Source organism: Triticum urartu, chromosome 1A (assembly GCF_056163025.1).
Source record: "Triticum urartu cultivar PI428250 chromosome 1A, HENAU_Tu73, whole genome shotgun sequence".
Classification (NCBI taxonomy): domain Eukaryota; kingdom Viridiplantae; phylum Streptophyta; class Magnoliopsida; order Poales; family Poaceae; genus Triticum; species Triticum urartu.
The window spans coordinates 45670733-45742821 of record NC_141873.1 but is presented as its reverse complement, the minus strand read 5'-3'; the positions used below and the strand labels follow the sequence as shown (position 1 = coordinate 45742821).

Sequence of the window (72089 nt, the reverse complement as noted above, 5' to 3'; positions counted from 1 at the left end):
AACTAATATGTTAGTTGTGAGATGATGTATTACGGAACGAGTAAAGAGACTTGCCGGTAACGAGATTGAACTAGGTATTGGATACCGACGATCGAATCTCGGGCAAGTAACATACCGATGACAAAGGGAACAACGTATGTTGTTATGCGGTCTGACCGATAAAGATCTTCGTAGAATATGTAGGAGCCAATATGGGCATCCAGGTCCCGCTATAGGTTATTGACCGGAAACATGTCTCGGTCATGTCTACATTGTTCTCGAACCCGTAGGGTCCGCACGCTTAAGGTTACGATGACAGTTACATTATGAGTTTATGCATTTTGATGTACCGAAGGTTGTTCGGAGTCTCGGATGTGATCACGGACATGACGAGGAGTCTCGAAATGGTCGAGACGTAAAGATTGATATATTGGAAGCCTATGTTTGGACATCGGAAGTGTTCCGGGTGAAATCGGGATTTTACCGGGTTACCGGGAGGTTACCGGAACCCCCCGGGAGCCATATGGGCCTTCATGGGCCTTAGTGGAAAGGAGAAAGGGGCAGCCCAAGGTGGCTGCGCACCTTCCCCCTCCCCTAGTCCTATTAGGACTAGGAGAAGGTGGCCGGCCCCCCTCTCCCTCTTTCCCCCCTTGGGAATCCTAGTTGGAATAGGATTGGGGGGGGGGAGTCCTACTCCCGGAAGGAGTAGGACTCCTCCTGCGCCCTCTCCCTGGCCGGCGCCCCTCTCCCCCCTTGGCTCCTTTATATACTGAGGTAGAGGCACCATAGAACACACAAGTTGATCCACGTGATCTATTCCTTAGCCGTGTGCGGTGCCCCCTGCCACCATATTCCTCGATAATATTGTAGCGGAGTTTAGGCGAAGCCCTGCTGCTGTAGTACATCAAGATCGTCACCACGCCGTCGTGCTGATGGAACTCTTCCCCGACACTTTGCTGGATCGGAGTCCGGGGATCGTCATCGAGCTGAACGTGTGCTCGAACTCGGAGGTACCGTAGTTTCGGTGCTTGATCGGTTGGATCGTGAAGACGTACGACAACTTCCTCTACGTCGTATCATCGCTTCCGCAGTCGGTCTGCGTTGGGTAGGTAGACAACACTCTCCCCCTCGTTGCTATGCATCACATGATCTTGCATGTGTGTAGGAAATTTTTTGAAATTACTACGAAACCCATCAAAACTCAATCCATTACAAGAGAGTAGAGGGGGGAAGTGTTGGGGAACGTTGCAGAAAACAAAAAATTTCCTACTCGTTTCACCAAGATCATCTAGGAGTTCATCTAGCAACGAGTCATTGGATGCATCTACATACCTTTGTAGATCGTGCACGAAAGCGTTCAAAGAACGGTGATGATGTAGTCGAACACGACGTGATCCAAATCACCGATGACCAAGCGCCGAACGGACGGCACCTCCGCGTTCAACACACGTACGGGACGGGAGACGTCTCCTCCTTCTTGATCCAGCAAGGGGGAAGGAGAGGTTGACGAAGATCCAGCAGCACGACGGCGTGGTGGTGGATGCAGGGCGTCACAGTAGCAGGGCTTCGCCTATACTACGAGGGAGAGACGTAAAGGGGGAAAGAGGGAGGAGCCAGGGGCTGGGGTATGAAGTCCCTCCTCTCCCCCACTATATATAGGGGTGCTAGGGGGGGCGCTGGCCCTAGTAGATGAGATCTACTAGGGGGGGGGCGGCGGCCTAGGGTGGGGGGCTTGCCCCCCCCCAAGCAAGGGGGCGCCCCCTCTAGGGTTTCCCCTCAACCCTAGCCGCATGGGCCCTAGGGGGGTGGCGCCCCAGCCCACTATGGGCTGGGTCCCCTCCTACTTCAGCCTATGGGGCCCTCCGGGATAGGTGGCCCCACCCGGTGGACCCCCGGGACCCTTCCGGTGGTCCCGGTACAATACCGGTGACCCCGAAACTTGTCCCGATGGCCGAAACAGCACTTCCTATATATAATTATTTACCTCCGGACCATTCCGGAACTCCTCGTGACGTCCGGGATCTCATCCGGGACTCCGAACAATATTCGGGTTACTGCATATACATATCTTCACAACCCTTGCGTCACCGAGCCTTAAGTGTGTAGACCCTACGGGTTCGGGAGACAAGCAAACATGACCGAGACGACTCTCCGGTCAATAACCAACAGCGGGATCTGGATACCCATGTTGGCTCCCACATGCTCCACGATGATCTCATCGGATGAACCACGATGTCGAGGATTCAATCAACCCCGTATGCAATTCCCTTTGTCAATCGATATGTTACTTGCCCGAGATTCGATCGTCGACATCCCAATACCTCGTTCAATCTCGTTACCGGCAAGTCACTTTACTCGTACCGTAATGCATGATCCCGTGACCAGACACTTGGTCACTTTGAGCTCATTATGATGATGCATTACCGAGTGGGCCCAGTGATACCTCTCCGTCATACGGAGTGACAAATCCCAGTCTTGATCCATGTCAACCCAACAGACACTTTCGGAGATACCCGTAGTCTACCTTTATAGTCACCCAGTTACGTTGTGACGTTTGGTATACCCAAAGCACTCCTACGGTATCCGGTAGTTACACGATCTCATGGTCTAAGGAAAAGATACTTGACATTGGAAAACTATAGCAAACGAACTATACGATCTTGTGCTATGTTTAGGATTGGGTCTTGTCCATCACATCATTCTCCTAATGATGTGATCTCGTTATCAATGACATCCAATGTCCATAGTCAGGAAACCATGACTATCTGTTGATCAACGAGCTAGTCAACTAGAGGCTTACTAGGGACATGTTGGTGTCTGTTATTCACACATTTATTACGATTTCCGGATAACACAATTATAGCATGAATAAAGACAATTATCATGAACAAGGAAATATAATAATAATGCTTTTATTATTGCCTCTAGGGCATATTTCCAACAGTCTCCCACTTGCACTAGAGTCAATAATCTAGTTACATTGTGATGAATCGAACACCCATGGAATTCTGTTGTTGATCATGTTTTGCTCTAGGGAGAGGTTTAGTCAACGGATCCGCTATATTCAGGTCCGTGTGTACTTTACAAATCTCTATGTCTCCATCTTGAACATTTTCACAAATGGAGTTGAAGCGACGCTTGATGTGCCTTGTCTTCTTGTGAAACCTGGGCTCCTTGGCAAGAGCAATGGCTCCAGCGTTGTCACAGAAGAGCTTGATCGGCCCCGACGCATTGGGTATGACTCCTAGGTCGGTGATGAACTCCTTCACCCATATTGCTTCATGTGCTGCCTCCGAGGCTGCCATGTACTCTGCTTCACATGTAGATCCCGCCACGACGCTTTGCTTGCAACTGCACCAGCTTACTGCCCCACCATTCAAAATATACACGTATCCGGTCTGTGACTTAGAGTCATCCAGATCTGTGTCGAAGCTAGCGTCGACGTAACCCTTTACGACGAGCTCTTTGTCACCTCCATAAACGAGAAACATTTCCTTAGTCCTTTTCAGGTACTTCAGGATATTCTTGACCGCTGTCCAGTGTTCCTTGCCGGGATTACTTTGGTACCTTCCTACCAAACTTACGGCAAGGTTTACATCAGGTCTGGTACACAGCATGGCATACATAATAGAACCTATGGCTGATGCATAGGGGATGACGCTCATCTCTTCTATATCTTCTGCCGTGGTCGGACATTGAGCTGAGCTCAATTTCATACCTTGTAACATAGGCAAGAACCCCTTCTTAGATTGATCCATATTGAACTTCTTCAATATCTTATCAAGGTATGTGCTTTGTGAAAGACCTATGAGGCGTCTCGATCTATCTCTATAGATTTTGATGCCTAATATATAAGCAGCTTCTCCAAGGTCCTTCATTGAAAAACTCTTATTCAAGTAGGCCTTGATGCTGTCCAAGAGTTCTATATCATTTCCCATCAGAAGTATGTCATCCACATATAGTATGAGAAATGCTACGGAGCTCCCACTCACTTTCTTGTAAACGCAGGCTTCTCCATAATTCTGCGTAAACCCAAACGCTTTGATCATCTCATCAAAGCGAATGTTCCAACTCCGAGATGCTTGCACCAGCCCATAAATCGAGCGTTGGAGCTTGCACACCTTGTCAGCATTCTTAGGATCGACAAAACCTTCCGGCTGCATCATATACAATTCTTCCTTAAGGAAACCATTAAGGAATGCCGTTTTGACGTCCATTTGACATATCTCATAATCGTAGAATGCGGCAATTGCTAACATGATTCGGACGGACTTTAGCTTCGCTACCGGTGAGAAAGTCTCATCGTAGTCAACCCCTTGAACTTGTCGATAACCCTTAGCAACAAGTCGAGCTTTATAGATGGTCACATTACCATCCGCGTATGTCTTCTTCTTAAAGATCCATTTATTTTCTATGGCTCGCCGTTCAACGGGCAAGTCAGTCAAAGTCCATACTTCATTTTCATACATGGATCCTATCTCGGATTTCATGGCTTCCAGCCATTTGTCGGAATCCGGGCCCGCCATCGCTTCTTCATAGTTCGAAGGTTCACCGTTGTCTAACAACACGATTTCCAAGACAGGGTTGCCGTACCACTCTGGTGCGGAACGTGTCCTTGTGGACCTTCGAATTTCAGTAGGAGCTTGATCAGAAGTATCTTGATCATTATCATTAACTTCCTCTCTAGTCGGTGCAGGCACCTCAGGAACATTTTCTTGAGTTGTGCCATTTTCCGGTTCAAGAGGTAATACTTCATCAAGCTCTACTTTCCTCCCACTTACTTCTTTCAAGAGAAACTCTTTCTCTAGAAAGAGTCCGTTCTTGGCAACAAAGATCTTGCCTTCGGATCTGAGGTAGAAGGTGTACCCAATAGTTTCTTTTGGGTATCCTATGAAGACGCATTTTTCCGACTTGGGTTCGAGCTTTTCAGGTTGAAGTTTCTTGACATAAGCATCGCATCCCCAAACTTTTAGAAATGACAGCTTAGGTTTCTTCCCAAACCATAATTCAAACGGTGTCGTCTCAACGGATTTCGACGGAGCCCTATTTAAAGTGAATGCAGCAGTCTCTAAAGCATAGCCCCAAAAAGATAGCGGTAAATCGGTAAGAGACATCATAGATCGCACCATATCTAATAGAGTGCGATTACGACATTCGGACACACCGTTACGCTGAGGTGTTCCAGGCGGCGTGAGTTGTGAAACTATTCCACATTTTCTTAAGTGTGTTCCAAATTCATGACTCAAGTATTCTCCTCCACGATCTGATCGTAGAAACTTGATTTTCCTGTCACGTTGATTTTCAACCTCACTCTGAAATTCCTTGAACTTTTCAAAGGTTTCAGACTTGTGTTTCATTAAGTAGATATACCCATATCTACTCAAGTCATCAGTGAGGGTGAGAACATAACGATAGCCACCGCGAGCCTCAACACTCATTGGACCGCACACATCAGTATGTATGATTTCCAATAAGTTGGTTGCTCGCTCCATTGTTCCTAAGAACGGAGTCTTGGTCATTTTACCCATGAGGCATGGTTCGCACGTGTCAAATGATTCATAATCAAGAGACTCTAAAAGTCCATCTGCATGGAGCTTCTTCATGCGTTTGACACCTATGTGACCAAGGCGGCAGTGCCACAAGTATGTGGGACTATCATTATCAACCTTACATCTTTTGGTACTCACATTATGACCATGTGTAGTATTACGTTCGAGATTCATAAAGAATAAACCATTCACCATAGGAGCATGACCATAAAACATATCTCTCATATAAATAGAACAACCATTATTCTCGGATTTAAATGAGTAGCCATCTCGTATTAAACGAGATCCTCATACAATGTTCATGCTCAAACTTGGCACTAAATAACAATTATTGAGGTTTATAACTAATCCCGTAGGTAAATGTAGAGGTAGCGTGCCGACGGCGATCACATCGACCTTGGAACCATTCCCGACGCGCATCGTCACCTCGTCCTTCGCCAGTCTCCGTTTATTCCGCAGCTCCTGCTGTGAGTTACAAATGTGAGCAACGGCACCGGTATCAAATACCCAGGAGCTACTACGAGTACTGGTAAGGTACACATCAATCACATGTATATCAAATATACCTTTGGTGTTGCCGGCCTTCTTGTCCGCTAAGTATTTGGGGCAATTCCGCTTCCAGTGACCCTTCCCTTTGTAATATAAGCACTCAGTCTCGGGCTTGGGTCCATTCTTTGTCTTCTTTCCGGCAGCTTGCTTGCCGGGCGCGGCAACCTCCTTGCCGTCCTTCTTGAAGTTCTTTTTACCCTTGCCCTTCTTGAACTTAGTGGTTTTATTGACCATCAACACTTGATGTTCCTTCTTGACTTCTACCTCTGCTGATTTCAGCATTGCAAACAACTCAGGAATGGTCTTTTGCATCCCCTGCATGTTGAAGTTCATCACAAAGCTCTTGTAGCTTGGTGGAAGCGACTGGAGGATTCTGTCAATGACCGCATCATCCGGGAGATTAACTCCCAGCTGAGACAAGCGGTTATGCAACCCAGACATAGTGAGTATGTGCTCACTGACAGAACTATTTTCCTCCATCTTACAGCTGAAGAACTTATCGGAGACTTCATATCTCTCGATCCGGGCATGAGCTTGAAAAACCATTTTCAGCTCTTCGAACATCTCATATGCTCCATGTCTCTCAAAACGCTTTTGGAGCCCCGGCTCTAAGTTGTAAAGCATGCCGCACTAAACGAGGGAGTAGTCATCAGCACGTGTCTGCCAAGCGTTCATAACGTCTTGGTTCTGTGGGACGGGTGGATCACCTAGCGGTGCTTGTAGGACATAATCTTTCTTGGCAACTATGAGGATGATCCTCAGGTTCCGGACCCAGTCCGTATAGTTGCTGCCATCGTCTTTTAGCTTGGTTTTCTCTAGGAACGCGTTGAAGTTGAGGACTACGTGGGCCATTTGATCTACAAGACATATTGTAAAATATTTTAGACTAAGTTCATGATAATTAAGTTCATCTAATCAAATAATTAATGAACTCCCACTTAGATTAGACATCCCTCTAGTCATCTAAGTATTACATGATCCGAGTTAACTAGGCCGTGTCCGATCATCACGTGAGACGGACTAGTCAACGTCGGTGAACATCCTCATGTTGATCGTATCTTCTATACGACTCATGCTCGACCTTTCGGTCTTCTGTGTTCCGAGGCCATGTCTGTACATGCTAGGCTCGTCAAGTTAACCCTAAGTGTTTTGCATGTGTAAAACTGTCTTACACCCGTTGTATGTGAACGTAAGGATCTATCACACCCGATCATCACGGCGTGCTTCGAAACGACGAACTTTAGCAACGGTGCACAGTTAGGGGAGAACACTTCTTGAAGTTGTTATGAGGGATCATCTTATTTACTACCGTCGTTCTAAGTAAACAAGATGCAAAACATGATAAACATCACATGCAATCAAATAATAAACATGACATGATATGGCCAATATCACATAGCTCCTTTGATCTCCATCTTGGGGCTCCATGATCATCTTGTCACCGGCTTGACACCATGATCTCCATCATCATGATCTCCATCATCGTGTCTCCATGAAGTTGCTCGCCAACTATTACTTCTACTACTATGGCTAACGCGTTTAGCAATAAAGTAAAGTAATTTACATGGCGTTTCTTAATGACACGCAGGTCATATAAAAGAATAAAGACAACTCCTATGGCTCCTGCCGGTTGTCATACTCATCGACATGCAAGTCGTGATTCCTATTACAATAGCATGAACATCTCATACATCACATATAGATCATTCATCATTCATCACAACTTTGGCCATATCATATCACAAACCACTTGCTGCAAAAACAAGTTAGACGTCCTCTAATTGTTGTTGCAAGTTTTACGTGGCTGAATTAGGGTTCTAGCAAGAACGTCTTCTTACCTACGTTAAAGCCACAACGTGATTTGTCAACTTCTATTTACCCTTCATAAGGACCGTGTTCATCGAATCCGCTCCAACTAAAGTGGGAGAGACAGACAAATGCCGCTGAAGCAAGAAAAGACTAGTAGCGGCAAGAAAGTTGACAAATCTATGCCCACAACAAATTGTGTTCTACTCGCGCAAGAAGAACTACGCATAAACCTAGCTCATGATGCCACTGTTGGGGAACGTTGCAGAAAACAAAAATTTTCCTACTTGTTTCACCAAGATCATCTAGGAGTTCATCTAGCAACGAGTCATTGGATGCATCTACATACCTTTGTAGATCGCGCACGGAAGCGTTCAAAGAACGGTGATGATGTAGTCGAACACGACGTGATCCAAATCACCGATGACCAAGCGCCGAACGGACGGCACCTCCGCGTTCAACACACGTACGGGACGGGAGACGTCTCCTCCTTCTTGATCCAGCAAGGGGGAAGGAGAGGTTGACGAAGATCCAGCAGCACGACGGCGTGGTGGTGGATGCAGGGCGTCACAGTAGCAGGGCTTCGCCTATACTACGAGGGAGAGACGTAAAGGGGGAAAGAGGGAGGAGCCAGGGGCTGGGGTATGAAGTCCCTCCTCTCCCCCACTATATATAGGGGTGCTAGGGGGGGCGCCGGCCCTAGTAGATGAGATCTACTAGGGGGGGCGGCGGCCTAGGGTGGGGGGCTTGCCCCCCCAAGCAAGGGGGCGCCCCCTCTAGGGTTTCCCCTCAACCCTAGCCGCATGGGCCCTAGGGGGGTGGCGCCCCAGCCCACTATGGGCTGGGTTCCCTCCTACTTCAGCCTATGGGGCCCTCCGGGATAGGTGGCCCCACCCGGTGGACCCCCGGGACCCTTCCGGTGGTCCCGGTACAATATCGGTGACCCCGAAACTTGTCCCGATGGCCGAAACAGCACTTCCTATATATAATTCTTTACCCGGACCATTCCGGAACTCCTCGTGACGTCCGGGATCTCATCCGGGACTCTGAACAATATTCGGGTTACTGCATATACATATCTTCACAACCCTAGCGTCACCGAGCCTTAAGTGTGTAGACCCTACGGGTTCGGGAGACAAGCAGACATGACCGAGACGACTCTCCGGTCAATAACCAACAGCGGGATCTGGATACCCATGTTGGCTCCCACATTCTCCACGATGATCTCATCGGATGAACCACGATGTCGAGGATTCAATCAACCCCGTATGCAATTCCCTTTGTCAATCGATATGTTACTTGCCCGAGATTCAATCGTCGACATCCCAATACCTCATTCAATCTCGTTACCGGCAAGTCACTTTACTCGTACCGTAATGCATGATCCCGTGACCAGACACTTGGTCACTTTGAGCTCATCATGATGATGCATTACCGAGTGGGCCCAGTGATACCTCTCTGTCATACGGAGTGAAAAATCCCAGTCTTGATCCATGTCAACCCAACAGACACTTTCGGAGATACCCATAGTCTACCTTTATAGTCACCCAGTTACGTTGTGACGTTTGGTATACCCAAAGCACTCCTACGGTATCCGGGAGTTACACGATCTCATGGTCTAAGGAAAAGATACTTGACATTGGAAAACTATAGCAAACGAACTATACGATCTTGTGCTATGTTTAGGATTGGGTCTTGTCCATCACATCATTATCCTAATGATGTGATCTCGTTATCAATGACATCCAATGTCCATAGTCAGGAAACCATGACTATCTGTTGATCAACGAGCTAGTCAACTAGAGGCTTACTAGGGACATGTTGGTGTCTGTTATTCACACATGTATTACAATTTCCGGATAACACAATTATAGCATGAATAAAGACAATTATCATGAACAAGGAAATATAATAATAATGCTTTTATTATTGCCTCTAGGGCATATTTCCAACAGGAAGAAACATCATAGGATCCAAATATAATAGCAAAGCTTGCGATACATCAAGATCGTATCACCTCAAGAACACGAGAGAGAGAGAGAGAGAGAGATCAAACACATAGCTACTGGTACATACCCTCAGCCCCGAGGGAGAACTACTCCCTCCTCGTCATGGAGAGCACTGGGATGATGAAGATGGCCACCGGAGAAGGATTCCCCCTCCGGCAGGGTGCCGAAACAGGTCTAGATTGGTTTTCGGTAGCTACGGAGGCTTCTGGCGGCGGAACTCCTGATCTATTGTGCTCCCCGATGTTTTTAGGGTATATGGAGATATATAGACGGAAGAAGTACGTCAGGGGAGCCACGAGGGGCCCACGAGGGTGGAGGGCGCGCCCAGGGGGGTGGGTGCGCCCCCTGCCTCTTGGCCTCCTCGTTGCTTCCCTTACGTGGACTCCAAGTCTCCCGGGTTGCTTTCCTTCCAAAAATAAGTTCCGTGAAGTTTCAGGTCAATTGGACTCCGTTTGATTTTCCTTTTCTGCGATACTCTAAAACAAGGAAAAAACAGAAACTGGCACTGGCACTGGGCTCTAGGTTAATAGGTTAGTCCCAAAAATAATATAAAAGTGTATAATAAAGCCCATAAACATCCAAAGTTGATAATATAATAGCATGGAACAATAAAAAATTATAGATACGTTGGAGGCGTATCAGCATCCCCAAGCTTAATTCCTGCTCGTCCTCGAGTAGGTAAATGATAAAAACAGAATTTTTGATGTGGAATGCTACCTAACATATTTCTCTAAGTAATTCTCTTCATTTTGGCATTAATGTTCAGATCCATAAGATTCAAGACAAAAGTTTAATATTGACATAAAAATAATAATACTTCAAGCATACTAACAAAGTAATCATGTCTTCTCAAAATAACATGGCCAAAGAAATTTATCCCTACAAAATCATATAGTCTGGCTATGCTCCATCTTCATGACACAACGTATTTAAATCATGCACAACCCCGATGACAAGCCAAGCAATTGTTTCATACTTTTCATGCTTTCAAACTTTTTCAATCTTCACACAATACATGAGCGTGAGCCATGGATATAGCACTATAGGTGGAATAGAAGGGTGGTTGTGGAGAAGACAAAAAGGGAGAAGATAGTCTCACATCGACTAGGCATATCAACGGGCTATGGAGATGCCCATCAATAGATATCAATGTGAGTGAGTAGGGATTGCCATGCAACGGATGCACTAGAGCTATAAGTGTATGAAATCCCAAAAAGAAACTAAGTGGGTGTGCATCCAACTTGCTTGCTCACGAAGACCTGGGGCATTTTGAGGAAGCCCATCATTGGAATATACAAGCCAAGTTCTATAATGAAAGATTCCCACTAGTATATGGAAGTGACAACATAGGAGACTCTCTATCATGAAGATCGTGGTGCTACTTTGAAGCACAAGTGTGGTAAAAGGATAGTAGCATTGCCCCTTCTATCTTTTTCTCTCATTTTTTTATTTTTTTTATTTAGGCCTTCTCTTTTTATGGCCTCTTTTCTCTTTCTTTTTTTTATTTGGGCTTCTTTGGCCTCTTTTATTTATTTATTTTCATCTGGAGTCTCATCCCGACTTGTGGGGGAATCATAGTCTCCATCATCCTTTCCTCACCGGGACAATGCTCTAATGATGATGATCATCACACTTTTATTTACTTACAACTCAAGAATTACAACTCGATACTTAGAACAAGATATGACTCTATATGAATGCCTCCGGCGGTGTACCGGGATGTGCAATGATGCATGAGTGACATGTATGAAAGAATTATGAACGGTGGCTTTGCCACAAATACAATGTCAACTACATGATCATGCAAAGCAATATGACAATGATGGAGCGTGTCATAATAACGGAACAGTGGAAAGTTGCATGGCAATATATCTCGGAATGGCTATGGAAATGCCATAATAGGTAGGTATGGTGGCTGTTTTGAGGAAGGTAAATGGTGGGTTTAAGGTACCGGCGAAAGTTGCGCGATACTAGAGAGGCTAGCAATGGTGGAAGGCTGAGAGTGCGTATAATCCATGGACTCAACATTAGTCATAAAGAACTCACATACTTATTGCAAAAATCTATTAGTTATCGAAACAAAGTATTACGCGTATGCTCCTAGGGGGATAGATTGGTAGGAAAAGACCATCGCTCGTCCCCGACCGCCACTCATAAGGAAGACAATCAATAAATAAATTATGCTCCGACTTCATCACACGGTTCACCATACGTGCATGCTACGGGAATCACAAACTTTAACACAAGTATCTCTCAAATTCACAACTACTCACTAGCATGACTCTAATATTACCATCCTCATATCTCAAAACAATCATCAAGTATCAAACTTCTCATAGTATTCAATGCACTTTATATGAAAGTTTTTATTATATCCCTCTTGGATGCCCATCATATTAGGACTAGTTTCATAACCAAAGCAAATTACCATGCTGTTTAGGACTCTCAAAATAATATAAGTGAAGCACGAGAGTTCATCTATTTCTATAAAATAAAACCACCACCATGCTCTAAAAAGATATAAGTGAAGCACTAGAGCAAATGACAAACTACTCCAAAAGATATAAGTGAAGATCAATGAGTAGTCGAATAATTATGCAACTATGTGAAGACTCTCTAACATTTAATAATTTCAGATCTTAGTATTTTATTCAAATAGCAAGCAAAACAAAATAAAATAAAATGACGCTCCAAGCAAAACACATATCATGTGGCGAATAAAAATATAGCTCCAAGTAAAGTTACCGATGAACGAAGACAAAAGAGGGGATGCCTTCCGGGGCATCCCCAAGCTTAGGCTCTTGGTTGTCCTTTAATATTACCTTGGGGTGCCTTGGGCATCCCCAAGCTTTGGCTCTTGCCGCTCCTTATTCCATAACCCATCGAATCTTTACCCAAAACTTGAAAACTTCACAACACAAAACTTAACAGAAAACTCGTAAGCTCCGTTAGTATAAGAAAATAAATCACCACTTAGGTACTGTTGTGAACTCATTCTCAATTCATATTGGTGTAATATCTACTGTATTCCAACTTCTCTATGGTTTATAAACTCTTTACTAGCCATAGATTCATCAAAATAAGTAAACAACACATGAAAAACAGAATCTGTCAAAAACAGAACAGTCTGTAGTAATCTGGATCAAACGTATACTTCTGGAACTCATAAAATTCTCAAATAAATTGCTGGACGTGAGTAATTTATCTAGTAATCATCTTCAAAAATAATTAACTAAATAGCACTCTCCAAATAAAAATGGCAGCAATTCTCGTGAGCGCTAAAGTTTCTGTTTTTTACAGCAAGATCAACAAGACTTCCCCCCAAGTCTTCCCAAAGGTTCTACTTGGCACAAACACTAACTAAAAGCATAAAACCACATCTAAACAGAGGCTATATGAATTATTTATTAGTAAACAGGAGCTAAAAGTAAGGAACAAAAATAAAATTGGGTTGTCTCCCAACAAGCGCTATCGTTTAATGCCCCTAGCTAGGCATGATGATTTCAATGATGCTCACATAAAAGATAAGAATTGAAACATAAAGAGAGCATCATGAAGCATATTGCTAACACATTTAAGTCTAACCCATTTCCTATGCATAGGGATTTTGTGAGCAAACAACTTATGGGAACAATAATCAACTAGCATAGGAAGGCAAAACAAGCATAACTTCAAGATTTTCAACACATAGAGAGGAAACTTGATATTATTGCAATTCCTACAAGCATATATTCCGCCCTCATAATAATTTTCAGTAGCATCACGAATGAATTCAACAATATAACCAGCACATAAAGCATCCTTTTCATGATCTACAAGCATAGAAAATTTATTACTCTCCACATAAGCAAAATTCTTCTCATGAATAATAGTGGGAGCAAACTCAACAAAATAACTATCATGTGATTGAAAATTAAGATCAAGATGATAAGTTTCATGGTTATCATTATTATTTAAAGAATATGTGTCATCACAATAATCATCATAGATAGGAGGCATGCTTTCATCATAATAAATTTGCTCATCAAAGCTTGGGGGACAAAAAATATCATCTTCATCAAACATAGCTTCCCCAAGCTTGTGGCTTTGCATATCATTAGCATCATGGATATTCAAATAATTCATACTAACAACATTGCAATCATGCTCATCATTCACATATTTTATGCCAAGCATTCTATGTAATTCTTCTTCTAGTACTTGAGCACAATTTTCCTTCCCATCATACTCACGAAAGGTATTAAAAAGATGAAGCGTATGTGGCAAACTCAATTCCATTTTTTATAGTTTTCTTTTATAGACTAACTAGTGATAAAACAAGAAACTAAAAGACTCGATTGCAAGATCTAAAGATATACCTTCAAGCGCTAACCTCCCGGCAACGGCGCCAGAAAAGAGCTTGATGTCTACTACACAACCTTCTTCTTGTAGACGTTGTTGGGCCTCCAAGTGCAGAGGTTTGTAGGACAGTAGCAAATTTCCCTCAAGTGGATGGCCTAAGGTTTATCAATCCGTAGGAGGCGTAGGATGAAGATGGTCTCTCTCAAGCAACCCTGCAACCAAATAACAAAGAGTCTCTTGTGTCCCCAACACACCCAATACAATGGTAAATTGTATAGGTGCACTAGTTCGGCGAAGAGATGGTGATACAAGTGGTATATGGATAGTAGATAATGATTTTTGTAATCTGAAAATATAAAAACAGCAAGGTAACTAATGATAAAAGTGAGCATAAACGGTATTGCAATGATAGGAAACAAGGCCTAGGGTTCATACTTTCGCTAGTGTAAGTTCCCTCAACAATGATAACATAATTGGATCACATAACTATCCCTCAACATGCAACAAAGAGTCACTCCAAAGTCACTAATAGCGGAGAACAAACGAAGAGATTATGGTAGGGTACGAAACCACCTCAAAGTTATTCTTTCCAATCAATCCGTTGGGCTATTCCTATAAGTGTCACAAACAGCCCCAGAGTTCGTACTAGAATAACACCTTAAGACACAAATCAACCAAAACCCTAATGTCACCTAGATACTCCAATGTCACCTCAAGTATCCGTGGGTGTGATTATATGATATGCATCACACAATCTCAGATTCATCTATTCAACCAACACATAGAACCTCAAAGAGTGCCCCAAAGTTTCTACCGGAGAATCACGACGAAAACGTGTGCCAACCCCTATGCATAGGTTCATGGGCGGAACCCGCAAGTTGATCACCAAAACATACATCAAGTGAATCACGTGGTATCCCATTGTCACCACAGATACGCACGGCAAGACATAAATCAAGTGTTCTCAAATCTTTAAAGACTCAATCTGATAAGATAACTTCAAAGTGGAAACTCAATCCATTACAAGAGAGTATAGGGGGGGAAGAAACATCATAGGATCCAAATATAATAGCAAAGCTCATGATACATCAAGATCGTATCACCTCAAGAACACGACAGAGAGAGAGAGAGAGATCAAACACATAGCTACTGGTACATACCCTCAGCCCCGAGGGAGAACTACTCCCTCCTCGTCATGGAGAGCACCGAGATGATGAAGATGGCCACCGGAGAAGGATTCCCCCTCCGGCAGGGTGCCGGAATGGGTCTAGATTGGTTTTCGGTGGCTACGGAGGCTTCTAGCGGCGGAACTCCCGATCTATTGTGCTCCCCGATGTTTTTAGGGTATATGGAGATATATAGGCGGAAGAAGTACGTCAGGGGAGCCATGAGGGGCCCACGAGGGTGGAGGGCGCGCCCAGGGGGTGGGCGCGCCCCTGCCTCGTGGCCTCCTCATTGCTTCCCTTACGTGGACTCCAAGTCTCCCGGGTTGCTTTCCTTCCAAAAATAAGTTCCGTGAAGTTTCAGGTCAATTGGACTCCGTTTGATTTTCCTTTTCTGTGATACTCTAAAACAAGGAAAAAAATAGAAACTGGCACTGGGCTCTAGGTTAATAGGTTAGTCCCAAAAATAATATAAAAGTGTATAATAAAGCCCATAAACATCCAAAATTGATAATATAATAGCATAGAACAATCAAAAATTATAGATACGTTGGAGACGTATCACCCCGCTGGTTTGAGTTTGACGCCGTTTCTCGTGATGCTGTTGCTTTAAAATAAAGTGAGGATTCAAATGAGCTAAGGGGTGTGAAAAGCTTACTTTCCGGGTTACTCGTCGATTTTTTTGTCTTGGCAAAGGTGTTGAGCCGGAGGAAATAATAGTTAACTCTTCTTCAACTGCTTGGCTGGCCCCCGTGTCATCCTGATAATAATCAGTGTCAATATAACATAATTGAAAAAGGAGCCAAGGGAGTTAAGGGCTACCTCCGACTCAGAGTTGTCATTCAGTTCAAACATATCGGAAGCACTTGATTTCTTCTTATTTTTCTTGGCGGCTTTGTTGGCAGCCCTGGCCTTTTTGGCAGCTTCATGGTCATGTTTCTTTTTCCAAAAATCAGATTTAACCTGTGAAAGTCATCAAAGTTGAGTTAATAGAATATTTGAATGATGAGGTAAAAGTAAGTAATTAAAGACTCACATCTAGTGGCGGGTTAAGTTTGTAGAAAGGGTTCAGACCCACTTTGCTGCAGTCTTCCGGATCTTCATTCAGAAGGGTCTTTGTCATTTCATTGATTGCTTCCTCAGTTAAACGCACGGAGCTGTGGCGCAGTGGATCCTTTATACCAGCCGTGTAAGTACACATTAAGCCGGATCGGCGACTCAAGGGTATGATTCGCCAAGAAACCCAGCACCGAACCAAGTCAATGCCAGTTAACCCATTTCCCAGCAGAGCCTTGACCTTTGCAATGGTGGGAGCAAGCTTTGCACGTTCAGCAGTGGTAAGCTTTTCAGGAAGACGATGCTTTGGGTCAAGACGCTGGATACGATAACCCGGCAGTGGATTCTCGTCAGTCGGAGAGGTATCTTTGCAGTAAAACCATGTCTGGTTCCAATCTTTGGGGTGGCTCGGCAAGCAAACATAGGGGAAGATAGCATCTCTTCTTCGTTGAATTGAGATTCCTCCAAGTTCCAAGCTGGGTCCATTCGTAAACTCGTCTTGGCGATTCAAATAAAAATATCCCCTAAAGAGTTCAACACTGGGCTCCTCTTAAAGGTATACTTCGCAGAAAACTTAAAAATTGCAGATGTTTGACACGGAATTGGGTCCCATGTCTTGAGGATGAAGTTGAAAGAAGTGCAGAACATCTCGAAAAAATTTAGAACCGGGCGGTGAGAAGCCCCGATTTATATGATTAGTAAAAACAATGACCTCATCATCCTTTGGCTGAGGTCTTTCTTCGTCTGGATTGGGGGCGCACCAATGCATGACATTTTTTGCCGGTAAATAGCCGATTTTGACAAAGTCTTTGAGTGTGTTCTCAGTGACAATGAAGGGAACCCAATTACATGAAGTGATTGTCTTCGACGGCATTGTGAAGAAAGAAGCCTAAGAGAAAGAAAAGTTTTGCCGGCTTAAGTTGATTCATTAAGCCGGAAGTAAAACGCTACAATATATATTCAGAGTGGCGGCTTAAATGGGGCCTAATGATATATGGCTAGTGACAACCGGTGATGTAAGCCACCATGACCAGATTGATATCTATCAAAGAGGGAAATCTGCTAAGTGTTGAATAAACAGGTTTTACAGACTGAAGCAAGTGATTTGGATCTAGCATTGTGTGAAAAAAGAAAATAAATCAAAACCTAAATATTGCAGCAGCAGAGGAACTAGCACATTGGCGAGATTTCTGCATCTAAAGGGTATGTTCAGTGATTAAGACGAAGGATAGAAACAGGTTCTGCATAGTTTAAAGGCCATTTTTCGATCAAAGTAAGGATTAAACAGAAGCGTGACGAAGAATGATGATGAACTCATAAGAACTGCAGAAACCCTAATGGAGATCTATGGTGGAGAAGATAAGGTGCTTACTGGATCGATGAGCAATGAAGAGGCGCCACAGTTTCTCTGGCCCCGTTCAGGTCGATGCAGCGACCAAGGTCGAGGAAGACGATGAGCTTCGCGGCGGCGGCAATGCTCAGGCGTGCAGATGCATCACGGAGAGAGGTGGAAGACGAGAAGGAAAAGAGGGGAAAATGAAAGGAGGGCTACTTGACCCTATTTATAAGGAGAAGGGTAACACCGTAACAGGTGGGCGTGAAAAACAAGGAGGCCAAAGAATGATTATCCAGCCACTCGGACGGCTTGATTTTCAGAATGGTTATTAAGGATAAGGATCTGTTAAGATATATTGGGTATTGTGCAAAATTAATGGTAGATGATGTCATGGCGGGTTTCCGTGATTCCAGGAAATGACGTCATGGCGGTTTACAATATCTAACAAGAACAAGCGAAGAAGGATTGTTGAAGATTGACATGAACAAGTTCAAATCAACCTAGGGCCTAATGTTGGGGATATAGCTATTGGGTATGACCCAGGAGGGGCCGGGTTATACCAATGGCGATTTATCATCACAAAGCCCATGAAGGTGTCGAAGATGGGGTTCATGAGGATGACTTATTAAAGAGCCCAAAGCCCAAAGGCGGCTTAAGGCCCATAAGTGTAAACCGCCATATATGTATGACTTGTATTGTAAGGCAATGGTAATTAGTCACCGAGTCGGACACGTTGTTTATGAGCCGTCCGGGACTCCGTGAGCCGCTGAGCGTCAACCTGTGTATATAAAGGGACGACCCGGCGGCAGTTTAGGGAAAGAAGCAAGAGATCAAAAGCTAGGTCAAGCGTATTCGCTCCCTGGTAATCGAGACATAAGTAATGCCGCCTCAAACTGGATTAGGCCTTTACCTTCACCTCAAGGGGCCGAACCAATATAAACTCTCTGTGACCTTTGTCCCTTTAACCCCTTTAAGCTAACCTAGTTGCGATGGCTCCACGACTAAGTCCTCACACTGGGACATCCGCCGCGACAGTTTCATGACATTTGAGCTAGGGGTGGCTCTTATGCTTGTGCTAAAATTGTGAAATAATCTGGGTAGCTCCCAAATATCACAAAAGGGTTGCATGCCAGATGTGGGGGTGAGTGTCGGGCTAGAACACCAAAAGGGAGAATTGGTTTACTTATTCACCATTCAACAAAATGATGAAAGAAATAGGGGTTGGGTTTAATAAAATAGCCAATATAATCATGGACAAAATGCAACATGATGGTGATAAAAAAAACTTCTAATTAGGGGTGTTACTCCGGGGGTTTTATTTATGGGAAGGGGGTGTTACAGTTAACACACTTAAACAAGCTTGGTAGTACCGGTTAAATAAAACACGGCGGTACCGGGTCTGTCAAAAATCTCAAATGTGGAGTGGCTAAAGTGGATACTTTGAGGATCTTTGGCTTGGGGAGCTTCCATGGAGTTCATACCAAAGTACCTTAGCTTGTGCCCCTCTTGATAGTATGGTTTTCCTACACTCAATGGTAATCTTGGATTCACTAAAAGGCCGTAAATTACAAATATGAAGTTTGAGGTAGACACCATCTTCAAAAGTTGGAGGTAGGGGACACAGATGATATCCCAAATATTCATGGGTACTAAATTACTGAAATAAAACTTTATAAATACCAGTCCTCTCAATTGTTTTGTCATTAATCGCCAAAACCCAATAGGGTTATCTAAGAGATGCACCGTCAGAGTGACAAAGAAAGTAGATTCTGTTTATTTTTCTGAGTTTAATATACAAGGCCTGGGGATACAGTTATGTTCTCCTTTTTGGCAATTGAAATATAGTTACCTTTGTGTACCTATTACACATGAGAACTCTATGTATGATAATCTGATTAGAACATAATTCCTAGGCCATGTCATGAAATTAGTAGGCTCGATGATGTTCTTTTTATAACTAAATATTACAATTTTTTTCTTTTTTGAGAGGGACATACAACTGTTCTATTAAAGATGCACAAACCATAATCCATGGTGCCAATGTATGGAAAACAATATATCAGCTCATACAAAAAGGAATCAGGATTTCACCAAATGTATGTATGCAAAAGAGTTGTTTAGACAATGAGCATGTATGACAAGAAAGTTTGTAGGAGAAGCATTACTAGTTTGCCAAAAAAAAAGAAGCATTACTGAGTTCAACAGATACAATCAGAGGCAGGACAACCTCACGCAGATGCATCAATACTTTTGCAGCTTCAATTAATTTTCTCAGAAAGAAGGTGAGTGGGGCCTTTACCTTGTCAGAACAGATGGTAAATAAATCCTGACAGCAATACCGTTTAAATGAAGCAAGCGAGCAACAATAACAAACACACAAAACTTTGCATTCAGTCATACTATAAAAGAGAAGAATGAAACAACCGAACTACTGATCAGTGATCACGAGCTAAAGAAAACAGCCTCCCTGAACTTCCTGATGAACAACTGAATTGTCAAATCTTCTAACTGCAATAAAGGAAGTGAGGCTGCATTTTTGAGGAAAAACATGACGATGTTCACTTTATTGTGATATTTAGAAACACTGTACAGAAGAGTGCAGAATGAACACGATCCTCACGTAACTGACATATTTCTTCAACAGGTGCATAAACAGCACCGAAGAGTGCAGGCCCATCATGGCATATTTGTTTCCGGAAGTAGATAGATCCTCCTTGTAGCCGAGCTTGAAAGCAAATGACTGCTTCATACCTGATGCCAAGTCGTTGTAGCCAAGCTTGTGTCCTGCCAAAAATTCCAGTCAGTGCAAAATTGCGAATACTGCTTTTGTGGAGTACAGCCTCCCATTTCTCTGCACTCAGCCTTGGTGCTCATTACAGATCCTACTGACAGCAGCATAGAGTATTGGAGACTTCAGCGTGAGCACTGCAAAGTAAAAGTAAACCCACAGTTTCATATGGACCTATGACCAGAGCACTAAGATTAACATTTCTAAAAATGCATTCATATGAAGGAAAGTGTCTGTTTTACAAAGATTAAAAAATGTCCGGTGGCTGCTAGAAAAATATTGTATACCTTCCAGTCGCCATCAGAAGTCCTTACCCCCAAAAAGTTCTCCAACTAGTCTGTGTTAGACTACTTGGTCTACCTTTCCACTCCCATCAAAGGTTAAAAGATTCATAGACATTTCACACTCTTGTGATTTTGACACACCGCTAAATGACCCCAATGCTACAAGCAGGCAGTTTGGATTTCTTATACGGTCATACTGGCAGGAGGGTTTATGCAAGCAAAAACTCAAGCTTCCTGAGCAGAGTCTTGTGCAAAATCAACAAAATCCATCGAAAAATTGATACTTTGCAGGAAGCAATTTCATGTCCTCCCGATATTTCCCTTCTCTTGAAAAGAGAGACAACATTAATGAAGTCGTTGAAGCTTCAAGTGAGATGCTCTTCCCATCAACTTTAGACAAATAATTTCCGGCCTTGGCGATCTCACCTTTTTCCAACAACATTCTGATAATATCATTTAACAGACGAGAGCTGGGAGCTATACCACTCTTGTCCATCAACGAAAACATACTGTCAGCTTTTTCCACTGATCCTTCTTCCAGAAGATTTTTTATCATTACTCTGTAAGTAGATTCATTAGACACCAACCCACTGGCTGATATTGTAGCAAACAAATCCTTAGCTTCTTCTTTTCTTTGAACGTTGTACATTGCATTAATCATGGTATTGAGTGTGGTAATATCAAACTTCACATTCATTGCTCGTAGTTTCTGGAACAGTGCGATCGCTTCGTCTGCACAATTATTTCTACAAAGGCCTCCTAGTATTATATTGTATGTGAAAATGTCCACCATTGTTCCACTCTCGGTCATCTCATGGAACATTTTCCTTGCGGCAACAGTTCTCCCAGCACGAAACAACCCAACCATTATTACGTGATATGAAACAGTGTCAGGTTTAATTCTCTTACGCGGCATCTCTCTGAACAGAGTCAAACCATCATCGATCCTTCCATTTCTACAATAGCCATTAACAAGTGTACTGTATGTAAAAACATCAGGCTCAACACCAACTGATTCCATGACATCAAGCACTTTTAATGCTTTATCCATCTTCCCGACTAAGCAGTAACCGTCAATCAGTGAATTAAATAAAATGCCATCAGGCCTCTCACCCATGTCTATAACCAAGTCAAAGATATCATGTGCATCCATAACCCTTCCTTCTTGGCAGAGACTCTTTATTACTGAACTAAAGAACGAAATGTTAGGACGAGGAATACCTCTGTTCATCATTTCAGAAACCAACTGCTTAGCTTTAGCCAAATCACCATCTATGCAAAAACCCTGAATCAGTGCGTGATAAACAGCTTTGTTCGGTTGTACTCCCAAGGCAATCATCTGATTGAATTTTTCCATGGCCTCAGTCAGCCTACCCAATCTGGAAAGTCCAGCTATTATGCTGGAATAGGTGACTACATCAGGATTCACTCTGCGTTCCTGCATTTTACTTGATATCAGCATAGCTTCATCCATCATTCCACGTTTAGCATATGCATCAATTAATATGTTGAAAACATGGCAGTCGGCTGCAATACCATTGCTTTCCATTGAATTAAAGACATCAATCATATCAGGAAAGCATCCTTCAGTAGCATACCCATGAAGCAAAATACGGTATGAGACGATATTCGGTTCGTGGCCCTTGGCAGTCATGGCATCGAAAAACTCTGCAGCTTCTTTGCTTGTTCCATGCTTGCAAATGGAGGCCAGGAACGAGTTGCAAGTAACAATATCTGGTATAAGACCCCGGCTTTTCATTTCTCTGAACATTTTAGCAGCCTCTTTCAACTGCCCAGATGTGGAATATCCATTGATCATGCAAGTATATGTCACTGTATCAGGTTGAACACCTTTATCGACCATCTGCTGAAGGACTACTTCAGCCTTGTCCATTGCTCTGGCCTTGCACAACGCATCAATAACCGAGTTGTACGTCGCCACATCGGGCTCAACCCCTTGATGGATCATTTCATGGAATAGATTGCATGCCTTACCTGTTTCGCCCTCCTTGAAAAAGCCATGGATGACCGTGGTATATGTCACCACATCAGGGAAGCAGCCACCTCTATCTTTTGCCATCGTCCGGAGCAGGTCGTGCGCCCGCTGGCTCCTGCTACCTTTACATAAGCTCTTAAGAACTATGTTGTATGCGAAGGCATCAGGCACACAGCTGAGCTCCGACATCCTATGAAGCAGCACGTACACAGCCTCTTCTGTCTGTTTTGCATAGCAGAGGCACTTGAGGAGGGTGTTGGCGGTGATTTGGTCTATCTTCAAGCCCGTCCTGAGGATGCAGCCGAATAAGGCAAGCCCTAGGTCTGGGCGACGCGCGCGGCAGCAGCAGTCCATGAGGACGTTGTAGGTGCAAACGGTGGGCACTGCAACCTGCGGGCTGGCTTCTTCTCTGCACACACGGTTGAAGAGAGCAAGGGCGAGGGCGGGGCCATCTTTGATGCAGGCAGTGGAGGACGTAGCACGGGCGAGGGCGGCAAGGAAGCCGTTCAGGGAGCGCTCGGGGACCGGAGTGCCCTGCCGCAGCAATTCATCGAACAGGTTGTGTGCATCTTCCGGGCTGAGCGTGCCGGCGCGCACGCGCTCTGTGGCCGCGGCAAAGGCGTCGCGGGGAGACCAGGAGCGTGACGGCGGCGAGATGGAGGTGGAGGAGGAGCAGCGGCGGGGGACTCGGAGGCGGGAGATCAGTGTGATGGTATAGCGGCGTGACATCGGCGAGGTAAAGGAGGAGCGGTGGCGGAGAGCAGAATTCGGCTAGGTGCAGTGCAGGAGGAGGAGGACCGGAGGCGGAGGCGGAGGCGGGAAATCGGCGAGGTAAAGGAGGAGGGGTAGCGGAGACCGGACACCGGCGGACCGTCGACGAGGTGCGGGGGGAGCGGCGGCCGTCGAGTTCGTACACGGTGGAGAGCTTTTTGGAGTCGCAACTGAGAGCCTCCTCCCAATCAAAAGCTCAGTTTTGCTGGTTTCTATGCTCTCTCTCTTCTTCACAATCAAAAGCTTCTGTCCTTGACTGTGTTCGCTGAACGCTGAATAGGCCTGTAAAAAAGTTGTGTTGCAAAATATACTTTGTGAATCTTCCAAACACCCATTTTGGTTGATTTTCTCACGTATCCAAAAACCCACGGTGCAAAAAATAAACCCAGATTTGTACTGGTCGAATCCAAACCAGAGCGTCACGGTTTTCCTAATACGTGACAGAATCAGCAAACCCGGTTGTTAGGAGGGATAGAAGGATTGGTGGAATAGTTGTTGTATTGCTTGAGCCTCGTGGGCATATATATAGGAATACATGATTACTTGGAGTAGAAGGCAAGCCAGAATATTTCCTAGTGTAACATATGTTTCCTAATACAATCACGTTACTCAACATTCCCCCGCAGTCGCAATGGTAGCGACGCAGACAGTGAGACTGGAGAAGAATCCGAAAGCAAGCCGACGGACCCCCCCCCCCAGTCGTAAAGCAGGCGGTAGCCCTTTGTGTCGTTTGTCGATGATGTAGCCAAGAGCATGGGGTGGTGGAGCCGTGGTCGAGGTACCCGTGCGAAGAATGCCATGGTCGATGTCGAGTCGGGGTGGCCGGTGTCGAGGAAGTCGCCGTGGAGCTGCGGGCGCAAGGGGGCGCCGAGTTAGCATGGGCGCAATGGTGTCGAAGTAGTGGTGCGCCGGGAAGAAGATGTGGTTAACGACGCGTCACGGCGGGTTTGCCAAGCCCGAGGACACATCGTGGACGAAGGCACGCACCGGTGTTGTCAGTACCAGGCATGCGTAGACGGACGAAGACGAAGTTGACGAAGCGCCGACCAAGCTTGCCAGGCCCGGGGACACGTCGTGGAGGAAGGCACGCATCGGTGTGTTGGGGATCGTAGCAGAAATTTAAAATTTTCTACGCATCACCAAGATCAATCTATGGAGTAATCTAGCAACGAGGGGAAAGGGAGTGCATCTACATACCCTTGTAGATCGATAAGCGGAAGCGTTCAAGTAAACGGGGTTGATGGAGTCATACTCGTCGTGATCCAAATCACCGATGATCCTAGCGCCGAACGGACGGCACCTCCGCGTTCAACACACGTACGGAACGGAGACGTCTCCCACGCCTTGATCCAGCAAGGAGGAGGGAGAGGTTGAGGAAGAGAGTCCAACAGCAGCACGACGGCGTGGTGGTGATGGAGTGGCAGTTCTCCGGCAGGGCTTCGCCAAGCTCACGCGAAGGAGGAGAGGTATTGGAGGGGAGGGGCTGCGCCAGGTTCAAGGGGGTGGCCGCCCTCCCACCCCTCCACTATTTATAGGTGGGGAGAGAGGGGGCCGCCCCCCCTAGATCTCATCTAGGGTTGGGGGCGGCGGCCAAGGGGGGGAGGAGTGCCTCCCAAGTCAAGTGAAGGCCCTCCCCTTTAGGGTTTCCCCTTTCCCATGCGCATGGGCCTTAGGGGGCCTGGTGCCCTTGGCCCATTAAGGTTAGGGCGCCCCCTACAGCCCATGCTGCTGTATTGGACGTGGTGGAACATTTTCCGGACCTCCGGACCCCTCCGGAATCCTCCGGAAGCTTCCCGGTACAATACCGGAAAAAACCGAATTTTTCCCGGAACCCGAACAACAACTTTCCATATATAAATCTTTACCTCTAGACCATTCCGGAACTCCTCGTGACATCCGGGATCTCATCCGGGACTCCGAACAACATTCGTTAATCACATACAAGTCTTCTTAATAACCCTAGCGTCATCGAACCTTAAGTGTGTAGACCCTACGGGTTCGGGAACCATGCAGACATGACCGAGACAACTCTCCGGCCAATAACCAACAGCGGGATCTGGATACCCATGTTGGCTCCCACATGTTCCACGATGATCTCATCGGATGAACCACGATGTCGAGGATTCAATCAATCCCGTATTCAATTCCCTTTGTCCAGCGGTATTGTACTTGCCCGAGATTCGATTATCAGTATCCCGATACCTTGTTCAATCTCGTTACCGACAAGTCTCTTTACTCGTTCCGTAGCACATCATCCCGTGATCAACTCCTTGGTCACATTGTGCACATTATGATGATGTCCTACCGAGTGGGCCCAGAGATACCTCTCCGTTACACGGAGTGACAAATCCCAGTCTCGATTCGTGCCAACCCAACAGACACTTTCAGAGATACCTGTAGCGAACCTTTATAGCCACCCAGTTACGTTGTGACATTTGGCACACCCAAAGCACTCCTACGGTATCCGGGAGTTGCACAATCTCATGGTCTAAGGAAATGATACTTGACATTAGAAAAGCTTTAGCAAACGAACTACACGATCTTGTGCTAGGCTTAGGATTGGGTCTTGTCCATCACATCATTCTCCTAATGATGTGATCCCGTTATCAACAACATCCAATGTCCATGGTCAGGAAACTGTAACCATCTATTGATCAACGAGCTAGTCAACTAGAGGCTTACTAGGGACATGGTGTTGTCTATGTATCCACACATGTATCTGAGTTTCCTATCAATACAATTCTAGCATGGATAATAAACGATTATCATGAACAAGGAAATATAATAATAACCAATTTATTATTGCCTCTAGGGCATATTTCCAACAGTCTCCCACTTGCACTAGAGTCAATAATCTAGTTCACACCGCCATGTGATTAACACTCACAGGTCACATTGCCATGTGACCAACATCCAAAGAGTTTACTAGACTCAATAATCTAGTTCACATCACTATGTGATTAACACTCAATGAGTTCTGGGTTTGATCATGTTATGCTTGTGAGAGAGGTTGTAGTCAACGGGTCTTGCCATATTCAGATCCCTATGTATTTCGCAAAACTTTATATCGTAGATGCTGCTACCACGTTCCACTTGGAGCTATTCCAAATTATTGCTCCATTATACGTATCTGGTATCTCTACTTAGAGCTATCCGGATAGGTGTTAAGCTTGCATCGACGTAACTCTTTATGTCGAACTCTTTATCACCTCCATAACCGAGAAACATTTCCTTATTCCTCTAAGGATAATTTTGACCGCTATCTAGGGATCCACTCCTAGATCACCTTTGTACCCTCTTGCCAGACATGTGGCAAGGCACACATCTGGTGCGGTACTCAGCATGGCATACCGTATAGAGCCTATGACAAAAGCATAGGGGACGACCTTGGTCCTTCCTCTTTCTTCTGCCGTGGTCAATCTTCGAGTCTTACTCAACTTCACACCTTACAACTCAGGTAAGAACCCCTTCTTTGACTGATCTATTTTGAACTCCTTCAGAAACATGTCAAGGTGTGCGTTCTTTGAAAGTATCATCAGGCATTTTGATCTATCTCTATAGATCTTGATGCCCAATATGTAAGCAGCTTTATCCAGGTCTTCCTTTAAAAATCACTCTTCAAACAACCGTTTATGCTTTCTAGAAATTCTACATTATTTCGGATCAACAATATGTCATCCACATATACTTATCAGAAATGTTGCAGTGCTCCCACTCACTTTCTTGTAAATACATGTTTCTAGCAAACATTGTATAAACCTAAAAACTTTGATCACTCCATCAAAGCATATATTCCGACTCTGAGATGCTTGCTCTAGTCCATAGAAGGATTGCTGGAGCCAGCATACCTTTTAGCATCCTTAGGATCGACAAAACCTTTTATTGTATCACATACAACTTTTTCTTACGAAAACTGGTAAGAAAACTTGTTTTGGACATCCATCTGTCAGATTTCATAATCGAAAAATACAGCTAATGCTAACATGATTCCGACGGACTTAAGCATCGCTACGGGTGAGAAATTCTCATCGTAGTCAACTCCTTGAACTTGTGAAAAGACTCTTTCCCACAAGTCGAGCTTCATAGACGGTAACATTACCGCCCACGTCCGTCTTCCTCTTAAAGATCCATTTATCTCAATGGCTTGCCGATCATCGGGCAAGTCCACCAAAGTCCATACTTTGTTCTAATACATGGATCCTATCTCGGATTTCATGGCTTCTAACCATTTGTCGGAATACGGGCCCACCATCGCTTCTCCATAGCTCGTAGGTTCATTGTTGTCTAACAACATGATATCTAAGACAGGATTGCCGTACCACTCAGGAGTAGTACATATCCTTGTCGACCTACGAGGTTCGATAGCAACTTGATCTGAAGCTTCATGATCACTATCATTAACTTCCTATTCAACATACGTAGGCGCCACAGAAAACATCTTTCTGTGTTGTATCACTCTCTGGTTGAAGTAAAGGTTCGACAACCTCATCAAGTTCTACCTTCCTCCCACTCAATTCTTTCGAGAGAAACTCCTTCTCGAGAAAAGACTCGTTCTTAGCGAAAAACAATTTGCCCTCGGATCTGAGATAGAAGGTGTACCCAACTGTCACCTTTGGGTATCCTATGAAGATGTGTTTGTCCGCTTTGGGTTCGAGCTTCTTCGGCTGAAGCCTTAAGCATCGTAGCCCCAAACATTAAGAAGTGACAACTTTGGTTTCTTGCCAAACCAATGTTCACACGACGTCGTTTCAACGGACTTAAATGGTGTCCTATCTAAAGTGAATGCAGTTGTCTCTAACGCATAACCTCAAAATGAAAACGGTAGATCGGTAAGAGACATCATAGATCGCACCATATCCCATAAGGTTCGATTACGACGTCCGGACACACCATTACCCTGTGGTGTTCCAGGTGGCTTCAACTGTGAAACAATTCCACAATGTCTTAAGTGATTGCCAAACTCATAACTCAGAAATTCTCATCGATCAGATCGTAGGAATTTGATCTTCTTGTTATGATGGTTCTTAACTTCACTCTGAAATCGCTTGAACTTTTCAAACGTTTCAGACTTGTGCTTCATTAAGTAAATATACCTATATCTACTCAAATCGTCAATGAAGATGAGAAAATAGCGATATCCACCGCACGCTTCAATTCTCATTGGATCACACACATCAGTATGTATGATTTCCAACAAGTCACTTGCCCGTTTCATTGTACCTGAAAACGGGGTCTTAGTCATCCTGCCCATGAGGCATGGCTCGCATGTGTCAAGCGATTCAAAATCAAGTGACTCCAAACATCCATCGATATGGAGTTTCTTCATGCATCTTACGCCAATATGACCTAAGCGGCAGTGCCACAACAAAGTGGTACTATCATTATTAACTCTACATATTTTGGCGTGAACATGTGTATTACCACGACCGAGATTCAATGAACCATTCACATAGGGTGCATGACCATGAAATGTATTATTCATGTAAACAGAATAACCATTATTCTCTAACTTAAATGAATAACCGTATTGCAATGAACATGATCTAATCATATTCATGCTCAACGTAGACACCTGATAACATTTATCTAGGTTCAATACTAATCCCGAAGGCAGACGTAGCGTGCGATGGTGATCTCATCAACTTTGGAAACACTTCCAACACACATCGTCACCTCGCCCTTAGACAGTCTCCGTTTAGTTCGTAGCTTTTGCTTCAAGTCACAATAATAGCAACTGAACCGGTATCCAATACCCAGGTACTACCAGGAGTACTAGTGAGGTACACATTAATAACACGTATACACTTTGAAGTTGCCAGCCTTCTTATCTACCATGCATTTGGGGTAATTCCGCTACCAGTGACCGTTCCCCTTACAATAGAAGCACTTAGTCTCGGGTTTGGGTTCAACCTTGGGTTCCTTCACTGGAGCGGCAACTGGTTTGCCATCCATGAAGTTTCCCTTCTAGCCCTTGCCCTTCTTGAAACCAGTGGTCTTGTTAAACCGTCAACACTTGATGCTCCTTCTTGATTTCTACCTTTTGCGGTCTTAAGCACCGCGAACAGCTCCGGAATCAACTCCATCCCTTGCATGTCATAGTTCATCACGAAGATCTAGTAGCTTAGTGATAGTGGCTAGAGAACTCTATCAATCACTATCTTATCTGGAAGTTTAACTCCCACTTGATTTAAGTCATTGTAGCACCCAGACATTCTGAGCACATGCTCACTAGCTGAGCTATTCTCCTCCATCTTGTTGGCAAAAGAACTTGTCAGAGGTCTCACACCTCTCGACACGGGCATGAGCCTGAAATCCCAATTTCAGCTCTTGGAACATCTCATATGTTCTATGGCGTTCAAAACGTCATTGGAATCCCGATTCTAAGCCGTAAAGTATGGTGCACTAAACTATCAAGTAGTCATCAGGATGTGTCTGTCAGGTGTTCACAACATCCACAAACGACGTTGTAGGGGTTTGCACATCGAGCGGTGCATCAAAGACGTAAGCCTTATGTGTAGCAGTGAGGACACTCCTCGGACTATGGACCTAGTCCGGATCATTGCTTACAATATCTTTCAACTTAATCTTTCTCTAGGAATGTATTGAAACAGGGAGCTACAACATGAGCTATTTATCTACAACATATTTGCAAAGAATATTTAGACTATGTTCATGATAATTAAGTTCATCTAATAAAATTATTTAATGAACTCCCACTCGGATAGACATCCCTCTAGTCATCTAAGTGAAACATGATCCGAATCGATTAGGCCATGTCCAATCATCACGTGAGACAAACTAGTCATCAACGGTGAACATCTCATGTTGATCGTATCTTCTATACGACTCATGTTCGACCTTTCAGTCTTCCGTGTTCCGAGGCCATGTCTGTACATGCTAGGCTCGTCAACACCCGTTGTATTCGAACGTTAGAATCTATCACACCCGATCATCACGTGGTGCTTCGAAACAACGAACCTTCGCAACGGTGCACAGTTAGGGGGAACACTTTTCTTGAAATTTTAGTGAGGGATCATCTTATTCAAGCTACCGTCATTCTAAGCAAATAAGATGTAAAACATGATAAACATCACATGCAATCAAATAATGACATGATATGGCCAATATCATTTTGCTCCTTATGATCTCCATCTTTGGGGCTCCATGATCATCGTTGTCACTGGCATGACACCATGATCTCCATCATCGTGTCTTCTTGAAGTTGTCTCGTCATCTATTACTTCTACTACTATGGCTAACGCTTTAGCAATAAAGTAAAGTAATTACATGATGTTTATGTTGACACGCAGGTCATAAATAAATTAAGACAACTCCTATGGCTCCTGCCGGTTGTCATACTCATCGACATGCAAGTCGTGATTCCTATGACAAGAACATGATCAATCTCATACATCACATATATCATTCATCACATCCTTTTGGCCATATCACATCACACGGCACATGCTGCAAAAACAAGTTAGACGTTCTCTAATTGTTGTTGCAAGTTTTTAGTGGCTGCTATAGGTTTCTAGCAAGAACGTTTCTTACCTACGCCAAAACCACAACGTGATATGCCAATTTCTATTTATCCTTCATAAGGACCCTTTTCATCGAATCCGATCCGACTAAAGTGGGAGAGACAGACACCCGCCAGCCACCTTATGCAACTAGTGCATGTCAATCGGTGGAACCAGTCTCACGTAAGCGTACGTGTAAGGTCGGTCCGGGCCGCTTCATCCCACGATGCCGCCGAATCAAGATAAGACTAGTAACGGCAAGCAAATTGACAATATCCACGCCCACAACTGCTTTGTGTTCTACTCGTGCATAGAAACTACGCATAGACCTAGCTCATGATGCCACTGTTGGGGATTGTAGCAGAAATTTAAAATTTTCTACGCATCACCAAGATCAATCTATGGAGTAATCTAGAAACGAGGGGAAGGGGAGTGCATCTACATACCCTTGTAGATCGATAAGCGGAAGCATTCAAGTGAACGGGGTTGATGGAGTCGTACTCGTCGTGATCCAAATCACCGATGATCCTAGCGCCGAACGGACGGCACCTCCGCGTTCAACACACGTACGGAACGGGGACGTCTCCCATGCCTTGATCCAACAAGGAGGAGGGAGAGGTTGAGGAAGAGAGTCCAACAGCAGCACGACGGCGTGGTGGTGATGGAGTGGCAGTTCTCCGGCAGGGCTTCGCCAAGCTCACGCGGAGGAGGAGAGGTATTGGAGGGGAGGGGCTGCGCCAGGTTCAAGGGTGTGGCCGCCCTCCCACCCCTCCACTATTTATAGGTGGGGAGAGAGGGGGCCGGCCCCCCTAGATCTCATCTAGGATTGGGGGCGGCGGCCAAGGGGGGGAGGAGTGCCTCCCAAGTCAAGTGAAGGCCCTCCCCTTTAGGGTTTCCCCTCTCCCATGCGCATGGGCCTTGGGGGGGCTGGTGCCCTTGGCCCATTAAGGTTAGGGCGCCCCCTACAGCCCATGCTGCTGTATTGGACGTGGTGGAACATTTTCCAGACCTCCAGACCCCTCCGGAATCCTCCGGAAGCTTCCCGATACAATACCGGAAAAAACCAAATTTTTTCCGGAACCCGAACAACAAATTTCCATATATAAATCTTTACCTCTAGACCATTCCGGAACTCCTCGTGACGTCCGGGATCTCATCCGGGACTCCGAACAACATTCGTTAATCACATACAAGTCTTCTTAATAACCCTAGCGTCATCGAACCTTAAGTGTGTAGACCCTACGGGTTCGGGAACCATGCAGACATGACCGAGACAACTCTCCGGCCAATAACCAACAGCGGGATCTGGATACCCATGTTGGCTCCCACATGTTCCACGATGATCTCATCGGATGAACCACGATGTCGAGGATTCAATCAATCCCGTATTCAATTCCCTTTGTCCAGCGGTATTGTACTTGCCCGAGATTCGATTATCGGTATCCCGATACCTTGTTCAATCTCGTTACCGACAAGTCTCTTTACTCGTTCCGTAACACATCATCCCGTGATCAACTCCTTGGTCACATTGTGCACATTATGATGATGTCCTACCGAGTGGGCCCAGAGATACCTCTCCGTTACACGGAGTGACAAATCCCAGTCTCGATTCGTGCCAACCCAACAGACACTTTCAGAGATACCTGTAGCGAACCTTTATAGCCACCCAGTTACGTTGTGACATTTGGCACACCCAAAGCACTCCTACGGTATCCGGGAGTTGCACAATCTCATGGTCTAAGGAAATGATACTTGACATTAGAAAAGCTTTAGCAAACGAACTACACGATCTTGTGCTAGGCTTAGGATTGGGTCTTGTCCATCACATCATTCTCCTAGTGATGTGATCCCGTTATCAACAACATCCAATGTCCATGGTCAGGAAACTGTAGCCATCTATTGATCAACGAGCTAGTCAACTAGAGGCTTACTAGGGACATGGTGTTGTCTATGTATCCACACATGTATCTGAGTTTCCTATCAATACAATTCTAGCATAGATAATAAACAATTATCATGTACAAGGAAATATAATAATAACCAATTTATTATTGCCTTTAGGGCATATTTTCAACACGGTGTTGCTAGCACCGGGCATGCGTAGACGAGGGACCTGCACGAGCTGTACGCCACGTCGGAGAAGTCGAAGGGGCCAGCAGAGAAGAACTCGACGGCGACTGCGGCATCCATCGGCGCGGGGCCGATGTCACCAATGGTGGTCGGAGTAGAAGAAGTGGTCGGGGTAGATGATGGCGACGCTGGCGACGGGCTGGTGCTTGGACGAAGACGAAGGGGGTGGACGGGCGGCGGCGACTATGAAGGTAGCGGCGGCGGCGGCCAAAGAAGAGCGGCGGCGTCTAGGTTAGGAGTGCGGCGGCGGTGCTCGAAGTAGGCGAAGAACCATGACAGCGTGACGAAGACCGGCGCGGACGGTGGCGTTCCCGCGCCAAGGAAGACGGCGCAACGCATACCACGGGAGGTCGACGCGCGGTGACGGCGGAGCGGACCGCGGGCCGCGGCACTATGGCCCGAAGGGGCGACGCGGCGGCGACAGATGGGTCAGGGCGACGGCGGGAAGACCTCTAGGCGGCGGCGGGGACCACGGACTGCGACACTGCGGTCCGAAGGGACGACACAACAGCGGTTCACGAGTTGGTGCAACCGCGGGGACGGCCTCGGAGCGGCGACGGGGACCGCGTATCGTGACATTACGGCCCGACGGGGCGACGCAGCGGCGACGCACGTGTCGATGCAGCCGCGAGGAGAACCACGGGGCGGCAACGCTGCGGCCCGACGGGGAGATGCAGCGGCAGCTCGATGCTCAATCGATGGAGAGGCGTGCTGAACTCGGGGACGATCTTCACGGGACCTGCGGAGGCGCGCGTAACCGACGTGCCAAGTCGGCCGCGCGGCGTAGATGAGGCGGATGGCAGCGGCAAGCGGGTGATCAAGCCAATCGCGCGCGAGGTCGGGGACGCCGCTCGGTGGAGGCATGGTTACAGCGGAGTCTGAGATGAAGCCGGCGATGACGAACGGCGTGGGACGTCGTGTGGACGAGCTTGTCAGCACCAGCACCCGGTCTGCCAAAGCAACGCCGGCACCCGGGCAGCGAGGCCCGAGCGACTAACGGAGCAGCGGTGCCCGAGTTAAGGCAGCCGACGCAGCCGTCCCAACGCAACCGAGAACGAGGCCGACGAGGTAGACCGCCGGGCCGCCGTGCAGACGCGGCGGAGGTGGGTGATGTGGATCGATGGGCGGGCCGGCGCGCGAGCGACGACTATGATTGGCCATCGCATGGCACGAGGCCGCCGGGTCGGGGCGACGCAGGTGTCCCAGTTGGAGCAGGGCGGTGACGGCCGACGCACGGCGACGGGCGGACCGACGCGTGGACGGCGGCTGGCCCTGGCGGGCCGCCTCGACGCGCGTGGCCGCCGGGTCGGAGGAGAGGCCGGCTGGTCGCGCCGAGGTCGGAGGAGAGGCGCTCAGGGTCGACGACGGCGGTGGGCGACGCAAACCGATCACTAAAAAACTAAAAAGAAACCGCGCGATCAAGATGACTGGCGGGATAGAGAAAACCGAGAAAAGAGCAGCCGGTCAACACGATCGGCGGACGAACTCTAGGTACGGGCGGCGCAGCCCCCGGCAGCGGTCATGGAGGCCGACCGCGTCGGGGACGGCGCACGGGTGCGGAAGCGGCAGCGGCTAGGGTTTAGGATCGACTTGCGATAGATACCATGTTAGAAGGAAGAGAAAGATTAGTGAAATAGTTGTTATATTTCTTGAGTCTCGTGGGCATATATATAGGAATATATGATCTATTTAAAGTACAAGGCAAACCAAAATATTTCCTAGTCTAATCTATGTTTTCTAATACAATCACACTACTCAACACCGGTGTTTGAACGGTTCACAAAGTTTTTTCTTTTGTTAAGAAAACAACTAGGATGAAAAATGGACTTCTTCCTCGAAGGTTGTTCTCTCATTTTTCTTAAAGCTTCTTTTTGGATTCTCTAATAAAAAAGTCTTATTTTACAGCCTTCACAGGGATGAACCTAATTGTTAAGATCCTTTAAAAACCTAATGGTTAAGATGGATTACCGATTACATCGCAAAAAAAAGGATGAATTACTATTGATTCATCCATTTTTAACCAAGCCCCACCTGATAAGCTATCTAAGACACAACAAAGATTCATCAATTTTAAGAAATAAGTTATCTTGACTTTCTAGATTTAGCAATTAATGCGGAAAAAAAATCACAATTGAAGGTAAGGAGTGATGGAGTCACCTACTACAAGTAGGGTCAAGGAGCAGACATCCTGGACTAAATCTAGGGCCCCATATCAACAGACAAGAAGGCTCCTGGGCTACGGGTGCACTCAGGTGCTCACCAAGCCTTATTCCAGTCGGCCGCATCGCAGTCACTCGACTACCCCACCTGCACTCGGCTAAGGGAGACGAAGAGACCACGCAGGACCTGAAGCGGTCGAAGAGCACGATGCCTAGCGTTATTAGCCATTAGACCTTCAGTTACTTGTAGTAACGCTTGTAATCAACATAATAATCAATTCCTCCACGTAAAGGGCTAGCTCAAGGGTTCACTCTATATAAGCCACCCGTAGCACTTGTTTAGGGATTCGCAATCGTTGATAATTATCCAGACATAAGAAAACAACTCTAGCAGCTCGAGACGTAGGTCCTTAACTCTTCCGAGAGGGTCCTGCACTCGTAAATCTCTTCTGTCACACTTGTGATGTAGCTAGACAATGCTCCTCCATCCTACCCCTCCCTTACTGTCAGATTCATTCCCGCGACAAGGAGTGGAAAAGACTAATGAGGGAACGTGCCCATTTAGATATTCCATGTATTTTAAACCATCTAAGCCCTAGCACCCCCCCCCCCCCTCTTTTAGTAAATATAAGGTGTATCAACTTTTTTTGAAGTTAAATTTTTCTCTGTTTGCCCAATTCATTAAGAAATATATCAACATCTATAACACCAATAAAATATGAAATCTCACTTAATGATTTATCTAATGATACCAGATTTGATATTGTAGATGTAATCATTATGTTTCTTAGTAAACTTGGTCAAATTTAGATAAGTTTAACATCAAATGAGATCCCATATTTCATGTCAGCGGGCATGGCTCATTTGTCCATGAAAAACCAACGCCCAATGGCATCCCTATTCAGCCTCCCCCATTTGCATGGTCTGCATTTTTGCCCATTTTTTCTTCAACCAACTTGAACACTTGAAAGATATAGTTTAAACGTGTAAATACACAGTACAAAATTAGAAATCCATACATTCTTAAAATATAAATACTATTTAGAGGACATAGTTCAAACATAAGAAAAAAAATTAAAAAAAAATCAAAGGATACAACCAATCTATTGGTTTCCATGTTGTATCTACAAATGCTCCACAAGATCATTTAGGTGTTGTTGATGCGCTTCTCAATCTGGAAGTTACCGATGCAATCTCAAGAAAATGTGCAACCTAGTTTGCCTCTTGTTCTAGGAGGTGGACATGTGGGCCATGGTTTTTAAAATCAACATTACGGACACCATCATCCTCATCCTTCACAATTATATTTTTCATGACCACACAACAAATTATCACCTTCCACACTGTATAGAGATCCCACATATTTGCAGGTCCACGAACAATAGCCTGAGGAGATTTGAGCACTCCAAATGCCCTTTCCACAACCTTCCTAGAACCTTCATGCATTTGGACAAAGAGACTTTTCATGTTACCTTTTGGCTCGGAGATAGTCAGTCATCGGCTAATGAGGATAGACACTATCGGTAGTTGTGCCCATTAGTGGTATAGTTGCACTTTGAAGGCTACACATGACAAAGTTTTGCAGATAACGGAGATTGTTGAAGCACATAATATTATTGTGAGACCCTGACATGCCAAAGAAAGAGTTACAAATCCACAGGTCTTGTGATGCCACTGCTTCTAGCATGATTGTGGTCTCTCCGTTATGACCTTGGTATTGCCCTTGCAAACCTACCAACCACCTGCTACCAACACTTCTGCAATATCTAGTGCATGCAATCGATGGAATCGAGCATACTGAGAAATCCTCTTATACTTCTTCAAATGCCAAAAGTTTGGTGGTGTCAACGACATTTGGCTTTCTCAAGTACTTTTTGCCAAACACATGGACCATGAAGTGACAAATTTGAACATAGTTTTGAGTTCGCCGGCACAGATGCCACTACGTAGATGGTCAATGATGCGCGAGGTGGATGAAAGACCAGAGGGGAAAAAGACGATGGACTGAGTTTGCTGCGATCGAACGGGCACCAGTGCCAGATCGGAGGGCTGGCCTAGGCAGCTGATTTCTCTAGGAAAGAAATCATCTGGTTTGCACAACGGTAGGACAGAGCACTTGCCCAGGTGAGCCCACTCCAAGCCATCAAGCCGTGACAAGACAATGCCGCTCCTTCTCCTCCTGCTCGTGCTCCTTCTGCCGGCCGCGCCCGAGGCGACGCCGTCGGCGCTGCTGGGCATCAACTACGGCCGGGTGGGGAACAACCTCCCACCGACGACCTCCGCCCTGCAGCTCCTCGCCGGCCTGGGCGTCGGCCGCGTCCGCCTCTACGACGCCGACCCGGCCACCCTCCGCTCCTTCGCCAACACGGGCGTCGAGCTCATCGTCGGCGTCCCCGACGAGTGCCTCGCCGCCGTCCCCACCCCCTCCGGCGCCTCCGCCTGGGTCCGCTCCGTCATCCAGCCGGCGCTCCCGGCCACCAAGATCGCCGTCCTCACCGTCGGCAACGAGGTGCTCACGGGCGCCAACAGCTCCGCGCTCACGCCGTCGCTGCTCCCGGCCATGCAGTGCATCCACGACGCGCTCGCGCAGCTCGGCCTCGACAAGCAGGTCGCGGTCACCACCGCGCACAACCTCGGCGTGCTCGCCACGTCCTACCGGCCCTCGTCGGCATACTTCCGCAAGGACCTCCTCCCGGTGCTCTGCCCGATCCTCGACTTCCACGCGCGCACCGGCTCGCCGTTCCTCGTGAACGCCTACCCCTACTTCGCGTACGCCGAGGACCCCGCCGGCGTGGAGCTCGAGTACGCCCTGCTCGAGCCCGGCCACGACGGCGTCCCTGACCCGTCCTCCGGGCTGCGCTACCCCAACATGCTGGTGGCCCAGGTGGACGCCGTGTACCACGCGATCGCGGCGGCCAACCGTGGCGCGGCGGCGCGCGCGGTGGAGGTGCGCGTGTCGGAGACCGGGTGGCCGTCGGCCGGCGACGGCAACGAGACGGGTGCGACGCCGCGAGGTACAACGGCAACGTGATGCGGCTGGTGGGCGAGGGCAAGGGCACGCCGCTGCGGCCGGACGGGGCGCTGCGCGTCTACATGTTCACGCTCTTCAACGAGAACATGAAGCCCGGCCCCTCCTCGGAGCGCAACTACGGCCTCTTCAAGCCCCCACGGCACGCCGGTGTACGAGCTCGCCTACCGCCTGCCCAAGGACAACGCCACCACCTCATCCGGCGCGGGCGGCACCGGAAGCATTACCGGCAGCGGCAGGGGCGGCGGGCCACAGAACAACGGCTACTACAGCATCTCGGCATCATCGGCAAAGGCGAACGTGGTGAGAGCTCCGCTTTTTGTTCTTGTTAATTAGCAGTAGTATAAGCTTTGTCCGCGCTTTGCATCGATTCCTTTCTAACTGAAAAAGCTCCATTTTGGATTAGTTTGCAAAGTTTTCACGGTAAAAGTGTAGGCAAGTTAAAAAAGGTTGCACCATGCATGCTTGGTGATGCCTTTTGATTGACAGCCCCAAGGTAATATCATGGCATAAAGGAGCATGCCATTACCTGATCCAAAACTCTGTTTCTGTACAGTAAGACATCATAACCATGGTAATTTGGAAGTATATAAGATGTTCCATCTTTTTCTGAATTGGATGTGCATAGACGCGTTTTAGTGTGTTGTTCACTCGTTTCAGTCCGTATGTAGTCCATATTTAAATATCCAAAACTTCTCATAAAGGACATGCCATTGGACCGACACGTGGACCATCGATACACACAACTTGCTTGTTCTGGTAGCCATAAAATACAAAACTATGAAACCGTAAAGGGGGAGATCAGTGCCAAGTGACCTGTGATCATAAACGAGAAGAACAAATTCTGAGTGACCTGTCTTCATGTTGGCTCTGCTCCCTTTTGGTCACCTGCTGATGTGTCTCCTTGTGTTTGTGCTTGTTCTTGTGCTTGATAGGGTTGGTGGACATGGACACAAGCAACCATGCCAGCATATGCGGCTGTCCTGTTGATGATGATAGCATTCTAATTCTGAGCAACTTCCAAGTGGTGCTTACATGGAAGGATATGTGTGCATGGAAGGAAGGAAGCCTCTGGTGTCTCAAATGGAGTCAGGGGGTGCCCCTGGTTTCTTGAAGCCTGTCTTGGAAAAACTATTTTGTCCTTAGGTGTTTACTCCTTTCTCTCCAATCTGCCATGTTGTTTCAGTTGATGTGGTCTTGTAATTGGTGGTAAGCTAATGGGTTAGTCAGTGTCATTAAACCAGACACTTCTTTTTGGTTCCTAGTAATCATGCAATGCAAGGTCAGTTGCATATATTGATTGTCAAGTTACTCGTTGGCTCCAATACAGAAATCACTTCAAATTTTAGAAGCAATAGTTGAGACAAACCCAGTAAAATACTCCCTCCGTATCAATATACAAAACGTTTTTGTAGTCTAGTTTAGCCTAAAAACGTCTTATATTTTGGTACAGAGGTAATACATAAAACGTCTTATATTTTCGTACAGAGGTAGTACATATGTTTGTTGAAAGACCTGTTTTGACAATATACTCCTTTTCCCAGTTCTATGTAAACAAATCTACTTTGTAAATATAAAGATAAAAAATAAATTTTAGTGACAAAGTAAAACTACATCGTACAACCGGGGTGTAGATACATTCATGCCTCGTACACTAATATGTGGTAGCATATATCTCAATTCTCAAATATGGATTTGTATTTGCACATATAAACGAGTACATAATTTACTTTTTTGTATACTAGCAAAAGAGCCCGTGCGTTGCAACGGGAGAGAAAACATAACACACGCTCTTAACTCAACAACCATCACTCAAAACCACAATAGGTCCATCTCCTTTATTTCTGCGAGGCATCATATTTGTGTTGCCCCTTATCCTCCTTCTCACTCTCGCCGGCGATGGCCTCGGCGTTCACACAAAACAACAAAAAACGTGTGTTGAATATGGTTAATCCTAAGGCGTCTCTCTCCCTCCCTCCCTCTCTCTCTCTCCCTCGCTCGCTTTCTCTCACTCTCGCGATGAGAAATCTGTTGTTTTCCCCTGCGACATTTTTCAGAGGTATGCATGTGTAGTTATCGATGTTTTCTTTTCCGTATATGGTCATAGTGGGGTGTTTATTTGCAATCCGGATCGCCGCCAGTATAAAAAAAGAATCTTGCGCTATAAATTATAAGTTTGCTTCCATAACAATATTTTGAAAATATTTAACAGGTAAAGTTAACATCATATTTAGATTCCACACATTTTTCTAACAAAATTTCATATATAATATGTTAAAATCAGAGTTATGGTTTAAAAGATACAGATAATTTAAAAAATCATTTGGTTTGACTCAAATATATTCCAAAATAATATTTAAAAATACTTAACAGGTAAAAATAATCTCATATTCATATTCTACATTTTTTCTAATCAAATTTCATATATAACATGTTCAAGTCGGAGTTACGGTTTAGAAGATATGAATGATTTTAAAAAGCATTTGTTTGATTTAAATATGATCCACGGATGAATTACCTAAAACATCAAGGGGGGGTTCGAAAAATGTAAAATAACGGTTCGGGTGTGACTTAAATCCGGACGGCGGGTTGATTTCAGGAAACGACAGGGACTTTTGTGTAAAACACGAAAATAATGACTCATTTTAACTTAAAAAAGACTGCGGGTTGAATTCTTTGAAATAGAAGGACTTTTTTGAAAAATGCCATGACGGACGAAAGAAACTCAATTTGCTTTAGTATTAGGTAAAGATGTATGATACCTAACTAAAGAGTAGTACATATCCACTACATAGCTGGTCTTATATACTCCACACTACCGCAACATACTCCGCGTTAAGGTACACCTGGTAGTACTTAAAATTCCAGTGACAGATGCATTTATATAACCCCACATAACAAACCTAATTAACATCCGTTTATTAACAAATGAAAGATTGGGCACACACCACACAGAGCATAGGTACTGCATCCAAAATGATGTTATTATATGGAAAGCATAGAGATGGACTGAAGTGGACCGGAGGAATATATGCTCTGCTTGTTTCGTCCATCAGGGCAGAACTTTCTCCCCTGCAAGGGAAAAGGCTCATTGCAACGGTGTGTGCGCTTTACTCTGTAAATAGGAGCCTTTGTGTCTTTGGGGCCTTTGGTCCAGGCAATGGTCATCTGCTGCAGGAATAATTCAGCCGGGTGTAAACTGCAGCGGAAAGAGGAATGGTTTCTGGGTGAAGCTTTTGGATGAGATGTCTGATCACCTGCGCTGTCTCTGGATCGTGTGTGTTTTAGTCCCATATCGATGAGCACGTGTGCATTGTGTGCTATAGACTCGTACCACAGTTGGGCTAAAAAACCTTATATCTCCAAAGGGTATTACTTTTTCTTTGCAAGAAATCAACACAAGGATTTAGCATAATCGAATACTACAGGTGCTCAAAACCACACGTGATCATGCCACAAGACGACCTAGAACACCTGTAGGCCTAGTGGATAGAGAAAAGCATAACTGTATCTGTATGATACACAAGACGACCTAGAACTAATTTGGCGGATATGGCTCTAGTATGGCAAAGTTGGTTTAGTTTTGATGCTTCAATGAAAGGAAAGACTGCCAAATACTACCTCTGTAAACTAATATAAGACGCTTTAGGGAGTAGAAAAAAGTAGTGGGACGGGATACTCCCAGGCATGGTAATTTATGAACCTCAGTCTGCTCATCTTACAGAGCAGCAGAGTAAGAAAGTAGAGGGTATACAATCCAACGACTTATATTGTCTCTTTGTGTCTACACTCAACATTACTACGAAAAGACACTTGTCAGGAATCGAACATGACTATGACTACAATTTCAAATAGCTACACAGATTAAGAAAAAATAGACAGGAAAGCATTATTCAGATGATACCTTAGCATAACTGCCCACAAAAAGGACCCTCCATGGACCCACTCATATCCTTACGACAGCCTGACCTTGAACATCTTATGCAAGATCAGAGTAAAATATTTCAGATTAGCGGAAATAAACATCATAATGCAAGATGAGAGGAAAATATTTCAGATTAGCAGAAACATTCACATCAACATCGGCGAAAAACATTTCAGATTACTGACAAGATTAACATCAACATCAACAGGCAGGCAAGCTCTCACTCTGCAAAGCTGGCACCTCCGACAACAAAGAAATAACAAAGAAACCTATAGGTATAAGTACTGCATGACAAAACCTGATGGGAAATCAGAGCAAAAATGGGAAAATGGAGGACAATGAAATGGAGAGAAGTCCGGTGTGCAAGGCACTCCTGTCCATGCCAACTAAGTACAGATGCAAAGGGATAGATAAGTCACAGGTTGTGCAATATTTTATATATGCATAACAATGTAACTTCATTTGCACAGTGCTTTAAAGAGCTCCACTATGTGGAGGCAAAAATACTAACTGGACCTTATAAAAGGGGGTCGGAGACTGTGTGGGTTGAATCTTTCCCTGCTGAGGCAAAAATACTAACTGGACAAAGTGTTGGGGGAAGGATACTCACAAGATGCGTTGAATTATCTAAATTCAAGAGTGAGTAGCCATAGTTTCACTTTACTTACATCTACATTATTCAGTTTTTTTTGCAATATTCGGTGTTGACGGCCACATGTTTTTTTTAAGTGTTTTGCAGGCTTCAGCAAAGTTTACTGAACTGACCAGAAAATGCACGCAAGAAATATATACAGTATAATCTGAATTTTTATGAAGAAAAGAAACAAAGAAATGAATAGAAAGTGCAGGGGGGATGTGAAAGTGAAAATGAGGACTCAAGTGAAAAGGTAACTAAGAGAGGTCCCCAAGAATAGTTAATTCTAAACTATAAATACAATAGTATGAAAAACATAAATGAACCTATATTATATGCTGGATTAATGTTGAGTGTTGGTTATCCAGTTTCATGGTGATCATGAAATAACTTATACATTTGTCGGTATGTTAGGATAACTTGTTTTGCTCCCACAGTTCCTCTTTGCCAAATTAAATTAGTAGTTTTCGTAGAATAGAATCATGCGGAGGGAAAATAAAGAGCAACTACTCACGTGAAGGAAAATAAAAAACAGAAAGTTGGGAACTCGTTGACTAAAGTGAAAGTTCACACCAGTAAATTCTTGGCCATAACTTTACTTAAATCATGAGGAAAAATAGTTGAATCTTAAATGAAGTTAAGCAGAAAGAAATCATACTGGAAAAACTTTTCTCACCATTACGCAACAAGCTCCACCAGTACAACTGAAGCAGCATAGAATATAGGAGACTTCGGCATGAGCACTGAGAATTAAAAGTAAATCCAGCATTCCATACATACCAGACCACTGAGGGTGGCATTGCTAAAAATACATTCAAATAAAGGAATGGGACTGCTTTACATAGATTACAAAGTCACAGGTGGGTCAACAACCATTGCCGTTTTCCACAGCCGAAAAGCGGCACAACCATCCATGTTAGAAAGGTTGTCCCTCAGGTGATGCAAATGCTTTGATTTCAATGGGAATGAGCTTCTCCACTTACGGAACTGTAATGCTCGCAAAGAGGTGTACTTTGACAAATGCTGCAATGGAATTTCCATATAACTATCTCATAAAATTATTTGCTTGTTTCAAAATAGTTGTTGGTTTTCAGAATCACTGAAATTGTTTCCAGAAGACTTAGCTTCGACAGGTATTTCGAAGTCAATCTGATTTGGTTCCTACATCACATACCTTTTCCCTATAGAGAGTGCAGCGTCATGCATAAGATTGGATATCTTAAGCAGGCAGGAGGGCTTTACACAAGCAATAAAACTGTGCTTTCTGAGGAATTAGTCTCATATGCAACGTATCAACTAGTCAACCAACTCATCAAAAAATTGATACTTGGCAGGGAGCAATTTCATGTGCTCCTTATATTTGCCTTTCCTTGAGAAGAGAGAAAACATCAATGAAGTAGTTGAAGCTTCAAGTGATATGCTCTTCCCATCAACTTTAGACAAATAATATCCGGCCTTGGCGATCTCACCTTTTTCCAACAACAATCTGATGATGTCATTTGATGAGACGGGAGCTGGGGACTATACCACTCTTGTCCATTGATGAAAACACATTGTTAGCATCTTCCACTGCTCCATCTTTTAGAAGATTTTTTATCATTACTCCGTAAGTAGATTCATTAGGCACCAACCCACGGGCTAATATTCCAGCAAATAGTTCCTTAGCTTCTTCTCTTCTCCCAACCTTGTACATTGCATTGATCATGGTATTGACTATTGCAATATTGAACTTCACATTCATTGCACCTAATTTGTGGAACAGGGTGATAGCTTCGTCTGCGCAATTATTTCTACAAAAACCTCCAAGTATTATAGCATATATGGAAAAGGTCACTGTTGTTCCACTTTCGATCATCTCATGGAACATTTTCCATGCAGCAACAGTTCTCCCAGAACGAAACAACCCATCCAGTATGATGCCATATGTAACAGTGTCAGGTTTAATTCTCTTTCGCGGCATTTCTCTGAACAGAGTCAAACCATCGTCTATCCTTCCATTTTTAAAATAGCCATCAAGCAGTGTACTGTAAGTAACAATATCAGTGTAACGCCCCGAGACCGTTGCGCCAGGTGTCTTCCAGTTATTCGCTGTTGTTGTCTTGTCATTTGCTTCCGTGTTGCATTTTATCATGTCATCATCCGCATTGCATCATCATGTTTTTTAAAACTTGCATCCGTCCGGGTTCTCCCAGTTCCTTCCGTTGTCCGTTCTGAGCCCAGACACACTTGCACGCGCCCGCGACATGTCCGAAATATTATTTTATAAGTGGCCGGAAAATGTTCTCGGAATGGGTTGAAAGTTGGCATGCGGTGTTGTTTTGTTGTCAGTAGACCGCCTGCCAAGTTTCATCGCATTCGGAGTCCGTTTGATGCCCCAACGGATAAATATAGCGGCAATAGTAGCCGGTCTATCGTCGGACGTTTTCGGTCTCCGGAAACAGTCACCGGGCCTTCCTCTCTTCTCTTCTCTTAGCTCGAGACCGTCTACACAGCCCACTACCTACCGCCAGGCCCAACCTAACCTCTCTCGTCAGCCCGAAGCCCTCGCGCGCGCGTCCGAAAGTTGTCCCAGACCCGACCCGGACAATCATTGCCGTTGTGTCCGGATCATCCCCAAACGTCTACAAAACGTCACCGTTTTCTTATTTGGCCTCCCTAACATTTTATTCTCGACCGCCCGATCTAAATCGGAGGGACCAGATGCACCTAACAAAAATCCACCTGCTATATATGACCAGATCAACCCTAAACCCTAGCCTAGCTCCTAGCCCCTCCTGCGCCGCCACCCTCCTCGGATCCAGCACTGGACCAACCACCTCTTTCCTCGTTTCAGATCCACCCAACCGCTCAGATCCAACTAATTTCCTCCATCCTCGGGATCTTGCCCGGTCCATTCGAGCCACCCGACCAACCTCCTTCCTCCTTGGGATTTCATCCCGAATCAACCGGAGCCAACCAGCGCCAGCCACTTCTCTCCATTGATCCATCCCACCAGCAGAGCATCGGCCAACCCCCGAGCGCAGCCCTCACCCTCGAGCTCGAGCAGGCTGCTCCGCGCCTCCTCCCCTCCTCCAGTGCCTCGATCCACGATGGATCGAGAGCAGCACCACGCCATGGCGCCGCCGTCAAGTTGCTCCGACCCGCAGGTCCTCCTCACCGCGCCTCCTCCCTGTTTCTTGCTGTTCTTCTCCTACTGCTGCTGCTAATCGCGTGGTCGCCTTGTTTCTTCTGCAAGGCGAGAGCACCACCGAGACGAAGAACGTCCCCGGCCACCGGTGCCGTCGCCGGCCTAACCTGCTGCTGCCGTTGCTTCCCTTGTCGAACGAATGATGCACGACCCCAGCGCCGCCTCGTTCCCCTGCAGGAGCCGCGCCTGTCCATTGCTGCTCGTCTTCATCGAGCCGGCCAAGTCCAACGAAACGCCATGGCCGCCCCTCTCCTCCTCACAGGTCCTGGACCCCTGCGCCCTGTCACCGGTGTCCAGCGCCGCCATAGATTCGCGCCAAGCGTTCCTCACCGCCGCCCCGTTTCTGCCGCTGCTGCCTGCGTCCTCTGCTTCTACCAGGACGCCGCCACCTTGGCCTCCAGCTCCGCCCGGCCGCTTGCCTTCCTCGCTGGTTGGAGCAGCCACTGCATCGCCTGGAGTCGCCGCGGCCAAGTCCCTCGATCCCCGACCGGAGCCCACCTCCTTGCTGTTCCCGGCACCGTCGCGCACCTACTCCCGCTGCTTCGAGGATGAGGACGAACAGCGACCAGTGCCCGCGTTGACTTCCTCCGTTTTGACCGAGCGGCCTCGCTACCCGCCTGGGCTGCCTCCCTTCCAGCGCCAAGGCACAGCGCTCGGCCTCCCGGCCCAGGCGCTTCCTTCCCCTGCCAGCCTCTGCAATAGCCGGCCTGCTAAGGCCCAATGTGAGCAGCTCCCCAGCTCTGTTCCAGATCCGGCCCGTATCCTGTTTTTTTACATAGAACGTTTTTGTATTTTCCAGAGTCAGCAGTTTTTACAGAAAAACCCTCAACATCATGCATATAATAATTCTAGAACCGTGCATCAGATTAAAATGTTTTAGACATGTAAAGTGCTTAGAATTTCATCTAGTTTCATAATTTCCAACTTTCATCCATGTCAAAGATGTTTAAACTTGATGTTTGTTTAATTTTGTATAAATGCTATGCTAAAATGGTTTAATTCATAACTAAATAATCGTAGCTCCGTTTCTAACAAACTTTATATGTAAATGGGGTAGAATTTTGCCTAGTTTAACATGGTGGCATCATCTTGCATGTTTAATAACTATAAAATATGGTTTAGGGCAGAACAGGACCAAACCTAATATATGCACATGGGGATTTACCGGAATTGTTGTTCGTTGTTTCCGGCCTCATTTAAACTTGCCTAGATAGGTAGTTTTCTTTTGCTTCACCCTCTTGCCATGTTTAACAACATTTAATATTGTTGGGTACATAAACGAGATCGAACTAAATAACTTGTCGTGGTGTTTCGTCAATATGCAACTCATTGCATATTGAGCTCCACTTAATTTGTAGGGTTGCTTGTGCATTTTGCCATGCCATGCCTCTTTAAACCGGACATGCATCATACTTGATTGTGCATCATGCCATGATTATGTGTTGGTTGTTTACTATGTTGTGTGCTCCTTTCCGGTGTTGCTTCTTCGGGTTGGTTCCGATAACGTCGCGTTTGTGAGAAACCGTTCAACTACGTCAGTTTGTCTTCTTCATGGACTCGTTCTTCTTCCTTGCGGGATTTCAGGAAAGATGACCATACCCTTGAAATCACTTCTATCTTTGCTTGCTAGATGCTCGCTCTTTTGCTATGCCTATGCTACGATGCCTACCACTTGCTTATCATACCTCCCAAATTGCCATGTCAAACCTCTAACCCACCATGTCCTAGTAAACCATTGTTTGGCTATGTTACCGCTTTGCTCAGCCCCTCTTATAGCGTTGTTAGTTGCAGGTGAAGACTGAAGTTTGTTCCTTGTTGAAACATGGAGATGTTGTTCCTTGTTTGGAACGTGTTTACTTGTTGGGATATCACAATATCTCTTATTTAATTAATGCATATATATATTTGGTAAAGGGTGGAAGGCTCGGCCTTATGCCTGGTGTTTTGTTCCACTCTTGCCGCCCTAGTTTCCGTCATATCGGTGTTATGTTCCCGGATTTTGCGTTCCTTACGCGGTTGGGTAATAATGGGAACCCTTGACAGTTCGCCTTGAATAAAACTCCTCCAGCATGGCCCAACATTGGTTTTACCATTCGCCACCTAGCCTTTTCTTTCCCTTGGGTTCTGCAAACTCAAGGGTCATCTTTATTTTAAACCCCTGGGTCAGTGCTCCTCTGAGTGTTGGTCCAAACTGAGCGATGTCCGGAGCTATCAGGGGCAACTCTGGGCTGGCCCACCCGACGTCTGGCTCATCCGGTGTGCCCTGAGAACGAGATATGTGCAGCTCCTATCAGGATTTGTCGGCACATCTGGGTGGCTTTGCTGGTCTTGTTTTACCATTGTCGAAATGTCTTGTAACCGGGATTCCGAGTCTAATCGGGTCTTCCCGCTAGAAGGAATATCCTTCGTTGACCGTGAGAGCTTATGATGGGCTAAGTTGGGACACCCCTGCAGGGATTTGAACTTTCGAAAGCCGTGCCCGCGGTTATGGGCAGATGGGAATTTGTTAATGTCCGGTTGTAGAAAACCTGAAGTTGACCTTAATTAAAATATATCAACCGCGTGTGTAACCGTGATGGTCTCTTTCCAGCGGAGTCCGGAAAGTGAACACGGTGTTGGAGTAATGTTTGACGTAGGTTGTTCTAGGATCACTTCTTGATCATAGTTTCTCGATCGTGCTTTGCCTTCTCTTCTCGCTCTCTTTTGCGAATATGTTAGCCACCATATATGCTAGTCGCTTGCTGCAGCTCCACCTCATACCTTTACCTTACCCATAAGCTTAAATAGTCTTGATCGCGAGGGTGCGAGATTGCTGAGTCCCCGTGACTCACAGATACTTCCAAAACCAGTTTGCAGGTGCCGATGAGACCGTGCAGATGACGCAACCAAGCTCAGGAGGAGCTTGATGAAGATCTTGTCCTTTGTGTTGTTTCGTTCTAGTTGATCAGTAGTGGAGCCCAGTTGGGGTCGATCGGGGACCTTGTCGCATTTGGGGTTCTTCTTTTATTTTGGTTCCGTAGTCGGACCTTGATTGTATTTGGATGATGTAATGCCTTATTCATGTATTGTGTAAAATGGCGATTGTAAGCCAACTATGTATCTTTTTTCCTTATGTATTACATGAGTTGTGTGAAGATTACCTCACTTGCGATATTGCTTTCAATGCGGTTATGCCTCTAAGTCGTGCTTCGACACGTGAGAGATATAGCCGCATCGAGGGCGTTACAATCAGGCTCAACACCAACTGATTCCATGGCATTAAGCATTCCGAATGCTTTATCCATCTTGCCGACTAAGCAATATCCGTCAATCAGTGAACTAAATGTAATGGTATCAGGCCTCTCACCTATGTCTATAACCAAGTCAAAGATATCATGTGCATCCATAACCCTTCCTTCTTTGCACAGACTGTTTATTACTGAATTGAAGAACACAATGTTAGGACAAGGAATACCTTTGTTCATCATTTCAGAAACCAGCTCCTTGGCTTTAACCAAATCACCATCGATGCAAAAACCCTGAATCAGGGACTGATAAACAGGTATGCTTGGCTGTACTCCCATTGCAATCATCTCATCGAATTTGTCCACAGCATCGGTCAACCTACCCATTCTGGAAAGTGCGGCTATTACAGTGGTATAGGTGACTACATCAGGACTCACTCCTTTTTCCCGCATTTCAGTAAATATCAGCACAGCTTCATCCATCATTCCACGTTTAGCATATCCATTAATTAATATGTTGAAAACACGGCAGTCGGCTGCAATACCGTTGCTTTTCATTGAATTAAAGAGATCAATCATATCACCAAAGCATCCTTCATTGGCATACCCATGAAGCAAAATAGAGTATGAGACGACATTAGCTCTGTGGCCTTTGGCAGTCATGGAATCAAATATTTCTCTAGCTTCTTTGCTTCTTCCATGCTTGCAAAGGGAAGTCATTAACGAGCCACAAGTAACAATATTTGGTATAAGACCCCGGCTTGTCATTTCTCTGAACAGTTTAGCAGCCTCTTTCCACCGTCCAGATATGGAATATCCATGGATCATGCAATTATATGTCACTGTATCAGGTTGAACACCTTTATCAACCATCTGCTGAAGGACTACTTCTGCCTTGTCCATTGCTCTGGCCTTGCACAACTCATCAATGACCGCGTCGTAAGTCACCACATCGGGCTCAACCCCTTGATGGATCATTTCATGGAATAGATTGCATGCCTTGCCTATTTCACCGTCCTTGAAAAAGCCATGGATGACCGTGTTATATGCCACCAGATCGAGAGAGCAGACACCTCCTTCTTTTGCAATCATCTTGAGCAGCTCGAGCCCCTGCTGGCTCATGCCATTGTCACATAAGCTCTTCAGAACAGTGTTGTATGAGAAGGCATTAGGTACACAGCCAAACTCGGGCATCCTATGAAGCAGCACGTTGACAGCCTCTTCCGTACGATTGGCGTAGCAGAGGCACTTGAGGAAGGTGTTGGCGACGATCTCATTTGTCTTGAGGCCCGTCCTGAGGAGGCGACCAAAGAAGGCAAGCCCTAGATCTGGGTGAGACGCGCGGCAGCAGCAGTCCATGAGGATGCCGTAGGTGTGGACTGTGAGAGGCGCCACCCGCAGGCCGGCCTGTTCTCGGCACACGCGGTTGAAGAGGGCGACGGCGAGGGCGGGACCATCTCTGATGCAGGAGGCAGAGGACGTAGCACGTGCGAGGGCAGCGAGGAAGCCGTTCAGGGAGCGCCCGGGGACCGGGTTGGCCTGCCGCAGCAATTCGTCGAACAGGTGGTGTGCATCGTCTTGGCTGAGCGTCCCAGCGCGCACGCGCTCTGTGGCCGCGGCAAAGGCCGAATGGGGGGACCAGGCCCGTGAGAGTGGCGACGTGGTGGTGGACATGGAGGAGGAGCTGCGGCGGAGGAGGCGGAGGTTGGACATCGGCGTGGTGAAGGAGTGGCGGAGACGGAGGCGAGACAACGGAGAGGTAAATCAGTGCGGGTGGCGGAGACCGGACATGGGAGAGGTGCAGGTTGGGGAGGAGCAGCGGAGGCGGAGGGGTGGATGCAGGATGCGGACGGAGGGTGGAGATCAGCGGCGGCGGGGCATCGGCGTCGGGAATGGCCGGGGAGTTCGTACGCAGTGGGAAGAGCTTTGCTAGTCCTGTCACTCTCTAATCGGCTCCATTAGAAGCTACTCAAAAAAAAAACTTTTTTTCCTTTTCTCAAATGATGAATTCATACAAATCACTGGACATTTATCAAACAAGTTGGGAAAACGAGTCAAGCTCGAGCTTCAGAGCACCTCCAATTATAGCATTTTTTTAAAGCCCTTAAATGTTTGACGGGGTTGTTCATATATTTTCTACTCCCTCCGTCCCATAATATAAAAACGTTTTTGACACTGGTGTGGTGTTAAAAACGTTCTTATATTTCGAAACAGAGGGAGTAGATAGGAGGTATGTCAAGCATTAAGCGAGACAGTAGTATCTCTCGTATTAAGAGTCCACACTCCACAGTAACACACCGGCCCAATTAAGGCACCTTTAAAAAAAAAGGTGATTCTAGGATTCGATCCTGGGTCTCCTCGACGATGTGTAGCGAAGCTAGCCATTTAGGGCCTGTTCGGCTCTCCTCCACTCCACACTCTCGCTCCGGGAGTTGGTGGAGCGCTAGTTAAAAGTCCAGGAGCGGGGGAGTAGATGCTCTGCAGATTCTCAGATTTGGTGGAGCTAGTGGATCACCGAACACTCCCTTAGTAAGCGCCGGGTTCGTCTGAAAAGACCTGGTTTCTATTGTTTCTTTGTTTTTCATTGTTTTTATCCGTTTCTTTCTCCATTTTCCTGTTTTTCTTTCCTTTCTCTTTTATTTTTTCCTTCTGTTTTCTTTATTACTTTTTTAGTTCTCATTGTTTTATTCTTTTCCTTTCTTTTTTCTTTATTTTACTTTATTTTTGTTTGTTTCTTTCTCGTTTTTCATCGATTTTCCTTGTTTTCTCTCGGGTTTCACTAGCTTTCTTTACACATTTTGAAATATATCTAATAAATTACTTTAATACACGTTTAACATTTTTATAAATTCTTAATTTAAATTTTTAAAATACCTGATTAACATTTTCAATACATGGTCAAAATTTTTATACACATTTAAGATTCTTAAATACAAAGTTAAATTTTTTTTCTATGCATGCTTAACATTTTTTTAATACATGTGTAACATTTTTTTAATACATGATCAACATTTTCTCTATACATGTTTAATATTTTTTAATACATGGTCAACATTTTGTATACATATGTAACCGTTTTTTAAATACTAATTTAACATTTTAAATACATGATTTAACAGTTTTTCTGTACACATTTGACATTTTCCAAATGCTTGTTAATTTTTTTAAATGCTTGATTGACATTTTTATACACATGATCAAATTTTTTCATCATTTTGTTCATACATGGTAAACATTTTTTCTATACACATTTCACTTTTTCAAATTTTGATTAACAATTTTCAAATACATATTCAATATTTTTTCAAATGCTTGATTAAATTTTTAAAATAGATGACCAATTTTTTTCATACACATTGTATTTTTTCCTATACATTTGTGTATACTCCCTCCATTTCATATTAGTTGTCTTTGAAATTGATGTATTTAGATGTATTTCAGTGCTAGATACATCCGTTTGAGCGACAACTAATATGGAACGGAGGGAGTACATGACAAACATTTTCTCTGTCCACACTTAACATTTTTCAAATACTTGTAAAACATTTTTCAATTTTTTATGTAGAATGTTTTTTAATATATATATATATATGTATATATTTAGAATATTTGAAAGTAGAAACAAAAGTAAAAAAATTAAAGCAAAAACGAAAACATGAAAAATAAAACGAGGCTGTGGCCTTGGGTGGCCTGGGCCGGCCCATCTGGGGCTCCCCTTTACGTGAGGGTTCCTAGATCTCGTTATAAGCGAGACATAGGGGCGCCCTTTTTTAGCCTAAAATAGTGTTTCCAACTTTATCAATGGACCCTATTTATAGCCATATTTCTCGTTGCCTTTTGCGTCGACACATGATACCCATAAGTCACTAGCTCATTGTTCCATTTTTCTGTTTTTTCTTTTCCTTCTATTCCTGAGCACATCGTCAATCCGTTGCACTGTTGCTCACCTATTTTGCAACCCTTAGCTTGTTGTCGAACATGAAATATCACAGAGTTACGCGGGAAGGCCGGATGACACTGGAATACGACGCATGTCGTGCCACTTCAGGACAAGGCGGGTGGATCAAAGCTTCATGTCGGGAAGCTAGGGTCGGGAGGCTGGACGTGGATGCCGCCATGGAGGTGCGCAGGTAGGCACTTAAGGCGCCGGGATGCTAGAGGTGAATGAAGGGGCTATGCTATGGGCTGTTGTTTTTTACGGACCTCCATATTTTAGGGTTGAAGTAGGGGATCCTGTTTGGATGTTTTTCCTCTGAACCCTAAAAATCATTTGGGGGCATGTTTAGAGACATGCTATAGTTTTCTTTTTCTTTTTTGAGACTTTGAGACATGCTAGAGTTGCTCTAAAGGGTCTCTTTAATTTGCAGAATCAAACATCAACACATAAAGGGTATATGATTGTATTGTCGTGTCCATAGAAATCATAGATAATTAATTTGTGTAAAAATTTGCTTGATTGCACGATACAGAAAAAAAAAGATCATCCATATACAATTTCTTTAAAAATGTATAGTGCAAAAATCCGCAAGATATAATCCAACAAATCAAACAACCCAAGTGGAAATAATTCTATGAAAATCATTTAAATCAAAGGTTTCAAGATACAACCATTATCTTAAAAAAAATGAAAAATACAGCTACGGATTGGGGTTCTTCGTTACTTGAGCAAAAATAGCATCTTCACTCATTCACATCTCATATTATCTAGACAATTGCTATCTTATACTATGACACGGTTACATACTGCTCTTGCCTATCTATTTCCTTGAAATGTACATACATGCATAATAAGAATGAGGATATCTCAAAGTACAGAAGCCTGTTTGATCAACCAAAAAATGTAGCATCGTTCCAATTCCTTCTAGAATCAACCTGACAGAAGCCGTCTCAGATACTCGGTTCCATCATCGTAAGCAGGAGCAGGTTACCCTCTTTCGCATCAAAGTCTCGACGGAAATGAGCATCCTCTTGTGCCTGCCTGGACGAGGTCGTGGTTGCTCATCAGCATCCGCAAAATTGACCTGCAAAGGTTTGTTGGAAAGCTGTGACTATCCTAGTGAAAATAGATGTTCCTTATAGCAAAGGCATGGCTACAGAGGTAAACTATGTGACATGGTCTTCAGGGAGTAGTTCTTTTGTGATTACCTCAACATGCACGTGAGCACTAGGTTCATTTCTCATCATTGTCACTTGCATGTTATGCTTTGTATGGAAACAGAGAATGCGCATGTGAAGGGGCTACTCCGCTCATGAACTTCCTTAATGTGCTTGTCCAAATTGGATTCCTGAAATTCAAAATGTGGAGCATGAAAAACAGAGCAGTTTTGCGATTTATTGCAGACAGCAACAAATCCATGAAAAAGAGTCAGACATGTGAGATTGCAAATCACACCTTTGAAAATGAGCACTTGCAGTCCTCAATGTGGCATTTAATTCTCAGTGACAAATATATATTTTTTGAAATGTGGGCAAAAGCTTTGCCCGTTCCATTAATTAAGAAGAAGATTGATGCTCAGTTAATTACGGAAAATTGGGCAAAAACAGATACAACAAGGGCTAAGCCCACTTCCAAACATCGATACTCACAGCACGAAGCCCACTCTCGCCAATGACATGCCGAGCGTAACAACAGGTGCCAAACAGGCAAACACACACCAACAGGAGGCCCCGCTCAGCCAACACGCCAGCCTATCTACCCTCACCGGATAGAAGACGCCGTGACTGCTATGGGAGCAGCAGACCCAGGACTCACCTGCAAAGGTGAAAAGGCATGCACTCCACAGGAACCTGAGTGAAAAATGAACCTTCATGCATTTGCTGATGACGCTTGAAGTTCTTCTTTAGCTGCTTAGTGCAATAGGCATCACTGAACATATCGGTGACAACAGCATAGAAATGTTTCTTTCATAACCATGGGCGGAACTAAATGATAGATGAATGATGCCTTCGAGTAGACATAGACTTCTGCTACCAAATCGTTAAATCCAAACTTGCACTTGTTGCATACAACATGAATTTGGGTGGATGCTAAGCTAGGTATGCAACTGAACCCAGGTTTCTATGTAGCCAAAGTTTCAGTAACATACAAGAATGAAGCTTGTTTCAGAGCCTATTCAACCAAGAACCAAGAACCAAGAATGAGCAAGAATGGTTCTCCTTCAACTATTTTCGAACAACGCTAGGTAGAAAGAAGCTGAGATCTGAACAAGAGGAAGTCGAGCAAGAAGGATGTGTATGGTGGAGGAACTCAAAGTTGTCCTCGCCGTGTAAGTGTGTGCATCCAGGGGAGTACCTGAAGCAGAGAAGTAAGTGTGGTGCATTGATGCAGTTGAGGACCAAGAAATGAACAGAGAAGGTAAAGGTTGCAGCATGGATTCTTGGAAACTTTATTGTTGCGGGGCAGTACGGAGAACAGACGGCACCAGAACTGGAGAGGAATGCACACCACAGTGTAAGAGAGCAAGAAGTTTTCATCAAGCAAATGCTCTGATTCCTTCTGTCACGTGAGGTAGTGTTAGTGTCCTCCACACTGAAGCGAAAGCTCACACCGGGGAATTCTTGGCCATACCTTTATGTACATCATGAGGAAACATAGTTGAATCTTCGATGAAGTAAAGTAGAAAGAAATCACACTGGAAATAATTTTCTCACCTGTATGTGACGAGCTCCCACCAGTGCAACTGACAGCAGCATAGAGTGTAGGAGAGTCCAGCATGAGCTTGTATATTTATCCGCTAATTGGATATAACATGAGCAACCTCAAACATCAGTTCGTCCAGGACCTTTTTGCCCCGAAAAATAAACAAAATTCTCAAACTAGAACTAAAACAACCCTTGAGATAGCAGATCACTGACAATGACATTGCTAACAAATGCATTCATATGAAGGAAAGTGACTGCTTTAGAGAGTTTATAAAAGCTCAGGTGGCTGGTACAAATCATACTAGAAAAGATTGTATTTTTAATGCTTCTTGTGGAAGATTATATATGTATACCACCCATTTCTAAACCAAGGGTGCAGAATATATTGTAACCTCGGATATTATTCTCTGGAAAAAGAACTACACGCACCTTCATATAGCATTAGATCTAAGGAGGTAAGTTGTGCAAGAAGACTAACACTTATTATGAAAGGCAGTAGAACCACAAGCTACTTGCAGGGAATACCATTACTGAGATAGCAAGCCGCCATGGTTCTTCTTCTTCAGCTTCTTTTCACCTGAGAAAGTTACAAGCCCCCACCAAAACGAAGCATATGAATTAATAAATTGTATCTTTCCCAATCACCATCAGAAGTAATTACCCCTAAAATTACAGGTGGCTAGTAGAAAAAGATTGTGTATCTTTCCCAATCGCCATCAGAAGTAATTACTCCTAAAATTGTAACCAATCGTGTTAGACTAATTGTCTACCTTTCCTCGCCCATCAAAGATTAAAAGATTCATAGACATGTCACTTTCATGTGATCCGCACACACCACAAAATGAACTCACTATACAAGTAGGCAGTTTGGTTTCTTATACAGTTGTTCTGGCAGGAGAGCTTTCGCAAGCAATAACATAACTGTGCTTTCCGATGAGTTAGTCTCATATGCAGCATATCAACTAGTCAACCAAACCCATCGAAAAATTGATACTTTGCAGGGAGCAACTTAATATCCTCCTGATGTTTCCCTTTCCTTGAAAAGAGAGACAACATCAATGAGGCAGTTGAAGCTTCAAGTGAGATACTCTTCCCATCAACTTTAGACAAATAATTTCCAGCCTTGGCTATCTCACCTTTTTCCAACAACATTCTGATGATATCATTTATAAGAAGGGAACTGGGAACGATACCACTGTTGTCCATTGATGAAAACATATTGTCAGCATCTTCCACTGCTCCGTCTTTTAGAAGATTTTTTATCATTACCTTATAAGTAGATTCATTGGGCACCAAGCCACTGTGTGATATTGCAGCAAACAAATCCTTAGCTTCTTCTCTTCTCCCAACCTTGTACATTGCATTAATCATGGTATTGAGTATTGCAATATCAAACTTTACATTCATTGTTCCTAATTTCTGGAACAGGGTGATAGCTTCGTCTGCACAATTATTTCTACAAAGACCTCTAAGTATTATACTGTATGTAGAAATACTCACTGTTATTCCATTTTCCGTCATCTCATGGAACATTTTTCTTGCGGCAACAGTTCTCCCAGCACGAAACAACCCATTCATTATTATGCAATATGAAACAGTGTCAGGTTTAATTCTCTTACGCGGCATCTCTCTGAACAGAGTCAAACTATCATCGATCCTTCCATTTCTACAATAGCCATTAACAAGTGTATTGTATGTAATAACATTAGGCTCAACACCAACTGATTCCATGACATCAAGTACTTTTAATGCTTTATCCATATTGCCGACTAAGCAATATCCGTCAATCAGTGAACTGAATGTAATGGCATCAGGCCTCTCACCTGTGTCTATAACCAAGTCAAAGATATCATGTGCATCCATAACCCTTCCTTCTTTGCACAGACTGTTTATTACTGAATTGAAGAACACAATGTTAGGACAAGGAATACCTTTGTTCATCATTTCAGAAACCAGCTCCTTGGCTTTAACCAAATCACCATCGATGCAAAAACCCTGAATCAGGGACTGATAAACAGGTATGCTTGGCTGTACTCCCATTGCAATCATCTCATCGAATTTGTCCATAGCATCGGTCAACCTACCCATTCTGGAAAGTGCGGCTATTACAGTGGTATAGGTGACTACATCAGGACTCACTCCTTTTTCCCGCATTTCAGTAAATATCAGCACAGCTTCATCCATCATTCCACGTTTAGCATATCCATTAATTAATATGTTGAAAACACGGCAGTCGGCTGCAATACCGTTGCTTTTCATTGAATTAAAGAGATCAATCATATCACCAAAGCATCCTTTATTGCCATACCCATGAAGCAAAATACAGTACGAGACAACATTAGCTCTGTGGCCTTTGGCAGTCATGGCATAAAAAATTTCTGCAGCTTCTTTGCTTCTTCGATGCTTGCAAAGGGAAGTCATTAACGAGCTGCAAGTAAAGTTATCTGGTATAAGACCCTGACTTGTCATTTCTCTGAACATTTTAGCAGCCTCTTTCAACTGCCCTGATGTGGAATATCCATGGATCATGCAATTATATGTCACTTCATTGGGTTGAGCACCATTAGCAACCATCTGCCGAAGGACTAGCTCTGCCTTGTCCATTGCTCTGGCCTTGCACAACGCATCAATGCTCGAGGTATATGTCACCACATTGGGCTCAATCCCTTGCTGCTTCATTTCATGGAATAGATTGCATGCCTTGCCTGTTTCGCCTTCCTTAAAGAGGCCATGGATGACCGTGGTATATGTCACCACGTTGGGGGAGCAGGCACCTCCTTCTTTCGCCATCATCTGGAGCAGGTCGAGTGCCCGCTGACTCATGCTATTGTCGCATAAGCTCTTCAGAACAATGGAGTATGAGAAGGCATCAGGCACACAGCCGAGCTCGGACATCCTATGAAGCAGCACGTTCACAGCTTCATCCGTCCGTTTTGCGTAACAGAGGCACTTAAGGAAGGTGTTGACGGCGATCTGGTTTGTCTTGATGCCCGTCCTGTGGAGGCGACCGAATAAGGCAAGCCCTAGGTCCGGGCGATGCCCACGGCAGCAGCAGCCCATGAGGATGCCGTAGGTGTGGACTGTGAGAGGCACCACCCGCGCGCCGGCTTCATCACGACAGACGCGATTGAAGAGGGCGAGGGCGAGGGCGGGCCCATCTCTGCAGACTTCGGAGGCCGGCGCACGGGCGAGGGCGGCAAGGAAGCCGTTGAGGGAGCGCCAGGGGACCGGGGTGGCCTGCCGCAGCAATTCGTCGAACAGGTGGTGTGCATCGTCTTGGCTGAGCGCCCCAGCGCGGACGCGCTCTGTTGCCGCGGCAAAGGCGGCGCGGGGCGACCAGGAACGCAAGGGCCGCGAGGTGGAGGAGTAGAGGCAGCGGTGGAGGTGGATGCGGGACATCGGCGTGGTGGTGGTGCGGTACCGGTGGAGGCGGAGGAGGGGAGCCGCAGAGATAAAGCTGGAGGAGTGGCGGAGAGGGAGGCGGAGGCCGGACTCCGGCTAGGTGCAGGAGGGGGAGGGGCGACTACGGAGGCGGGTGCGGAATCGGATGCGGCGGCGCATCGGCGTCGGGAATGGCCGTCGACTGGAGTTCGTACGGAGTGGAGACAGCTTTTTTTTCCTTCGATGGCAGGAGTGGAGATAGTCGTGCAGTCACACAACTGAGACGAGCGTTCGCTAATTTCTGTCGATTGGCATGGGTCCCATCTCCCTATCACAGAGTTTTCATGCTCAACTTCTGCGTCATGCTTAATTATGATACTAGTAAAAAGGCCCATACGTTGCAATGAAAAAAAAAACTTCACGCGGGCCTATAATAACCATATAAGCATTGCTCAAGTCCTCCCCCCTCCTGTCCATGTTCTCTATTTTAACATGACATCTCACCCATGTCATCACTTGTCGTCTTTCCGCCTTCGCAAACGATGACCCCGGTGTTCACCTAATCTATTTTTTTATCGGCGGTGTTCACCAAATCACAATGAGCCCGAGCATGGTCAATCCCAATGCGATGTCCTCGCAAAACAAAATTCTCAATGCGATGAACTCAGCCAACGCACGTCACATTGTACCATGCCAGCGCAAGGGAACGTTAAAAACTCAACCTGTGCACCTGTACAGGCTAGGATTTAAGTAGTAAACATTCATTTTTTTTTAAATTCATAGGATTTTTTTATGAAAAAAATGTGCACCAAAATCACATCATAGTATCATTATGTGATAGTTTTTTTGTTGTTGTTGCTTTTTTTCACAATGTGATTGTTCCCGAAGATACAGGAGCGAACCATAAGCTAACTTCACCTGAGATACAATTGGACTTGTGCAAAGCTTGTGCAAAAGAGACGACCAAAACCATTGTTGATGAAATTGGAGATAGTAAATTTCCCTTACTTGTGGATGAGTCCAGAGATGCATCTATTAAGGAGCAAATGGCTATGTGTTTGAGGTCAGTGTCGTCGTGTGTATTGTACATGTGTCTTGTTGTGCATATATTTTCTCAAAGTTATTATATACTAATCATGCAATTGTGTCTTATGTAGGCATCTCAGCAGCCGAGGGGAGGTGATTGAGAGGTTTATTGCAATCAAGCATGTTCCTGACACGCGGGCAACTTCACTCAAGGTAGTTTTGGATGGTATATTTGCTACTCAGGGCTTGTCTATGTCTAATTTGAGAGGGCAAGGTTATGATGGGGCTTCAAATATGAGAGGGGAATTTCGTGGTTTGCAAAGATTGATCTTGGAGGAAAATCCATATGCTCATTATATACACTGCTTTGCCCATCAATTGCAATTAGTTGTTGTTGCTGTTGCAAAGTGTTGTTCATAGTAAGAGATTTTTTTGAATACACTAGCATGGTTGTCAACATTGTTAATGCTTCATGTAAAAGACATGATCAGTTAGCCCAAGAGCAACATAATGAATTTGTGCGCCAAGTGGAAGTCGGGGAACTTCCTGGGGAGAAAGGAAAAAACCAATTAACTAACCTTGCAAGACCCGGTGATACACGGTGGGGGTCACATCATAGGACCTTGTGTCGACTTATTTCTATATGGAAACCAGTTCTGAAGGTATTAGAAAATTTGTACGATGATGCTGATAATGTTGCACAAAGAACCTCAGCCGGTGGGTTGATAAAGCACATGGAAACATTTGAATTTGTTCTCATATTGCATCTTATGATTAGACTATTGGGCAAGACTAATGATCTATCACAGTGCTTGCAACAGAAAAAACAGCATATTGTTCGTGCCGTGAGATTGATTAAAACCACAATGGACAAAATGCAAGAGATAAGGCAAAATGGTTGGGATGAGCTCTTCCAAGAGGTAACTAACTTCTGTCTCAAATACAATATTGTAGTGCCAAATATGGAAGATACAAGACCGGCTAATGGTCGTTCAAGAACTTGGGGTGGCCAATTGGTAACTTACCACCATCATTTCAGAAATGAAATATTCAATGTGGTGCATGATCAAATTATTGTGGAATTAAACAACCGCTTTACTGAAAGATCTACTCAATTGTTAAGATGCATTGCTTGTCTTGATCCGAAGAATTCTTTTGCCAATTATGATGAAGACAAGCTTGTTGACCTTGCTAGTATGTATGCTGCTGACTTCTCTGCATATGAAGTTAGTTTTGTCCTTAGAAATCAATTGGACTCGTTCATTCATGAAGCAAGAGTTGATCCACATTTGATGAATTGTAATGACCTTGGTCATCTTGCCATGAAGATGGTTTTGAGTAATATGCACACAACATTTCCGTTGGTTTACCGCCTTGTTGAGTTAGCATTAATATTACCTGTTGCAACCGCAACAGTAGAAATGGCCTTCTCAGCAATGAGCATTATCAAGACCGATTTGAGGAACAGGATGGGTGATGATTGGTTGAATCACAGAATGGTATGTTACATTGAGCGAGATGTATTTGTTAGTATTGAAGAGTCAAAGATCATTGAGCGATTTCAGGGTTATTGCACACGCAAAGGCATTTTACCTCGTCCTAGAGGTAATGTTTCATATTTTGCATCCAGTAGTAATTTTTTACTTGTTTTCTATGCACTGACTTGCATACCGAATTTTCTACTTGAAGGTGAATCATCTGTTACTATTGAAGATGTAATCGCGGGAAGCTAAAATCAAACAGCCTTTTGATTTGGTACCCTCTTTTGTATTATTTATCCTTTATATTGTTTTTTGTTATGTGTTACATTATCAGATGAAGCACTATTACATATTGTTTCTAGATTCTTATCAGTTGCAAATGAACATTACTTTTGGTATGCCTTAAAATTGTGGTAGTTTTTGAGAAAAAAAATTGGCTCTTCATTTTGGCCCGGGGCGTCGGCCATTCCTGGCTACGCCGTTGCATATATGTCACACCAACTTTATGTTGCCGTTGTTGCTTTTTTCATGATGAAATTAAAAAAATATCTTATAGAAAAAGATTACAAAATTATGTCTTTCTAAGAAATATATGAGGTATTTATGGGTGCGTTGTTCTTGGGTGTGTTCTGAAACCAAATGATAACCTAATGTGAAGAACAATTTGTTGATAAATTAAAAAAAATTAAGTCAAACAATTACAGAATAATAACCCAAAAAGGTGTAAGAGTTAAGACGCTCGTACACACCATGCAAAGGCACCATCCCCTTTTTTAGGGTAACACAGTTTAATTTATTTATTCAAAGCTCTAAGTTATCTCTGAGGAAATGATGCTATTCCTAGAAATCACGTAAGCATATTCTTGCATCACCATTGAGCAAGGTGACCGTTTCATTGCTCTGCCCTTCATGGAAGTTGGCTCCATGATATTCAGCGTCTTCGTCACCGTCTCATGGTTGCCAACCATGTCCTTGCGTCCTCATCGGCATCTCCCCGACATGGTCTCCGGCCATGTCCTTGCGTCCTCATCGCCGTCTGCTGCTGCTAGCAGGGTGATATGGTTACCAGTCGTGTCCTTGTTCCCTCGTGTTTCCACCCAGCCCTCCTTGTCCACGTCTGATACATGCTTTTTCTTCTCTCTCCCTTCACAGGGCCCTTCCAAGTTCTCTTCTCACATTATCTCTCTGTATCAAGTCTCGAGGCTGCTTGTTGACTTGTTTAACTCCCACGTATTTAAATTGGTGAGAATTAGTGCAAAGAAGTGAGGTGGGACTAATTATTTGAGAAGGAACATTGGTTTTCAACACAAGCGTAATGGAGTTCAGTTGGTTGTGTTCTTCTTGATGGAACAGGAGGTCCCTGTCTTCGAATCCCACATGAGCACCTTCTTTTCGCCTTTTTATATTTTTATTAAGCGGATCATGGAAGCCCACTGAGCATAAAGGCCCAGCAAAGCGAGGACCAGGTTGCATGGGAAACCAAAGAAGCACGTTTAGGGTTTTTTAGTCTTTACATTTTTTAGGGAATAGTCTTTACTACAGTAGGTTGGGCTTTGCAATTGCTTAATAATAACCTCATTTATAGTACCTTGTTCGAAGCTTTCTTTTTTAATAATCCTAATATTTCAGTAGGTCCAAGCATATGTGGTATCATGTCGGATGATGAATTCGTACAAACCACATGACCATTAGGGGAGCGGATATGTCTCGCTTTATACCAGGCAGTGTAATGACTCAGGATAAATATATCATAGATTGATAGCTACTTGATACAAGATATAAGGTTTCAGAAAGAGATATGAGCTAGAGGAGAAGAACACGAGGAGATTGGGAACAGAGAGAAACATGGAGGGGGAATAGCATCAGCCGATTCTAATTTCTTCGATGCCTTCTTTGTTGCCCCCCTGGCCACGTATAAGGTTGATATGGTGGCTTCTTGAGACTTGCATTGTTTATGTTTTAGAGAATACTAAATAAATATATTATGAAAGAACAATTTTGTTAAACTGTTCATGCAGCGTAAAAAGATATTCGTCGAATTTTATCAAATGTTTGTATCATTCAAAAAATGTATGTAACATTTAAAAAATGTTCACATGTTTCAATAAATATGTGACACGTTTTTGAAAAAATTATACAATGTAGAAAAATGTTCATGTAATTAAAACAATTCACACCATTAATAAGAAGTATGTTACATTTAGACAAATGGTCACATGTAAAAACTAGATGATGCACACGCTTTGCTGCGAGAATCCTATTAAAATAATTATATTAATATTAATGCAAAAAAATGACAACCTATGATTGACATGCATAGGTGTTTATGTGTCATGGTTGCATGCTTAGAAAAGTTAGATAGTGGTTGCATAAAAAAATGTAACTTGTGGTTTTTGATTGACATGCAAATGCGCTGATGTGGCATGGCTGCATGCTTAGAAAACATACTCCCTATGAACGAGTGCTCTAAGTATCTGATACATATACCATATATAGAAGTACAAAAATATATTCAAACAATATAACTTATGAGTGGCATGCATGGCTTGCTAATGTAGTATGTCTGCATGGCTAAATTAATGCATAATTAAAAAGCACAACTTATGATTGATAAGCATAGGTGTCGATGTGTCATGGTTGCACACTTAGAGAAGTTTTTTTTTGGTTCTGACTTAGAGAAGTTAGATAGTGTGCAGCATGAAAAAAATAACTTGTGATTTATGATTGACATGCATAGGTATTGGTGGGCAGCATGAAAAAAATAACTTGTGATTTATGATTGACATGCATAGGTATTGGTGTGGCATGGTTGCATGTTTAGAAAACTTAGGCCTCTCCTAATGTGCATGTGCATAGATGAGGTGCTACGTACGTTAAAAAGTTCAGCAACTAAAGTTCTTAATTCATAAGTGCTTAAGTTTTTGTACCTAAGCTTCTTCGTTTAACTATTTAGCAACTAAACCCTTCCGTGAATCGATGAGATTCCTTCATTTAAATGTTTAGCCTAGCTTGTTCTTGGCACTGTTTCTTCCTATGTCACCAAAGTGCTTTCTCTCCTCCTTAATTGCTTTGCCATGTCATTTTTCCGTTTATGTGGAATGCTTAGCACATGTACATTGTGTAGCACTAGAAAGATCCTTGGGTAGTGGGTTGTACCAATTTAGGAATAGAGGATACATTTGTGACAATTTAAAAAAATTGTTTATACAATGTAAAAAATGTATCACATCATTCAAAAAAAATGTTTCAAGGTGTATTTGAAAATTTATTTTATGGAACATGACAAGTTTACTCATGGAACATGGTAATTTATTTTTTGGACCATGGCCAATTTACTTCATGAACCATGGCAATTTTCATTTTTGTATCATATCAAAATTTTACTACATGGACCACAAACAACTTATTTTTTGGTATCATGTCAAATTTACTTCAAGGATTATGACAAATTTACTGAAGAATCCTTGGTATTTTGTTTTTGTTTTTCTATCATGGAAAAATTATTTTTTGCACCAAGGTAAGTTTACTTTTTTCTGGAAAATTTATTTGTACACACCAAGGCAATTTTCATCGTGCATCCCATGATGAATTTTGTTTTTGGTAAATCATATTAGAACATGTCAAAATTTTCAAACAGATTGTGGTCATCTTTTGTACACCATGGCAAGTTATACTTAAACATGACATGGCAAATTTTGTTTTCTTGGTACTAGTTCACAATTTTTCTTTGGGCGACGCTACGCGTCCACCGGCTGATCTATCTGAAAGATCAGCCGGGTCGCGAGCCGTTAGATGTAGCTATCGAGCGGCCAAGCGACGCCTCCATCATTGCAACAGAAGTCTTGTTGCAGATTTTTTTTTGCAACAGAGGTCTTGTTGCAGAATTTTTTTTGCAACAGAAGTCTTGTTACAATTTTTTCTGCAATAGAGGTCTTGTTGCAGAATTTTCCTTTTGCAACAGAAGTCTTGTTACAGTTTGTTTTTGCAACAGAGGTATTGTTACAGAATTTTTTGCAACAAAGATGTTGTTGCGGATTTTTTTATCTTCACTTTTTTGCAACACAGGAGTTGTTGCGGGAAGAACTTCTGCAACACACGTGATGTTGCAGAAAATTTGCAATGGAAATCATGTGGCAGAAACACCACGTCGCCGTCGTTCGCCTCCGTATTTTTCAGCTTTGTCGTTGCAATTGCAATAGGGGGGGTTGGTGATGGTCGGGGCGATGGGAGGAGGTCGTCGGCAGTCGTGCCAAGCAGAGCCGGATGCTCCATGGTGGCCGACGGACATGCGACGACTGATGGCCATGGTGGAGGCAGCAGATGACCATGATCTATAGTTGCAAGCACTGTTGCCCCTGCCGCAAGCCGGGAGCACCCCGCCGCTGCTGCTATAGACCCACCATGTGTTGCGGCTTGCAAGCTCACCATCAGATTTGCGCCAAACCGTGGCAAAGGAGCTGCAAGACATGAATGGACATAGTTGATGGCTACCTTGTTGTGCAGTCAGATGTAGGTGGGCGAGAGGTAGAAGGTTGCAGCCTGGCAGGTGGGCAAGAGAATGCTCAGTATAAGGAATAAGTGGTTGAGGTTGGATAAGGTAGAGGGAGCCATGGGCACCACGTCACGTGGACAGGTGTCACACGAGCGAAGCGGCGGATGAACCCAGAAATCAGCTGATTGATTAGAAGAGTTTTCCTTTTTCTTTAAATCCTTTTTGCCATCATCTTATGAAACAATGGCAATTAGGTTCAGACGTGTTTGTTTTTAAGTTTTCTTGTATGTGTTTTAAGTTGTTGCAAATTTAGCTTCTCATGCACATCAATTATAAAACTTCTTGTAAGGCATTTTTAACTACAGACATAATTGTAAGTGCATCTAGCGCCACCCCTAGTTGGTTTTGGAGTATTGACGACAAACCTGGTTGAGGGACTAATGTGTTTGTGAGAATTGCAGGATAACACAGGTAGAAGTCCCTCATTGATTCGGTATTCCTACCGGAGATAACCCCTAAAAATGTATGAAGACATTGAAGTCAAAGGTGGTATGTGAAGACATTCACATTGAAGACTATGACAAGAGAAGACATCGCGTGAAGACTATGGAGCGCGAAGACTTAGTTGTTTCGTCGTTTTTCTTCTTCTTTGTTGAGTCATAGGAACCACCGTACTGTTAAGTGGGGTCCAAGTGAACCAGTCAGAATGACTGAAGTGATGCTTAACCAAAATCATATGTCTTCGAGCGAAGACAATGAGAGCAAATCTTATCCAGAGCTGGATAAGTCAGCTTTGCTTGTAGCTCAAGTAAAGTTGCCGTGTGTGTTTGAAATCTGACCGTTGGAACACGTGTCAGTTCCTTAGTGACCCAGGGTCATTTCAGACAAATCAGGTCGGTTTGCCTAGTGGATATAAATAGCCCACCCCTACACCATAAATTGGTTGGCTGCTCAGAGTTAGTGCACGGCTTTTGTCGTTTGAGAGCAACCCACCTCGAAGCCTTTGAGAGAGAAATCCTTGCGAGGACAAAGCCCTAAACACCCAGAGCCAAAGAGTGTTAGGCATCACTTAAGTCTTCTTGTCTGTGTGATCTGAAGACTTATTACATTTGAGGACTGTGAATCCTCCAACCGGTTAGGCGTCGCGTTCTGAGCATCCAAGAGTCATTGTGGATCGCCGGTGAACGAAGTCTGCGAAGGTTTGGAAGTCTACCTTGAAGACTTACCAGAGTAATTGGGCGAGGACTGGGTGTCCTTAGCTCAAGGGGAATAAGGTGAAGACGCGGTCTTCTGAGTTGAATCTCAGCCTCCCTAACCAGACGTACGGTTGTCACAGAAACTGGAACTGGTCCAACAAATCATTGTCTTCAACGAGCCACTGGTTCTATCCTTTCCATCTCTTTATTTACTGTTAGTCCTTGTGAAGTCATTGCCTGTTTGCATTATCTTTTGTCTTCACTGAGTGACTGCTTGTTCTGATTGGCTTCATACTATCTTCCATTCTGATCTATACTGCCTAGCTGCTATTAGTCTTTGTGCCTTCATTTTATTGAATACTTGACTATGGCTTGCTTAGTGTAGTCTACCTTCCGCTGCATGGTAATAGGTTTATTTCTATCGTTTGTCTTCGAAACTTCCATGTTTTGAAGACTTTCATAAAAATTGCCTATTCACCCCCCTCTAGTCGATCACTAGCACTTTCAATTGGTATCAGAGCAAGGTACTCCCTTGTTCTGTGTGATTCAGTTTAACCACCTGGAGTTTTAGCTATGTCGACTGCAGGGGTAATCAAAGTCTCCGCTGCATGCCCCGTCTTCGATGGAACTGAATATCCCTACTGGAAGAATAAGATGCGCATGCATCTTGAAGCCATTGATGTTGACCTCTGGTATGTCGTCAAGAATGGCGTCCCCAAGGCTGGTGAAGGTGTCACCGCTGCTGATGTCAAGAAGTTCATTCAACTGGACTCCACTGCCAAGAACATCATCTGTGGTCATCTGACCAAAGGGCAGTATGGCCGTGTGAGTGCTCTAGAAACATCTAAGCTAGTCTGGGACTGGCTCTCCAAGGTCAACGAAGGCGTCTCAACCCAGAGAGATCAAAGAATCAGTGTCCTTCGCAACCGCTTCAAGAGAAACGACAATGAGAATGTTCAGCTCACGTTTGATCGACTCACTGACATCACAAATGAGCTTCAAGCTCTCGGCGCTACTGAGATCACCAAGCATGAAATCGTCAAGATACTCCTGAGATCACTTGACAACTCGTTTGACACCCTAGCCCTGATGATTCAAGAACACCCTGACTTCAAGACACTCGATCCGTCTGACATACTTGAAAGGCTCAACACACATGAGTTTCAGCTTACTGAGAAAAGAGACATCTACGGTCCCAACTATGGGCGAACTCGTGCTTTGAAGGCAAAAGCTGTTTCCTCATCTGAAGAAGAATCTGACTGCAGTTCTGATGATTCTGAAGACATTGGAAAGGAGCTTGCTATGCTTATGAAGAAGTTCCAGAAATTCACCAAGAAGAAAGGCTTCAGAAAGTCCTCACGATCCAGCTCAAGGAATGATGAAGCTTCTGCTAATGACTACAAGAAGAGAACATGCCACAAGTGCAAGAAACCTGGTCACTACATCTCTGAGTGTCCGTAGTGGGACAATGAGAACAACAACAAGAAGAAGAGCAAGGAATATGATTCTGACGACAAGAAGAAGAAGAAATACTCAAAGTCTTCTTCCAAATCTTTCTCAAAGTCTTCATCACACAAGAAGAGCTCATCTGGCAAGGCTCGTGCGTTTGTTGGCAAGGAAATGGATTCAGAGGAGGAGTCCGCTTCTGAGGAGGCGGAGGTGGAGTCTGAGGAGGAGTCCGATTCTGGCGTTGCAAGTCTGGCTACAGCCTACGTTGCCAAGTCCATCTTCAACACTGAAGACAATGACTTCATCACCGACGCTGATGCTAATGACAAGGACAACTCCGCTCCCACCTACTGCTTCATGGCACGCGGTGCCAAGGTAAACTCACGCACTACTCACTATCAAACATCCAGTGAAAATGACTCTGATTGTGGTTCCAAACCCAGCTACAAAACACTTGCTAAAATTGCAAGTGAACAACAGAAAGCTATGGAACATATTCAAAAACTGTTAGACAAAAGCGATGACCTGTTAGACGCTGAAATGACTCGATCTCAGTCCTTAATTAAAGACATAAAAAATCTTCATGTTAAGTATGAGGAACTTGAAAGTCGTCATGAAACGCTCTCAACAACTCATGAAAAGCTTTCCTATGATTATCTTCAAAGGAAGCAAGATCTTGAGAAATTGAGAGCGGCTCATGAAGATCTTCAAAAGGAAAACGAGTCACTTCGCGCCAAACAGATCAGTTCCGCTCAGGAAGGATTTGAACCACCATGTATTAAATGCATTGAGCGTGACAATGCTACTTCTGTTGCTGGATGTTCTTGTTGGGGAACGTAGTAATTTCAAAAATTTCCTACACACACGCAAGATCATGGTGATGCATAGCAACGAGAGGGGAGAGTGTTGTCCACGTACCCTCGTAGGCCGAAAGCGAAAGCGTTAGCACACCGCGGTTGATGTAGTCGTACGTCTTCACGATCCGACCGATCAAGTACCGAACGCACGACACCTCCGAATTCTGGACACGTTCAACTCGATGATGTCCCTTGAACTCCGATCCAGCCGAGTGTTGAGGGAGAGTTTCGTCAGCACGACGGCGTGGTGACGATGATGATGTTCTACCGACGCAGGGCTTCGCCTAAGCACCGCTATGATATGATCGAGGTGGATTATGGTGGAGGGGGGCACAACACACGGCTAAGAGATCCAAGGGATAAATTGTTGTGTCTTTGGGGTGCCCCTGCCCCCGTATATAAAGGAGTGGAGGAGGGGGAGGGCCGGCCCTCTCTATGGTGCGCCCTAGGGGAGTCCTACTCCCAACGGGAGTAGGATTCCCCCTTTCCTAGTAGAACTAGGAGCCCTTCCAAGTAGTAGGAGTAGGAGGGAAGGAAAGGGAAGGGAAAAGGAGAAGGAAGGAAGGGGGCGCCCCCCTGCCTAGTCCAATTCGGAACAGCCCATGGGGAGGGGTGCGGCCACCCTTTGAGGCCTTTCTCTCCTTTCCCGTATGGCCCATTAAGGCCCAATACGAATTCCCGTAACTCCCCGGTACTCCCGAAAATACCCGACTCACTCGGAACCTTTCCGATGTCCGAATATAGTCGTCCAATATATCGATCTTTATGTCTCGAACATTTCGAGACTCCTCGTCATGTCCCCGATCTCATCCGGGACTCCGAACTCCTTTGGTACATCAAAACACATAAACTCATAATATAACCATCATCGAACTTTAAGGGTGCGGATCCTACGGGTTCGAGAACTATGTAGACATGACCAAGACACGTCTCCGGTCAATAACCAATAGCGGAACTTGGATGCTCATATTGGCTCCTACATATTCTACGAAGATCTTTATCGGTCAAACCACATAACAACATACGTTGTTCCCTTTGTCATCGGTATGTTACTTGCCTGAGATTCGATCGTCGGTATCTCAATACCTAGTTCAATCTCGTTACCGGCAAGTCTCTTTACTCGTTCCGTAATACATCATCCTGCAACTAACTCATTAGTTGCAATGCTTGCAAGGCTGTAACATCCCAAATTTTCAATTTGGAATGTTATACATTAGATCATCATGCATATCATATTTTATTTTGCTTTTGGTTTTGATCCTAGAAAATCCTAAGCAACTCAAGGACCCACGGAGAGAGTTGGGGATTTCGTTATTTACATATTTGAGTTTTCTCAAATTATGTAAACAGGATCATTTGATTTTATTTATTTTATCATCTATTATTTCTATTACAAAATATGAGAGAGGGAATAAAATGACTTTCCCAAAATATAGAAATATTGAGGATTTAATAAAAAATCAAATAAGTTTTATTTTGGAGTTTTTCGGTATTTTTATTTGAATTTAGGAAAAATGCGCGTTTTTCAAAGTTGTAGTTTGGGCCCAGATAAATGTTCACTTTATCGGGCTTGATTTTAGAAACCCGGGAAAATTTATTTTGTGGTTTTTGGAGTCCGTTTAGTATTTCTTTTTATTTTACTTCCGAGCAAAATTATATAAAAAAAACGCGGAACCGACTATGGGCCGTACTCGGCCAGGACACCGCCGGCGGAGGCTTTATAAGCAAAGCCGCCGCCCCGGCCCGAGAGAGCCCAGCCGCCAGCCCTGAAACCCTAACCCTAGCTAGCCGCCGCCGCCGCCAGGAGCCGCGCGCCGCCCGAGGTTCGCCGCCGCCTCGACTTCCGTGCCTTTAAAAAAAATTCTGTTCGTCGTTTTTCTTTTTCGTCGGATTTTCCGCGGTTATTTTCTGATCGCGATTTCTGATCCGATTTTCGTTTTAGTATAACTTTTCGCTCGTTTATCAGAATCAGGCGATTCAAGCGCCTGGAGTTTCGTCTCGAAACCCTCTTTCCGAATAATCAACTTAAACAAGTTTTTGCTACTATAAAATTTGCCCTAGATCCAGATTACTAGAACGAAGTTGTTTTCTTTCGCCGTTTGACTTCTTTTGCTTCGTTCGATTTGATTCT

At 44.5% G+C, this 72089-nt stretch overlaps 3 protein-coding genes and 2 pseudogenes across 9 annotated transcripts; 2 read left to right on the top strand and 3 right to left on the bottom strand.

Moving 5' to 3' along the window:
- Nucleotides 1–20025: 20025 nt before the first annotated feature.
- Nucleotides 20026–23852, bottom strand: LOC147989862 (uncharacterized). Of its 2 annotated transcripts, none has more exons than XM_087546239.1 (2): nucleotides 20864–23852; nucleotides 20026–20713 (listed from the first exon to the last, which is right to left on the bottom strand). In XM_087546239.1, the coding sequence occupies exon 1, from the start codon at nucleotides 23583–23585 to the stop codon at nucleotides 21117–21119; it is 2469 nt and encodes an 822-aa protein (XP_087402365.1). In that variant the 5' UTR covers nucleotides 23586–23852; the 3' UTR covers nucleotides 20026–20713; nucleotides 20864–21116. The 2 variants fall into 2 exon arrangements, with proteins under 2 accessions (XP_087402365.1, XP_087402368.1); XM_087546242.1 differs by having other exon boundaries at nucleotides 20026–20572.
- Nucleotides 23853–36642: 12790 nt separating this feature from the next.
- On the top strand, nucleotides 36643–41411 carry LOC125528597 (glucan endo-1,3-beta-glucosidase 10-like; annotated as a pseudogene). The gene is made up of 2 exons (XR_015618078.1): nucleotides 36643–38767; nucleotides 39400–41411. The product of XR_015618078.1 is annotated as a glucan endo-1,3-beta-glucosidase 10-like (transcript).
- Nucleotides 41412–43760: 2349 nt separating this feature from the next.
- Nucleotides 43761–51191, bottom strand: LOC125528600 (uncharacterized; annotated as a pseudogene).
- Nucleotides 51192–53998: 2807 nt separating this feature from the next.
- On the bottom strand, nucleotides 53999–59752 carry LOC125528598 (uncharacterized). 5 transcript variants are annotated; one of them, XM_048693044.2, is made up of 3 exons: nucleotides 54827–59752; nucleotides 54580–54719; nucleotides 53999–54455 (listed from the first exon to the last, which is right to left on the bottom strand). In XM_048693044.2, exon 1 carries the CDS (start codon nucleotides 59473–59475, stop codon nucleotides 57043–57045), a length of 2433 nt encoding a protein of 810 aa, XP_048549001.1. In that variant the 5' UTR covers nucleotides 59476–59752; the 3' UTR covers nucleotides 53999–54455; nucleotides 54580–54719; nucleotides 54827–57042. The 5 variants fall into 5 exon arrangements, with proteins under 5 accessions (XP_048549001.1, XP_048549002.1, XP_048549004.1 ...); XM_048693045.2 differs by having other exon boundaries at nucleotides 54580–56002; nucleotides 56086–59752; XM_048693047.2 differs by having other exon boundaries at nucleotides 56086–59752.
- Nucleotides 59753–60914: 1162 nt separating this feature from the next.
- Nucleotides 60915–62216, top strand: LOC147989861 (uncharacterized). The gene has a single exon (XM_087536354.1). The coding sequence runs from the start codon at nucleotides 60930–60932 to the stop codon at nucleotides 62214–62216; it is 1287 nt and encodes a 428-aa protein (XP_087392480.1). The 5' UTR covers nucleotides 60915–60929.
- Nucleotides 62217–72089: the final 9873 nt, after the last annotated feature.

What these genes read in the sequence shown, in the direction of transcription:
- LOC147989862 (XM_087546239.1), bottom strand. Translation starts at nt 23,585, where the DNA reads ATGTCACGCCGCTATACCATCACACTGATCTCCCGCCTCCGAGTCCCC.
- LOC147989861 (XM_087536354.1), top strand. Translation starts at nt 60,930, where the DNA reads ATGGTTGTCAACATTGTTAATGCTTCATGTAAAAGACATGATCAGTTA.
- LOC125528598 (XM_048693043.2), bottom strand. Translation starts at nt 59,475, where the DNA reads ATGTCCCGCATCCACCTCCACCGCTGCCTCTACTCCTCCACCTCGCGG.